The following is a 64206-nucleotide window of genomic DNA, read 5'->3' as shown; positions in this document are numbered from 1 at the left end:
ATGGGACTTTTGAGGTCAAACAAGATAGGATGCAGAAATATTTGGAAAAGGTTCAAGTGGTCTTACATCGGTTCAAAGAATGGACAATAAAACACACCCCAAGAGAGCAAAACACTAAGGCGGATGCTTTGGTGAACCTGGGTTACTCGGTAGAAATCGAGGGACAAAACTCGGATGCAGTTGTCCAGTTGATGAGTTCGGTTATAAAAATTAATCAAGTCGAAGTTAACGCAACAAGCTTGACTTGGGATTGGCGGAATAAATACATAGATTATTTAGTCCACGGAAGGCTGCCCTTGGACTCGAAGAGAAAAGGAGTTATAGAGGAATGCGATTCTAAGGAGTCTCTATTAAACCTAGTTTTATAAGGAAGGGAATTCTAATTATTTTTAGGAAAAGAATTAAAGCTACAAACTTTCCTGAGAAGATTTGTTGAAAAGGCCACTTCTAAGTTTTAATTGGCACTGTGGTCACTCATTTTCTTTTTCAAGTTTTTTTATTAGGGTTTAGAAATATGGGAATGAGGTGCTTTTTATAATTTTAGAAAGTTGGGGGATTTTAAAACATACAATTTAGTCCCACTCACTTCTATTAAGATATAGAAAAGCCCTCTCTCTATCATCAGCCTTTTCACTTTCCCAAATTTAAAAATCTCTCAAGCCTCCAACCATTCTTCCTCTCCCCCAAGCTTCGATATTCTTCAGCCGCCGTCCCCGTGTACTTTCTTTTATTTTGCAACTCCATCGGAGTATTTTGAGCTCCATATTGCCATGAATTTTTTTTATTTTTTTTCGATCTTGAGAAAAACCTTCTATTCATAAAGTGTTCATACACTACAACATTAGGCATCTATAGCTACGAATTCTCAGCTATAAATTTGAAAATCGTGGCTAATACTTAGCAATAGCCACAAAAACTAAAATTTCATGGCTATTTACAATTTCGTAAAATTTCTTAACTACAAAACTCACATGGCAAAGCTAATTCCTCATTTTTCCTATAGTTGCGAACTATCATGGCAATAATTACCCAAGTAGCTACGAATTTATTGCTACAATAAAATGACGTAGCTAAATCACATGTTTTTGCCACGCATTTGAAGTTACTGTAGCAATAGCTATCTTATAGCCACAAAAAATTACTTGAAACAAATATTATAGCTAAATAGATATTTTTGCTTCAAGTTATAAAAATCCGTGGCAATAATTACCAAAATAGCTACAAATTTATTGCTACAATAAAATATCGTAGCTAAATCCTATGTTTTTGCCACGCATTTGAAGTTACTGTAGCAATAATAATCTTATAGCCACAAAAATTACTTGCAAAAAAAATATTATAGCTAAATAGATATATTTTTGCTTCAAGTTATAAAAATACATGGCAATAACTATCCTAATAGCTACAAACTTATTGCTATAATAAAATTTCGTAACAAGTAATATGTTATTGCCACGTATTTGAAGTTACTGTAGCAACAGTGATCATTTTAGCCACAAAAATTTATTTGAAATAAAATAATGCAGTTAAACTGATATTTTTGCTACAAGTTCTAAAAAGGAATGGCAATAATTAGCTTAATAACTACAAACTTGTTGATATATAAGTTTTTGTTACGCATTTCAAGTTATTATAGCTAGATTTTTTCACGTCATGTTATAAAAAAATAGCAATAGTTGGATAACAGCTACAATTATTTTTTATGACAACATAATATATCCGCAAAAATCAGGATAGCAATTTATCAAAAACAAATTAGAGAAATTATTTAGAGTTTTCTTATATCTAAATGCTTATTTTTTATAAAATTACTAGTATTATGAAAACTTTAATAATTGTAGAGAGATTTATGTATGTGTGGTCCTTAGTTATTATAAAAAAGTACTTAGAGTAAATTAATATGTCTAAAAACTTATATTTAAATAAATACTCGTATACAGAAGAATTTTGTGGTAATTTTAGTGCATTTAGTTTTGACAAATGACCACATGCTCAGATTTACTTAAGAGGAACATGCTAACTACAAAAAGAAAAATAAATAGATTTACTGACTTATGACATTTTGTAACTAATTATCTAGATAAAATTCCAAAATTGTCACTAATAAAAACAGAAATATATATATATATATATATATATATATATATATATATATATATATATATATATATATAATTAGTTCTGAATTTTCGATGAAAAATGAAATTTGTTGCCAATTTTGGTGCTAAAACAATAACATGAAATCTCCTTTCTAACAATATAATATTTCAATTTCTTTTTTTTTTTTTTTTTAAAAAGCTATGTTTTTCTAATTATGTTGAATATAAGAATATATTTTGCTTATATCTTGTGGCACTAAGAATTAAGAAGTTAATACGGTTAATATTTAAATCCATAACAAAAAAAACCCAACTATATTGTGAGTTTTATTAAGTTACCTATGAGTTAAAATCACAATTAGAAAAATAATTGATTTATATCTAATTAATGTGTAAATAACTAATTATATAAAATTAAACACCTATAAGCTCGTGTTTTATTACATTGTCTAATTAGTTATATTTATTTAATATAGCCAAATAAAAAAAGCTACCATGGCTTGGTCCTTTTCGAATTTAATAATTTATTCATTATCATAAAACTCATTGCCATCTATTAGATCATAACTGTTACATCATAATTTACATCAAATAGAGTATTGCTTGTAAGATTCTACATAATTTAAGTAACTATTTAATTTTATGTAATTAAATTTGAATATCTTATTATATCACATTTAACAATTATGTGCTTGTATCTAATTATATGCAATTTAAATAAGCAAAACAAGTTATTGATTTTATCGTATATTATAATTTTAATAAATCGATACTACAACAACTACCACTAAAACAACAACAATTATTTTTTAACACAAGTTGAAATTTGTTGTATCAATACTACTTATATCAACTTTGAAGAAAGCATCACTAAGGCTCAAGCTTCATCCTGAACAAGTGCTTCAAGAACAGTTATTTGACTCGGACCTCTATTATTGGAACAATACCTTAATCAATCTAATAGTTCGATTCGATTTAATTTCACAGAATCTTACTCGTAATTGTAAGTTTTAAATATAATTTAGATAAATAGGTAACAATGTCTAAATATGTATGTAAGCCCAACTCAAGCTTCATCCTACTCTTGTGCTTCAACAATTTTGTGTATGCATACTTACAGTATTCAATCAAATCAAAATAATAGATTCATTTCAAATGGCAAACCATTTGACATCAAAAATTTATTTTAGTTCAACATTTGTTGGAATTGATACTTTAGATCCGGATAAATCGTATATTGTAAATTCAAAATTCTTTCTTTTGTGTTCTTTATGTCCACCAATTGAATTTCTTAATTAAAAAATAGCTTTATGATTAGCCACTAATTCAATAACTTAATGATTATTGAAATTTAATTATAATTCGTTGTATTAAGTTTTAACAATTTAAATTCGAAATTTCTTTTGTATTCTTTATGTCCATTACCTTGGACTAACTTTATGATTTGCTGCTAATTCAATTACTTAATGGTTATTAAAAGTTTAATTATAATTAGTTCTATTAAGTATTGACAATTTAATATAACCAACGTAGAAGTGAATCTATACCGTAATTTATATCAAAAAAATATTATCTTCAAACAATGTTCAATAATTAATAAGTTATAGACAAAATGGATAAATTTAATTACTTTTCTTATCAAATTACAATGTAATTTTTTAACAAACTTTTTACTAATTTTTTTCTATTGTTTTGATTATTAAGATTTAGGAGGGAAACATGATGATTACACTAATTTACCTCTAAATTACGAAATTAATTTTGAAAAAAACGTAGCTATGCCTAAAATTTGAAAAGAACAAGTAATTGACAACACAAAAACAAAAAAAACAAAAGAGTTCCCTCCAGCTTTTTTCCCTCTAAAATTTTAACCCTAAATCATAGCATTCTTTTCCTATTTTAAAGAGATAAGAGACCCAAAACCCTAAAAGACTAAGCCCTCAAAATAAAACAAAAATGGCACCGTCATCTTCTCCATCTCACTTCCTGATTTCAACTTTTGCTCTCGAGACATATACCTAAGGTAAATTTTATATCCTTTGCTTTCTTACTTGTATTCCCCTATGTTTTAAACAAATTAGTTTGATCTGGTGAGATGAGGATCTGATTAATCTAAAGGAATCGTTTTTAGACTACAAATAAAGAACACCATTTTTACTAAGAACTTTTACTTTATCATTGTATCAAAATTTAGAATGAACAATAAGATAGGGTCGCGTCTTTTAATGCTCTATCATCACCTAATTTTCTCTAAAGAGGTTCATTATATGAAGCAGAAAAAGGATCTTTCAAGTATTAGCAGACAAAGAAACCAATATGGCTTGACAAAATTTGACTAAAAAAATCAAGTAGTTTTAATTGATATTACTAGCCACGTTCTTGTACTCGTTTTTTTTTTTTTTTTTTTTTTTTATTATTATTATTTTGGTCTCATTCACATATTTTTGTTAAGTGTTTTCTTAATCAATGAATAAAATGCCATTTACAGAAACAAAAAGTATTATTTTTTTGTTCTTGAAATGTATGTCTTTTTTATTTTTTATAATTCTTATGAGCCACGGTCTTGTACCCTTTTTATTTTATTTTTACTTCTTGTCTCATTCAGAATTTTGTGAAAGTGTTTTTTTTAATCAATGAATAAAATGCCATTTACGAAACAGGAAATTTTAGTTTTTTATTGTTGAAATGTATGTTTCTTAAATAATTTTTGTATCTCAAAACTATTTTCCCTTATAAATAATATTTTGAACAAAGTTAGAAAAATTATATTTCATTATCTAAATTCAACTAATGATATGATTATGTATATTCACAGGTACAGAAAAAATATGATAAACTTCTTCTCATGTTGAAGTTTTCATGGAATCTCGCAAGAGAAAAACAAGAAACACAAGTTGATGCCTTTCAATTAGATGCCACTTTAATTTTAATGTGGCTTTCCTCTTTATCTCCATAAAAGTATATATTTGCATATATGTTTCAATGGTTTTTTATTGTAGGATCAGTTTGATCAATTAAAAGAGCAGCAAGGAAAAGGAGATTTTTTTTTTAAATGATGATGATAAAAAGGATGGATATCTCCGTGCATATGACCTCGGAAAAAATATTAGTGAATATTTTGGTGGCCAACGAAGGTACAACTCATAAAGCAATCAGAATTGATCAGAAAAGCAACGAACAAGCGTGTGGAAGAAGTTAAAAGGGAAGCTGTGTAAATTGAAGAAATAAAGAAAGAAAAGGAAATAAGATAGCGGATTTGAGTAAATGATGCGAAGAAAAAATTCAAATGATGATTGCAGCTCAAGATTGACAATTAAATGATGCAAATCTAATCGTAAGTAGCTTATTTATATCTTTTTTATATTACTAATTCAGTAAATATATGATCTCTAAAAAAATATCATATTAATAAAGTTTAATTTTTTCAACGAATAATTTATTGTATCATTTTCTTATATTTTTTTTAATTGTTATTGCAGCTTTTGGAGGAGTGACAGAAGCATCAAAATCAATGAAGACATGAATAGTTATTATTTCTCTTGTAAAAGTATATTGATAGTTTAAAAAGTGATGTTTCACTATTTTGAATGATATTGTTGAATATTACATTTTTTTCTTAATATTGTATTTATTACACAATTGAAGATATTCTGCTACGATTGTCTATAAATTTCATGCCGAAAATGAATTCTCATTTACATTATAAGGCTAACATTTCGTGGCAAAATTTTCAATCAATAGCTATGATATTTTTGAATTCATGCTAAAAATACATATATTTGCCACACGAATGAGAACATGGATACACATTTTTATTTCCATAGCAAACAAAGAAAATCATTTGCTACAATTTTATTCATCGTGACAGAAAAGTAAGGAATTTTAGCTATGAGTCTTCGAATTCGTAGCTAGACATATTCTAGCAATTACCACGTATGAAGAACATGACTGTAATTTTTTACTTTCCGTAGCAAATAAAGATTATTTTAGCTATAATGCCATTTATTTCATGGCTAAAAGTGTGAATTCTTAGCTACAATATGAGAAAATTTGTGGAAAATACTTTAATTCATAGCTATGAATTTTTTAATTCGTAACTAAATATGAGTACTATTGCCACGAGACTAAGCTATAGAAACAACCACAAAATTTGAGTTTGCATGGCAAACAAATTAACTCTTTTGCTACAACACAACATCTAGTGGCTACAATATGAAGATAGCTACAACTTTTGTTCATCGTGGCAAAAGAATAAAATCACTTGCTATAAGTATATTTTTCGTGGCAAAAAATTTCTATCATCGCAGCTACAACCCAAAAAAAAATTCGTAGCAATAAGTGTAAGTCCTTAGCCACGGACCATGTAAAGTTTGTAGCTAACTTTTAGCTACGCTACATTTTGCTACGAATGCTATGGAAAAAAATATTGTGGCTAAAGTGTTTAGCCACAAAAAATTTCATATTTAGCTACAACTTATTTTGTAGCAACACATGCCTCTTGTTGTAGTGATAAAATTCTGGTTTTTTTCAAAACCTTTGAAGTTTTGACTGTTTTTCCGTCGAAATGCGTGTTATTTAAATTTATTTTGCTTGTTTCGATCTTTCTTTTTGTGTTTTTGCTCTGTAAATAATGGTCTATTAATAGACTTTTGGTCGATTATTCTTATATCATGGGTCAACATTGTTGCAACTTTGTCAAAGTATTTTGAGCTCCATATCGCCCTGAAGTTGTTAACTTTTTCCGATTCATGGTGTTCATAAAATTCTGATTTTTATTCAAAATTTTGGAAGTTTAGCAGTTGTTTGGATCATTCTTTTTCTGTTTTTGCTTATGTGTTATCTATACTTATTTTGCTTGTTTCGATCTTCCGTCATTTCAAGATATTTCTTGTAAATCACTTTTAATTTTACCGCACTTAGGTAAGATGAATGGAAAATGATTTCAATGGGAGATAAAAGCGAAGGAAACATATATCACCACACATTGGATGATCTTTTATTTAAATGATGAACACATTGCACCAAGATTTAATTTCTTAGCAACAGAGTCTGAATCCATCATACATTTTTCTTTGAACAACACTTCCCGTCACTTGTTATTTTTATATATCTAATAAGTGACTAAATGTTGAAAATAAGATAATACTGAAATTACATGCCCATGGCTATGGCATCCCCAACAAATGGCCCACAGGTCTTTCTAAAATTCCAACAGGCCTGACAGAACCAACCATTAGAGCAATCATCCATCGTATTACAAGGTTTCCCACAAGTTGGATCATCTTGAAATAGTTTTTTTGCAATTGGTAGTACATCTTCTTGGGCCATCACATGAATTTTCGCGGAGCAGAATGAATGAGCTGCAAGTCAATTAAATTCAAAATTGAAATTTATACGAATAATATACTCCTTATATATATATATCCCTTATATTCCAATTTATGTGTGTCACACTAAAGGGGAGCATCTAAGCAAGAGGTCATAGGTTTGAGCCGTGGAAAAAGCCTCTTGCAGAAATGCAGGGTAAGGTTGTGCACAATAATGCCTTGTGGTCCGGCCCTTCCTTGGATCATCGAATATTGGGAGATTGGTGCACCGGGCTGCCCTTTTATACTAAAGGGGAGCCTTGGAGCAATAGTAAAGTTATTTTCATATGACCTATAGGTTACGGGTTTGAGCTGTGGAAGCAGCCACTAATTCTTGCATTTGGTAGGTTATCTACATCACACCTCTTGAGATATGGCCCTTCCCTGTACTCTGATAACGCCGGAATGCTTTGTGCGTCGGGCGGCCCTTTTTTATGTGTATCATACTTTACTTTATGGTTTGTTTGAAAAGAATTTAATGTCCTATTTAGAATCAACTTAACATTAACTTTAATGTTTTTATTTTATCCTTAAACGATGCAAATGTCTATGATTTATTTTAGAATACAAATTTTGATTGCTAAGCAAGCCAAGTTCTCTTTCGCTTCTGAAATGATCGTTTTGGTAACTCTCTCTCAATAAAAAGAAAGAAGAGATGATGGGATCTTCAAGTAGCCCGATTAAGATTTGAAAAGATTACGGGGTATTATAACTACAAATGCTCTTTAAATCCTTTCCAAGATTCGAGAAAAATTAAGAGAACCCTTGCCAGGATATCAGTATCAATACTTTGTGTAAGACCATAAGAATTTATGTTATGTACCAAAAAAAAGATTTTGTTCGATGCTAGTTGAAATCAGAATATATGATGGCAATGGTGCCATGAGTGGTGATGGAGGAGATGAAGTGCTATTGGCGGAAAAAATTGGAGAAGAGGGGTAAAATAGATGTGGTGTTCACCTCATCAACAAGTCAATGTCACGCGTGAGGGGTTGGGCGTCGACACCTCTTACTGAGGAGGGATATATATGGTAGAGATAGCTTCCTTTGCTCATTTTTTTGCCTTGTTTTGGAAAAATTAGTGATTTTCATGGAGTTTCAAATTCTACGTAAAACTTGAAACTCATAACAATGACTATTTTTCAAGTATAGAAACTGAAGAATAGAGCTATGCATGAATTTTACCTGTATATTTGCGCCACTTGACTACCATCAGGGTTATTTTTATAAGAAAATATAATAGATAATAAACTATTATTTAATCTATTTTACATAGGAGATGAGCAAATTTAACCCTTGAAGGAAGAGGATGAAAAGAATTACCAGCAATAACCACAAGGAGAGCGGTGAAAATGATAGCAAGTGTATGTGAAAAACCCTTTTCAGCCATGGCAATAATACTAAGTAAAACTTCGAGGTTGAGAGATTGATAATTTAATTAATGAAGATGGAATTTCCATCCTATACGAAGTTTAGTATTTATAAGCCTTTATCAAGAGACTTCGCAAAGTTTGGCCATCAAAACATCTAACAACCAGTGGCGAGCCCAGGATTCATTGGTTCTGGGTGCTCACCTTAAAATCAACAAAGAACGTATCGTTTTGGGTGGGATTCGAACTTGGCTCCTCCATGGCTTAGCCTAAAGCCTACAACCTCTTAACCAGAGCACCAAAATTTTTTATTGCTTCTTGGGTGATATATATAATTTTATACCAAAATTTCAATATTTTCTATATGCCTACATAGAGTATCCGCCACAATTAATGGGTGCTCGAACACCAAAAAATAATACATGGGTTCGCCCCTGCTCACAACCACACAAGTTTCTCATTTTTTGGTTGTTGATAATTTTAAGGAATATTACTATACATGTCATTGAAGATTAAGATATTTGAATTTGAATTAAAATATATAATTATTGAGAATTTGAGACGCCGTCTCTAAACCTGCAAATTGAATAATTATGAACTGGAAATTATTTATTCTCTCAGTAATGCATAATTTATTTCTATTTCAAAAGTACTATAATAAATATAAAATTTTAATACAATATTAATTAAATATCATACCTGCCAATAAATAGTTAGAGTTAGCGTTTGTAGCAGCTGACAATAATGGTTGACACTAAAAGTTGTAATGCGTGGTGGCTGATCGTGATGGCGGTTGGTGAAGGGGGGCTAAAGGGTGGTAGTAGTTTTGTAACGACGTCGATTTGAGTAGAAAAAACTTTACCTCTTTAATAGACATATTCAGCACAAATCAGAATTACTCGAGGCATGAAATTTAGATATAGGATGGACAAGCAATATATATATATATATATATATATATATATATATATATATATATATATATATATATATATCTACCAGCACGTTTTATTCGTTTATCGCTGGGACCCCAATAGATAGAGATAAACATTCAAGGACCATAAAACAAAGACTAGCATTCTTGTTTTTGGAATATCATGCATTGGTACAAGGAATTAATTATTGAAGTAATATGCTACCTACCCTATATGATAGAGGTGCAACCGGTTTGGCCTTACCGGTTTTAACCGGTAACCGGACCGGTTAAACCGGAACTGGAACCGGAACCGGAACCGGAACCGGTAGAACCGGTTAACCGGTTCCGGTTAACCGTTTAATGGTTTACCGGTCCGGTTCCAATATTTTGAAAACCGGAACCGGTTAAACCGGTAAAACCGGAACCGGACCGGTAAAACCGGAACCGGACCGGTTAAACCGGTTTAACCGGTAAAAAATTAAAAAAAAAAAACTAAAGTATATAAGTAAGTATATATAGTATATAGTACATATATAAGTATATAAGTATATATATTAAGTATATATAGTATATAGTACATATATATAAGTATATATAGTATATATATTAAGTTATACACATATATAAGTATATATAGTATATAAGTATATATAGTATATATATTAAGTATATATAGTATATATAGTATATATATTAAGTATATATAGTATATATAGTAGATATGTATATATAGTATATATATTAAGTTATACATATATATAAGTATATATAGTATATAGTACATATATATACATATATATAAGTATATATAGTATATAGTACATATATATACATATATATAGTATATATATTAAGTTATACATATATTTAGTATATATATTAAGTTAGACATGTATATAGTATATATAATAAGTTATACATATATATATAAGTATATATAGTATATAGTACATATATATAAGTATGTATAGTATATATATTAAGTTATACATATATATAAGTATATAGAGTATATAGTACATATATATAAGTATATATATTAAGTTATACATATATATAAGTATATGTAAGTTATACATATATATGTATACGAAAAACACTATTCTGTATTGCTGACTTGCTGTTAGGCTGTTAGTCAGTAAATATTTAAATTTTAATTATAAAGTTGTATAACATATGAAAATATAGCTACAATATACAAATAAATACTATAATATATATATATATATATATAATACAAAAAACAAAAAAAAATAGATTTTAACCACTTCAAACCGGACCGGTTTCGGTTTGAGGTTTAAAACCGGTAAACCGGAACCGGCCGGTTCCTTAACCGGTTCCATAACCGGTTCCGGTTGGAACCGGTTGCCACCTTTACTATATGATTATCGACTATAAAAGTAATGTGTGATATGAATCTAAGTATTACTTTTTTTTTTTAAATTGATTTTCCATATCGTGCTCGATACCTGCATTAGAGCACCGACTAATCTAAATTTGCACCGCGTAACCATTTAATGGAGAATTGCTCCCTAACCTAATTTGTTCTATACCCATGACTCGAACCCCAGACTTTCATTAAGGATGGAGAGACCCTATTCATCCCACCACAATTTTATATTGTTGATAATTACTGAAGCAATTAGTTTTCTTTTTTCCTTTTTTCTAGGGGAAGTATATATATTTACTAGTTCACATATAAAACGTTAATCGATCTAAAATCGCTCTTCTTATATTAGTGTAAAGTGTAATGTGAAAATTTTCTATTATAAGGCGGCTGAGTGAATCGGAATTATTCTACAACCTGAGTCAAATATAGTTTATTCACTCACTCTTAGATTATTACAAGATCTAGGCTTTTTTTGAAAGTTAGTTTGGCCATAGATATTAAAGTTGAAATTTGAAAATTTGAGTTTTTGAAGTTGTAATTTTTAGAGCTTGAAGTTGTGTTTAGACATGCATTGTAATTGAAACATACAAATAATTGTATCAGAAGTCATAAGTTCACATGAACCCATAGCCAAAAGGTTATATCCACCCATGGTTATAGTAAATCAAGTGAGGATCGCAATGATTGAACTTCCCGAGTCTTTTTTTCAAATTTGTGCAATTATAACAAAATTGTCTTCACTTTGTAAAGGGTATAGGAAGAAAATTCTTCACGATCTCGAAGAATTTTCTTCAAAAGAAATTCAAAAGACGTTCATATCAAGGAGGAACCAAAGGAAAGAGATAAAGAATGAAAAATTTTAATAATGACAACGATAAAGTCAGTATTTTGAATAAGCCCTCAAACCAATTCAAGAAAGAAGGGTAAAGTAGAGGAATTTGTGTTGGTCTTAACAAATATCAAAAGATGTAGTTCACGAATTTCAAACATGAAGAATTCTTAGGAGAAAAGTATTACAGCAACTGTAGATTTGGAGATGAATTAGATGAGTCATTAATTTTCTTAAAAATGTTACGCATTTGAGTTGAAATAAATTTGATCAAAACGGGCTAAATAATGGGTCATAGACAACATGCCATGCCCAACTCCTACCAAATCTTAGTTTTTTTTTTTTTTTTTTTTTAAATTACCAAACGAACTTAGTAGAACCTTTTTATCTTTATCAGGACTATATTTGACATATCAGGAAAAAAAAAGATAAATAAAAATATCTGACAAGATTTTTTATGGATTAGTTTGAACTACATATTTAGTCCAAATCAGCCCATCTTTTAGAAGAACTGAATTGGACAGCACAAAATCGGAAAATTACACCCAATGACCTTGAAAATGGATGGTCTTGAGCTTTTGAACCCCGTTAGCCCCGTGAGCAAACCTTCAAGGTCAAAAGTCAAAGTTCTGTCCGTGAGGCAAAATTTGTTAAACCTGAACTTTTTCCATGAGTCAAGCGTGATAAAAAATTCAAGACCATAAAATTTCAAGAGCATTCTTGTAAATCACTTGCTAATTTTACCGCACTTAGGTAAAATGAATTCAAAGGGAGATAAAAGCAACGGAAACATATATCATCACACATTGTATGATCTTTTATTCAATTGATGAACACATTACACCCGATTTAATTTCTTAACCACAGAGTCTGAATCCATCATACTTTTTTCTTTGAACTACACTTTCATCACTTGTTATTTATTTATTTATCTTATAAATGACTAAATGTTGAAAAGAAGATAATAGTGAAATTACATGCCCATGGCTATGGCATCACCAACAAATGGCCCACAGGTCTTTCTAGAATTCCAACAGGCCTGACAGAACCAACCATTAGAGCAATCATCCATTGTATTACAAGGTTTCCCACAAGTTGGATCATCTTGAAATAGTTTCGTTGCAATTTGTACTACATCTTCTTGGGCCATCACATGAATCTTCGTGGAATAGAATGAATGAGCTGCAAATTCAAAATTAAATTTTGTAAGAATAATATAATTTCTCTGTTCCAGTTTATGTGTCCTAATTTCCTTCTTAGTATGTCTCAAAGAGAACGTCATATATTGTTATTTAGAAATAATTTAACTTCAAACTTTCTATTTTATTCTTAATGAAATGATTTTAGCCACACAAATAACTTATTGCTTGTTTTAAAATATAAATTTCAAATTCACTCATGAAATCCAAGTTTTTCGATCAGATGCCGGCAGAAAACAGAACAATATGGTGGTAGTAGTGTTGTAAATAGTGGAAGTGAAGAAAGTGTTAGCGGTTGACGAAGAAATGGAGAGAGGAGGGGGTGAAATGAGCTAGGGTCGGGTGGTGAGGTGGCATGTCATATGGAGTTCACCTCATCAAAATGTCAGCGTCACGTGAAATTGAGCAACTACCTTGGATAACACTAACGGAGGAAGGTATATTTGGTAGAAATAGGTTCACTGGCCACTTTTGACACAAGTCTTTGAAAAATAGCTACTGTCATAGAATTTCAAAATTCACAAGTGAAATTTCAGGATAATATCCTGGAATTTCACCTGTTGAATTTAAAACTCCATGAAACCAGTTAGTATTTTTCAATTATAAGGACTGTAAAGTGGCTATTTGTGAATTTTATCCGTATAGTTGTGCCACTTGACTAGCATCAGAGATAATTTTATAGTAAAAAATATAATGGAGAATAAGATCGATCATTTTTACAATAGTCGAGGAGCAAATTTAACCCTATTCCCTTTTAAAAGCATAGGAGAAGGATGAAATGACTTACAAGCAATAACCACAAGGAGAGCGGTGAAAAGGATTGCAAATTTATGTGAGAGACACTTTCCGGCCATGGTAATAATACTAGTTAATTAAACTTCAAGGTTGATATATTGACAATACAATTGATGTAGATGACATTTCATTACTCCACGAAGGGGTAGTATTTATAAGCCATTTATCAAGAGATCAGACTTGTCATTGGCCATCTTTGACAATCAAAATATCTCACAGCCACACACATTTTTTCATTTTTTTTGTTGATAACTTTATAAAATATTATAACACATGGCGTTGAAGTAGATGTTTGAATTTGAATACAAATTCTAATTATTGAGGTTATCTCTAAATTGGCATACTGGATAATTATGGATACTTCCTTCATCTCAAATTATTTAAAACGTTACATAATTTGAGACAAATAATTTTTAATAATTACGACAGATAATTTGAACCGGAGGGAGTAATTATTTTCTCTCTCAGTATCTAAACGTGCAAAGTGGCTGATCGATCGTGATGGTGGTTGGTGAAGGTGGCTAAGGGTGGTAGTCGTGTAACGACGTTGATTTGAGTAGGAAGCATTTTACCTCTTTAATAAACTTATTCAACACAAATCGAAATGATTCCAGCCGGTGACTTCAGATACAGGACATTGAAAATTAAAAAAGATTAACAAAAACAATACCAGCACGTCTTATTCGTTTATCATTGGGACCCAAATAGATAGAGATAGACATAGACTAGCATTTTTATTTTACTAGTAGCATGCATCGGTACAAGGGATTCATTATTGAAGTAATAAGCCACCAACTCTATATGATTAACTACTAAAGTAATGTGTCGTGAATCTATGTATTACTGTATAAAGGAAAAATTACACGACGTGGTAAATGTTTAGATTATATTTATGATATGTGGCTACAGTTTTAAAAATTTATAAAATGTGGCCACATTTTGTTTTTGTAGCAAATACACAATACACGTGCATAATTATATGTGCTGATACAACTCTTCCGCGCGTATTAGCTAATACATTATTTAAATATACAACTGATACCAGTGATTTCAGTTAAGCCAGCGCAACTATATGCGCTCATACAATTGATACCCGCTATTATGCACTGATACAACTCTAAACTATAACTGTCGGTCTGTGGTATGCGCAACTGTAGCTACGTTGTGAGGACCCACAGCTGGGCGCTGACCATGCTGTGAACCTCTGGGTATCTGACCCCATAACTGACTGCTGTGGCATCTGCGCCCTGCTGACTAGTCATGACTACTGGAGGTATTGTACGGCAGGAAATCACAGACAATTCGAGATAGCACGCTGCAGCGCCTCGAACCCGTGACCTCAAGCCCTTTACATTCCCCTGAGGGAATCGACTCTTACCAATTGAGCTGCAGCTCAACTGGTAAGAGGCGTCTCCTTCGGGAGGACAAAAGGCTTGAGGTCACGGGTTCGAGGCGCTGCAGCGTGCTATCTCGAATTGTCTGTGATTTCCTGCCGTACAATACCTCCAGTAGTCATGACTAGTCAGCAGGGCGCAGATGCCACAGCAGTCAGTTATGGGGTCAGATACCCAGAGGTTCACAGCATGGTCAGCGCCCAGCTGTGGGTCCTCACAAAAAAAGGCGACTTTTTTGTCGAGGATCCACAGTGATCTACACTGTAGGTTGCCCCCTCTACTGACTGTTGTGGGTATCTGACCCTGCTGACTAGCTGACATGCATCTGCGCATGGACTACTGAGCTATTGTGGCAAGAAATCAAGACAATTCGCACACGCTGCAGCGCTTCGAACCCGTGACCTCAAGCCTTTTGTCCTCCCGAAGGAGACGCCTCTTACCAGTTGAGCTGCAGCTCAATTGGTAAGAGTCGATTCCCTCAGGGGAATGTAAAGGGCTTGAGGTCACAGGTTCGAGGCGCTGCAGCGTGCTATCTCGAATTGTCTGTGATTTCCTGCCGTACAATACCTCCAGTAGTCATGACTAGTCAGCAGGGCGCAGATGCCACAGCAGTCAGTTATGGGGTCAGATACCCAGAGGTTCACAGCATGGTCAGCGCCCAGCTGTGGGTCCTCACATACGTATCGTAAATACACAAACTGTAGTTACGTTTTCATAATTACGCTCTAACTACAGCTATTTATAAAAAAAATTCTACTTATTAATTACCGAAAGCAATGTACCAATAATCTAAATATTAGTAGTATCTTTGTTTCTTTTTTAGGAAAGGTAAATTACCGAAAGCAATGTACCAATAATCTAAATATTACGTTCACTTTTTTTTTTTTTTTTTTTAAAAAAGAAATTCTTTTTTATTACATAAGAGGTAGGGGTAGGGCAAATGGAAAGAAAATTACAACGTGGGGATTCGAACCCTCTCCAATAAGGGGAAAGTTCAGGTAATCAACCAACTGAATTACCTCCCTACTACTCGTTCACTTACTAAACAATAATTGGTTTAAAAACGCTATCCACAAAGCTCCTGAATGATTCAAAATTGTTCCACAACTTGAGTCAAAACATATATCACACACATAGTACGATGCTCTTTTATTTAATTGATGAACACATTACACATTTTCGTCACTTATTTTACTACTATATATAAGAGACAATTCAAAGAATTTTGTAGTACTTAGTTACATTATAACCATTTAGTTAGCTTGTCAATTAAATAGGATTTGCTCCTTCAAATATTTGACCTTATATTTGTTATTTATTACTTCATATTACAAAGTATGTTTTCAATAAATCAAGATATTTTCAAACCCTTTTTGGTAATACATGGCCCCTTAGACTAACTTTTTGGAGGTGAGGTATGTACCATGATTTTTTTCTATGTCTTATTTTTGCCCCTACATTATTTCTTTTTTACTTGGGTTGCCGCATCCAATATGGTACTATGAAGTTGAGAAGATATTCAAGTCAATTCCTACTCAAAAGCAGAAAGAAATAAAAGGAAACTCTTTTCTTTGTTGGTTTTCGAGTGTTATTGGGATTTAGATCCTTTCTAGGAAGGATTAGACCTAGTAGTATAAATACATGCTAGCTAGGATTTATTAAGTAGCACAGAACATAGAACCTAAGAGTATTCAATCTTGTAACTAACTTTCTCCCTTATTAATAAAAGTGTCGGCTGTTCTCCGTGGACTAAGATCACATCGATCCGAACCATGTTATTTACTGTGTTTTTATCGTTTTCGCCCTAACAATTGGTATCAGAAGCTTACAGGTCATGAGATCTAGGAGACGAGGAGACTATGGAATCTATGAAGTTTGAGGTAGCGAATTTTGATGGGCGAAATAATAACTTCAACATCTGAAAGATCAAGATCATGGCGTTGCATTGAGAGAATGATCAGTCTATGCTTTGGCCGACTCATACCCCGAAAATGCGAAAGAGGCCGAGAAGCAGAAGATTGAGATGGACGCGTTTAGCACAATTCAATTATCCTTATCAGACAACGTGTTATGTGAAGTCAGTACCAAGAAAACAGCTTCGAGTTTATGGAAGAAACTTGAAGATTTCTACCAGAAGAAATCAGTAACAACTAGAATGTTGTTAAGACAGCTTTTACATACCTTCAAGATGATGACAAGTACAACTTTACAGGATCATCTTGATGCTTTTAATAAATTGGCTATGGATCATACTCATGCTGATATTACAGTGGGAGATGAAGAACTAGCGTACACTCTACTGTTTTCATTATCACAGGTGTACAAAGATATAGTTAATTCAATGATGTACAGTAAGGAGGTGGTCGTATTACAAATGGTAAGACATGAATTGAATTCGAATAAATTAAGAAACCATATCAACAATGGTGAGAAAGAGGACCATGGTGAGGGTTTGACAGTTAGAGGTCGCTCGAGCCAAGGAGGGAGAGGTAAATCAGTTGCTAGGTCAAAGTCTAGGAAAAGGGTGAGTAGGAAGGATGCTGAATGTTGGTTTGTCATCAAAAGGGTCACTTTGAGAGGATTGCCCGAATAAAAAGATTGATAAAATAACAACCAGTGCATTTACGGTTCAGGTAGCTCAGGTATCTGGAGAAGTTTAAATGCTAACTGCTTCAACAAATTACATTCAGACACACAAGTGGATTTTAGATTCAGCTTGTACCTTTCACATGTCCTTCAGAAAAGATTAGTTTACTAGCTACGAGCAGACGAGTGGGACTGTACTTATGGGTATTGGTTCAACCCGTATACGGTGTCATGATGGCATCATAAGAACATTGTCTGATGTTCGACATTTTCCTGATATGAAAAAGAATTTAATCTCTCTTGGTACTCTTGATAAGCTCGGATACAAACATGCGGGTGAAGGTGGAATATGCAAGGTGACCAAGGGTTCTCTGGTCATGTTAAAGGCCAAACTGGAAAATGGTCTTTATGTACTTATGGGCAGCACCATTTTAGGTACTGCGAATGTTACAACCTCACAGTTATCAGATGATGGCAAGGCTAAGATGTGGCATATGAGATTAGGTCACAAGAGCTAGAGTGGGTTGGAATTTTGAGCAACCGAAACATTTTGAAAGGTGAGAACATTAGTACACTTGATTTTTATGAGCATTGAGTCTTTGAAAAGCAGAAATGGGTCAGCTTTAGCACGGGCAAGCACAAAACCGAAAGGGGTACTTGACTACATTCATTTAGATTTATGGGGTCCATCTCAGGTTCCATCCAAGGGTGGGAAGAGGTATCTTCTTACTTTCATTGATGATTTTTCACGCAAGGTTTGGGTATACTTCTTAAAGGCTAAAAGTGATGTCTTTGAGAATTTTAAAAACTGGAAGACATTAATTGAAAATCAGTGTGACAGAAATATTAAGTGTCTTCGAACAAATAATGGCTTGGAGTTTTGCAATGAAGAGTTTGACCATTTCTACAAGATTCATAGTGTATTGATAACATAGAACTGCTAGGCATATACCACAACAGAATGGAGTAGCTAAAAGGATGAGCTGCACTCTTCTTGAGAAAGCACGATGTATGCTCTCTAATGCCAAGGTGCCTAAGGAGTTCTGGGCAGAAGTAGTAAATACTGCTTGTTATGTTGTTAATCGTTCTCCAGTATCGGTGATTGGCTTTAAAAATCCAAATGAGGCATAGTCAGGTAAATCGTCTGATCACTCGTACTTAAGAATCTTTAGATGTCCCGCATATTATCATGTGAGTGATGGAAAACTAGAACCTAGAGCTCGAAAAGGTTTTTTATGGGATATGCTGAAGGGGTAAAAGGATATAGAATATAGAGTTTACATCCTTTTAAGTTTGTAATCAGTAGAGATGTTACTTTTGATGAGGCCTTTATTCTTGATCCCGGAAAGACTTCTATTGAGTTTGCAGGACAGAAAGTTCTTATAATAGAAATTGTGGAGGAAAATATGAAATTTACTGAGCAGGAGAATCAAGTGATTCGGGTGGAGTCAGATAATGAAAAAGCTCACACAATAGTACCTTAAGGTGAACCATATAGTATAACTATTGGAAGGGACAAACGAACTCCGAAGCCTAATCCAAAATATTATCCTCAGTCTTCGCAAGCTAATCTTGTGGCCTATGCATTAGCTACTTTCGGGGAGGAAATAAAGGATCTGGAACCCTCAAGCTATACAAAAGCTGCTATGTGTAGTGAAGTTGATCAATGACATTTATCCATGACCGAAGAGATGGAGTCTCTGCACAAGAACTAGACATGGGATTTGGTGAGTCTACCAAATGGGAAGAGAATTGTTGGTTGCAAATGGGTCTTCAGAAAAAAATATGGCATTCCGGGTGTAGAAGATGCTAGATACAAAGCGAGATTGATTGCTAAGGGCTTTTGTCAGAAGGAGAGAGTTTACTACAATGAGATTTTCTCACCAGTCGTGAAGCATAACTCAATTCGTTTGTTAATATTTTTGATTGCCCATTATGACTTGAAGCTTCATTAGCTTGATGTCAAGACTGCATTCTTTCATGGTGAACTTGAAGAGGTGATCTTCATGAATCAGCTCGAGGGTTTCCTTATTGAAGGAAAAGAAGACCAGGTTTGTCAATTGAAAAAATCTTTGTATGGTTTGAAACAATCACCACGACAGTGGTACAAGAGATTTGATGCGATCATGATTACTAAAGGTTTCTTGAGAAGTGCATTAGATAGCTGCATGTATCACATGACGGTATCTGGTAATTCAAATATTTATTTACTGTTATATGTTGATGATATGCTTATTGCTGCTAATAGTATGACAGAGATAAATGATTTGAAGAAACTGCTAAGTAAGGAGTTTGACATGAAAGATTTAGGTGAAGCTAAGAAAATCCTTGGAATGGAGATTCACAGGATGAACGGTGAGGTACATCTCTCACAGAGAAAGTATATTGAGAAGGTAGTTAAGAGGTTTGGCATGAATAAATGTAAACTTGTTACTTTACCGTTAGAACAACATTTCAGACTCTCTTCTTTGATGGCACCGCAATCAAAAGAAGTGCTGGAGAACATGTTAAAAGTTCTTTATTCTAGTGTAGTTGGTAGCATTATGTATGCTATGGTTTGCACTCGGCCTGATATTGCTCAAGCAGTGAGTGTGGTAAGTCGATTCATGTCTAATCCGGGTAAGACACAATGGGAAAAAATTAAGTGGATATTGAAATATCTTAAAGGTTCTTCGAATGTTGGTCTGACTTTTTGTAGGACGAGAAATGAAGGCTTCTCGGTCCTTGGTTATGTGGATTCTGATTTATCAAGTGATCTGGATAGAAGGATATCAACAACGGTCTATATCTTTACTCTTGCAGGTAGAGACATAAGTTGGAAGGCAATTCCCCAGTGTATAGTTGCTTTGTCCACAACAAAAGTTGAATATATGGCAGCAGTAGAAGCAATAAAAGAGGCTATATGGTTGAAAGGTTTGGTGTTAGAATTGAGTAGGGTTCAACATGAACCAACTCTAAAATGTGATAGCTAGAGTATTATTCACTTGATACAAAATCAGAGATTTCATGATCGCACCAAAAACATTGATATCAGATTCCATTTTATTCGTGATGTTGTTAAACAAGGCACAATTAAGGTCTTGAAGGTTGACACTAAGGATAGCTGTAACGACCCGTTTAGTCGTTTTGAGTTTTTAGCCTTCTTTTCCTTAAAATACCATTCTCTTAGTTTCATTCCAGTGTTTTTATGACTTGCGGGGATGGGTGGCACGGTTATTGACGACTAATTTTTGAAATATATTTATTTAATGTGTATGAATAATTTATTAATAGGAATATTCTTTTCACAGATATAAGGTATAAGTTGGTAAATAAGATATTGACGGAGTGTGTAAATTTTAAAATACACAAAGTGGTTAAGTTAATAAGTAAATTATAGAAACTATTGGGATAAGTTATTGGGCTTAGCCCACTTCTCATGCCCCATATATCTTAGTGGCATAGGGTATCAAATAATACATTTTCCTTTGGCAAGAAAAAGAAAATAACGGAGAAAACATTTGAGACAACAAATTGTTGGCAAAACTGAAGCAATTCTCACGTACAAAAATTTTGGTGGGCACCAGGTATACATCTCATCTGCATTTGGTGTAGTAATGGTTTCTCTTAACTACTTATTGATTAGTAAATCATGGTGTCAATGATAAGACACACTCATTTTATATAGAGTTAGTGGATGGCAAGTAAGACATAATGATTGAGGCTAATAATGAGGTAATGATGAACTAATCATTTTGGGGGCAATAATGAACAAATTTGATTAGGGTTAATGGCACTGAACGTTTTTTTTCCTTGTTCGATAGTCACTGTTCGATTTTCCTTCTAATTTCAAATTTTCTTTTATTGTTTATCATATTGCAATTTCATTTTTTTTTATATGTTGGGTCTACCTAATTGAATATTGGTATATTCGATTATATGTACATCGTTAAATTCATGGTATTTGAGATGTGGGATAAGATTTTGGGGAAATTGAAGGTTTTGAACCCCAGTATTAAGAAATGAGAATTTATGATTTGAGAGTCCATTTGTGCATATAATTAACTAATTTTATTGATACAGGACCCTTAGTTTATGGGTAGAATTATTTTTTAATAAAATTACAGTTTTGCCCTTGTGGGCTCAGGGTCACCTTTTTGTCTTATTTTTGGGTTCTGGGTAAAACTATGGCAATATGGGTATCCATGGATTCATGTTTTAACGTAGAATTCATATTTAATAGACTTTCATCGTTCGGAAGCGCTCCAGAAAGGAAAGGCTTCGGCTTGAAGGTTCGCGGCTCCTGTTCGGCTTCGAGGTAGGTTACGGCATACTTTATGTCTAGACTCCGGTTAGCGAAACGTATGTAGATAGTAGTGATTGATAGGGAAAGCATGATAAGTTTTCAAGCATGGTGTGGAGGTGAATTCCAATTAGGTTGGTATTGTCAGTTGTTATGTGGGCTTGTCGCCATTATTATGATACTGTTATGTGGGCTTGTCACCAAGGTTGTGATTTAATGTACTTGATATAATTCTCTCTCTCTCTCTCTCTCTCTCTCTCTCTCTCTCTCTCGCTCTCTCTCTTGTTATCTCACTTGTCATATGGGAGAGGAAGGCTATTATAGAGAAATTGAATATTGAATTGCATTTCATAGTATGAATCTATGGAACCTATGATTGCGGTGATTATTGAGGTTGATTTCATGCGAGACATGCATCCCATATTCTATGTGTTATTTGATGTGATTATCACCTAGTTGTATCTTTTTCACGTACTATCTCACTCATCTCATGAAAGGGAAGGGTAATATTGATGATTGAACCATGGACAATAATATGACTTGTACTTGTTGATTGTATATTAGTGATATAGTTGAGACTGATATCCTGCATGGCATGCTTCCATATTACTCTTATGTTGTCCTTATGGTGAGGTGAGTGATTGAGAGACTCCAAGGTCTTTGCCGGAGATTGAGAGTGGTTGAGAGACTCCGAGGTCTTTGCCGGAGATTGAGAGTGACAGAGAGACTCCGAAGTCTTTACGGGAGATTGAGTGTGATTTATAGCCTCCGAGGTTTCTGCCGGAGAGCACGAGTGGTACATGGACTTCGCGGGTCCCCCATGGGTCATGACTATGAGGCATTGCCATAGCATGTCTATACAAGAGTGGAGCGTGAGAGGTGGCTACTGCATTGCATAGCATTTACATAGCACGACATTGCATTGCATTGCACTCCCTTTGAATTGTTAATCATGCCATTGCATGGCACATTTTCTGATTGATTCTTGATTGGTGAATCATTGAGTTGTTGTTGTTTGTAAGGTATTTATTTTAGAAGCTTGATGGACTCGAGATTTAGAGATTTCCACCTAGGTTTATAACCTAAGATATTAAAATCCCTTGTGACTATCGTTACTGCAATACTTGCATACTTGCTAGAGTTGTGTCTGTGTTTGATTACTTATCTACTTACCTGTTAGTTGCTTCTTTTTTATATGCGTGAACTAACTATTGTCGGCCTATGATACCTACGAGCCTTGTGTTGTGCTCATACTACTCTTGCTACACTTCTTGTGGGGTGTAGAGTTATTTTCAGGTGATGTTCGAAGTGTCGCGACCGTTCTGAGGATTCGTCAGAGCCGTTTGGGTGAGCTATTTGAGATCTTGCAACCCAGAGTCTCTTCTTAGATTTCTGTTGTTCCTTATCCTTAAACAGAAGTCGTACCCAGTTTGAGTCTGTTATTTACTTCAAATTGTAAACTTCTCAAAGGCTCTTGTATGAGTCTAGACCAGGTTTTGAGAATTTCTTATAATAAAATATATCTTCCGCATTGTTTAATATTTAAACTGTTGGAGTGTGTTTACATACTGTTGTTCCGCATGTTGTCTCAAATTAAAGTAGTTGGGAAAAGGGTTCGCCCACTGTTGACACCCAATTTTGTCCCTCTCCTATTTCATTTACCCGGGTTTCTAAATTTACTAACGAGCTAAATACTTTATTTTCACTACTTTCACTACTCTTATTTTTTTAAAACATTACGAGCATTACTTTATCACAAATTTTAAACGGTTAGTCATTGTTTCATTTTCGGGTCCGGAATCGTTAAATTAATTACAAGACAGCACTTTGTAAAATCCTTACTTTCTATATACTAATTACTATTTATCTTCACATAATAAATATGGTACTAGTTATTAAATTAGAAGCCCGAAAATAATTAAAATAGCGGAGGAAGGATCAACAATTTTCAGCCAATTAATGGTTTAAAATACAAATACAATATTATTTTCATACCCAAATAAATAACCCACACTTTTTATACCCAACCCACATTTTAAACCCACATTTTCAGCCCATGTTTAAATTAATGGGCCAGCCCAAACGGACCAGCCCATTACCCGCGACCCGACCCATTCTTAATTTCCTAATCCCTAATCCCTCTTCCTCTTCTCCCTTTCAATCTTCTTCCGCCTCCTCTCTCTCTCTTTCTCTTTTACCTCATCTCCGCCGCTCCTCTGTCTCCTCTTCTCCTTCGCCTCCCATCGCCGCCCCCCCTCATCTCCACGCTTCTGCACCTCCACTATCCCGTGTCCCCCACGTTTCCCGTTCTCCCACCTTCATCTCTGCCATCTCCACCTTTTTTTTTGTTCCCCACGCCTCACGTTCCTCCCCATTCACCCACGCCTCTGTCGCTTCTGTCGCCCTTGTCCCCCACTCCGTCTCTCTCTTACGCTCCTCTATTTTTTTTTTTACCAAACAAAGTCCTATAAAGCGGGTAATGGGGGGATGGAAGATTTTGGAGAAAAAAGGAGGGATTTGACGAGCAAGAAAGAGGAGAAAACAGAAAAAACGAAGGATTTGAAACTCAAAATCCCCCCACAAAAAACATCAATTTTAACCAACAAAAAACAGTCAACAATTACTCTATTTGGCTTTCCTTGTTTTTGTTTTAAAACTCTAGTTATTTTTCTTATCAAGTTCGAGTTCGTCGCGTTCGAGTATAGATTCGAGACATCGATACCCGCTTCACTGCGCACAAAACAGACGAGTTTGAAACGACTTGTTTTCTTCCGCATTTGGCGTTGGGCTAAAAGCCCAACATGAAATCTTCCTCCGGTGTCAGCTCTGTCCACTGCCCAAGTAGAAAACAAAATCTGGGCCAAAGCCTAATAAACCAAGACAGCCCACAGCAGCAAATATGAAGGAATTTACTGGGCATAAGCCCAGTAATGGAAACAGTTCATCACGTTTGGGCCTTAATAAGTGGGCCAGATTCATTTTAATCTTTCCTCTCTTCCTTATTTTTATTGGTGTTGTGTATTTTTTATTTGCTTTGTAGGACTAACATCTTATTTTATTTTATTAATGTAGATAATGTCTAGTATATTAATGAAGTTTAGTTTAATAGTGGGTAGTTAATCCAAAAAAAGAGAAAACTAATAATTAGCTTCACTAGTTTATGTCGAAATTATTTATTATCCCTAATATTTATCTTTTGGAATAATTGCTCTTCAAAGTACCATGACTATATATCTTGACTAAGAGAATCAAATTGCGCTTACTATTTTAGAAGTTTTAAAACACTCCAAATTTTATACTAACTTATCCTAAGAAAAATAAAAGGAAATAGGTTTCAGTGGATAACTTTTTACTTTAGTTCCTTCCAACACTTAATACACGATTGTTCGAAATAACCTTAGCACCATATATATGTATTAAGTTGCTAGTCTTTATATGAAGCCTTTAATATTTATTCAACATTGATTTTACAATAACTCTTTGAAATTGCGAGTCGACATAGCTCACTTTTCCTCAAATACGTACAAACATTATCTTTTAGATCATTTTAACTAAACTCTTTTATGCACTTACTATTTTCTACAAGTGTTATTTTAAATAATGCTATTATACTTTTCGTCTTAAAACCTTAATCATATTTATAAGTTGTATTTCAAAACAGCATTAAAAGTACTCTTTTATACGAATTATTATTATTTTTTACAAGTTCCATTTTAAATAGCACTCTTACATATTTATTTATAACTTTAGTCATACTTATAAGACTACTTTATTTTTTCTATAATACTATATTTACACTTAGCCTAATTAAATTTTAGTCCGGTCGGTTAACCATTGTTAATGGGTCTTTAAGGGTGCCTAATACCTTCCCTTTAGACTAATTGAACCCTTACCTAGAATCTCAAGTTTCGCAGACCTTAAACAGAGTTAACTCTAAACATAACTTTAATAAACTTTAGGTCTCCTAATTCACCATAAATAATTAGGTGGCGACTCCTTAAAAACAACAAAAACAGGAATCTCCAATACGTCATACTTCTAACTTTAACTCTCCGCGGTTAAAAAAAGGGGTGTGACAGCTTGGCGACTCCGCTGGGGAATCTACCTAGGTTCTAACCATAACGGACTTAGTTTAAATAGGCTTTGTGTGCTTATTTTAATTACTTTATTTGTTTGTTAACTGTTTTTACATGCTATTAATTGTTTGTTTGATATAAACTGTTTGTTTGATATAAACTGCTTATGTGTCACTTGCTTTGATAAAACTGTCATTCCGTTCATATTTCCTCCACTTCTGGAAAACTCACACATATTCACACACTTAAAACGGCTTCGCGGTTCGCGCCCGTTCACTACTAAATTACCCCTTTAGTTAGATTGATCTTGTGGATTTAGTCGATCAGCGGTGCAGTCGACGGCCACGGACTTTCCACTCTCAAGTTGTCCGCTTGGGAGAACCTTGTGTCATAGGAAGCCAACTCTTAGTCAGCCTAAGATAGAGCTAAACCAACACCCTTTATTAAGAGCATACATTTCATGACCTAGGAGGTTTAATACCCTTGGTGCATTAAATCCATTAGATGACTTTACCCAAACGTCCAAGCGGGTTCACAACCCCAAGTGACACCAATCATACTTTATGTGCATGTTTGAAGGATAACTGTGCCTAAATATTGACTATTTGCTTTAATTAATTAAACTTTAGGAGGGAAGGATGATTAACGTTTCTATGACAGGTATGGATTTGCATTGGAGTACAATGAATGACGAAGATCAATGACATCACAAAAACGGAGCTGAGATTTAAACATAGGAAATTGTGTTCACTTCATTTAGATTAGGAAACACTTTATGTTGTATTCATTTGACATGTAATAAACGTTACATTACTTTTGTACTTTATTGTTGGGGAAATAGAATTTGTTTAAATAATCAAAGCAACGGGATGACATATTATGGCACATTTTATCCTTTAAACAACGTTAGGCCCGCCTCTGGCGCAAAGAGGTCACATGCATATTAGGACGTGCTAGTTGTTTTGATATAATCGTTTACATTTGTTTGAAACTTGTTTGACTCTACTTGATAAATTATTCGCTAAATGCCTTACTCGACTTTACGTGACCATGACTTTACGTGACCATGACTTTACCTAGATATGTTCATGAGATTAACATCGTTTATACTGTATGTCTATTTTATCTTATTCCCGGACAGAGAGTTGATTCGTGTTGACGCTCGATGGCCGACCATCCTTACATCACGAGGTCAAAGACGTCATCGTTACCTGAACGTAGTTGGGCTGTCCAAGGAAATGAAATTACTATGTCTGATCCGGCCGCATCTGTTCCAACTAGTGTAGAAAACCTCGTGATCGCTAGCGATCCGCCTGAAACTTCCGAACATGGAACTGCTATTCAACGGGATGAACATATCGCCCGCCTGACTCAAGAAATTGAGAATCTACGTGGAGAACTAAATCGGGTTAGGGACTTAACCAATTTATCCATCACACTCCAAAATTCACCTTCTGAACCTAGCAATACTGCACCAGAACCACCTCGTTTCCCATCACTCGAATCCCCAGTTCCTGAGCATTTTCCTCCCCAAAACAATGCACCTACCAACAGCAACTTACCTCCGATCATCCCCGCAAATCCACCAAATCCAACATCCGTCTATACTCCCCCACAAAGTCAACCACCCACCTACACTAACTATACTCCTCCACAAAATCAACCACCCACCTACACTACCTACACTACTCCTAATCCACCACCCGTCAACCCACCAAGTCAATCGCTAGTTCATACTTCCTATGTTCCTTTACCCACCAACACTAATCCACTACCCACGACCACTCCTCTAAACCCACCAAATCAACCACCTATAAACACCAATTATAACACACCACCTCTTGTCCAAAACACCCCCATCGTCCAGACTTATCCAACCCAGCATATGCACGGGGCACACTTTGTCACCCCAAATGCACAATATGTTCCTCCGGTATATGCCGCAGAAACACAAACCTTTACCAACCCAGTAACGGTCAGGTTCCAACCCGAGGTAGATCAATACGAAGAAATGGAAAGGGATGCAAAGGCAGGGGCAGATAACATACTGCTAAAAGAAATCCACAGTCTCAAAGAAGCAATGAGGAACCTTCAAGTCGCTAGAGGAACTAAGAGTGTAGAATATGAGGATCTCTGTGTCCAACCTGACGTCGATTTACCCGTAGGCTACAAACCGCCGAAATTTGATACATTCAATGGAACAGGCGACCCTCATACACACTTAAGGGCTTATTGTGACAAACTGGTTGGAGTGGGAAGAGACCAGAACATAAGGATGAAGCTCTTCATAAGAAGCTTATCTGGCGAAGCACTTACTTGGTATACACAACAGGATGTCCGTAAATGGCGTGGTTGGAGTGACATGGCGCAAGACTTTATGGACAGGTTCAGTTTTAACACCGATATCACACCTGATAGAGTTTACATGACTAAGTTAACCAGGAAGTCAACTGAGACGTTCCGCGAATATGCGTTACGTTGGAGGTCAGAAGCGGCCAGGGTTCAACCTCCGATGAATGATAGGGAAATGACTGCTACCTTCATTGAATGTCAGGCTGGCATATTTTACGAGAAAATGATAGGTATGATGGGACAAAAATTCACAGAAGTTGTTCGAATGGGAGAAGCACTGGAAGAAGGAATCAAATCGGGGAAAATTCAGGATCTTATTGCTTTACAAGCAATGAACAAAGCTATACAATCTGGTTCTATCAACGGGATTAAAAAGAAGAAGGAAGATGTCGCTGCAGTCATGAACGCTCAAGGACATGAGCCGAGCCAAGCCATTCCATACTTTAACCACCCACAACAAACTTTCCACCCTTACCACTACCCTGAACCCTACCAAGCTCCACTACCTCCTTACCCCGTTTACAACACCCAAGCAAACTACTACCAACCCCGAGCACCTCCGCATCAAAACCCACGCCCGTATCAACCCAACCAAGCTCCAACTTACCAAAATCGACCACATACTATACCTAGAGCCCGTCCAAACCCTGACACCAAAAACACCCGTAATTACACTCAGATCGCTGAACCCTTAGCTCAATTGTTCGAAAGAATGAAAGCAGCAGGCATAATACAACCGATTGAAGGAAAAATTCCCGAGCCTATCCCAAAATGGTTTGATGGTTCCAAAAGCTGCGCATACCACTCTGGAGTTGTTGGGCACGCCACTGAAGATTGCTATGGGCTTAAAAACAAAATCGAAGTCCTGATTAAGGAAGGAGTAATTCAGCTCGCTGAAGCTAAACCCAATGTGGTCAACAATCCTTTGCCTGCTCACGGAAATGCCAAGATTTAGAGGAGTCCAGTGCGGAAAGAGTCAGATCAACAACTTTGTCGCTCTCGTGGGAACAATCCAATACAACTACTCGCAACACCAAGGCACTGACAATATGGGGCGCCGAACCAGGAAAGACTCTGAAGAATTGGACTTGTACTCCGTCCTCGATCCGTCGGGAGCCTTGGTAGCATGAACATGTAGTGAACTTGTTTTATTTTATTGATGCTTGAACCGTACTCAAAATTTTGTTTGTTTTGCTTCACCTTGTGGAAGCTTGAATTGCAAAACTATGAATGCATTTCTGATTTTTCTTAATCATCTATTTTCTACTTTATTTATCAAAACTGTCAACTCTACGATTGTGACATGAAATGTACGAATAGACAACACACATTCCGAGAGATGTAACAAAGAAACTAGGGGGACAAGACAAGATTCCACTCACAAGAATTGAAATAGCCGATAGGTGATAACATAAGCCTAAAAGCTAGCAATTCAAGAAGAAATCAAAGTACGACATTAGGTTAGACAACCTAGTTTGCAACCTTTCCTTTAGTTACGAACTACATTTGACCTGATTCCTCGGCGGATATGTAGGCAGCCCACATAGGGACTCGGTCATACTAGGTTAGAATTTTTGCCATACGAACTACGTTCTGACCTGATTCCTTGACGGATACGTAGGCAACCTATATAAGGTTCGGTCACACCACAACATAAATTTAGCACACCCTTCTGAACCCAAAACTGGGGCATATTTTGGAAAAGATATAGACGAAAGAACGGTTGGACATCGACAAGATTAAGGCTATCAGACAGGAAGTATTATAGACCAATTACTTTAGAAGCGTCACAATCTAAAGTTGGCAGAATATTTTACAACTTACATATGTATACGTTTACATATATATCTTTCCTTACATACATACATTTACATATTTCACAACCTATATACATATAGTCACATTTCCTTATACATATACCTACATATCTACCTTTCAAATCAAATACTTTCTTGCAATTGATTCACTACTGTTCACCTACCGAGGCTTGAACGGAGATCACAAGATGCAAACAAACAAGACGAATGGAGCGCCAACCACGTCAAGCTTCGAGTCAACACGAATCAACTTCCCCCCTCCCAAACTAAGAATTTTTCTTTGAGTGCAGGAATTAAAAGACCGCGAGATCAACAGTCAAATCTATCACGACCGAAAAGCATCATCTGGCCCAATATGGCCTCGCCTCAAAATCCAAACAGTTAAAGACGAATCAAATCAGGATTACGCGTCATTGATTCAGCCTGTTGCGATAGCATCGACTTCATCAGCCAAACGGCTATGCTATCACTTTACTACATACTCTATTACCTTCTTTATCTGTTTTAACCATTTTGCCTGAACTTTACAGGAATCAACATTAAGTCTCCGAAGACAACCGGAGGGATTTATTATCAAATCTCCGAAGACAACCGGAGACATCACATGGCTATACGGCCTCATACGCACAAGCCGGACGGCTACACTATGACTTTACCCTCTATTTTATCATTTGTTCTACCAACTTTAACAACTTTACCCTGAACTTTACAGGAATTATCATTGAGTCCCCGAAGACAACCGGAGACACAACATCAAGTCCCCGAAGACAACCGGAGACATAGCATCAAGTCCCCGAAGACAACCGGGAGCATCATTCGGCTATACGGCCTCACATGCATAAGCCATACGGCTACATCTTGACTTTACTCTCTACTTTATCATTTACTTTACCAACTTTAACAACTTTACCCTGAACTTTACAGGAATTATCATTGAGCCTCCGAAGACAACCGGAGACATCATCCACGTTACAACTTTATCCTGGACTTTACGGGAATCAGCATCAAATCTCCGAAGACAACCGGAGAGATATCATCAAGTCTTCGAAGACAACCGGAGACATCGCATGGCCACACGGCCTCATACGCATAAGCCAGACGGCTACACTTTGACTTTACTCTCTACTTTATCATTTACTTTACCAACTTTAACAACTTTACCCTGAACTTTACAGGAATTATCATTGAGCCTCCGAAGACAACCGGAGACATCGTTTGGCTATACAGCCTCATCAGCATATCATTGAGTCCCGACAACCATTGGAGACATCACCCGGCTGCACGGCCTCACGCGCATAAGCCAAACGGCTATACACCTATTTTACTCCTTACTTCGTTCCTTTATTTCATCATCTACCTTACCACTTTAATGAATTTACCTTAAAATTCGCAGATATCATTTATCATCAAGTCCCGGAAGACAGCCGGAGACCTTATCACTATCATCTGCAAATGCAACTAGAAATATTATCACATCCTCAGCATACGCATCACGCATTCATTCAAGTCGCTGAAGACAATCAGAGACAACATTAGCCACACGGATTCACTTTCATTCCCACACTCATATTTACTATCATTTTACACTCTTTACAATTTTACACTTTCAACTCTATTACTAATTTTGGACATGAATTTCAGTTTTGGCAGAAAACACAACCTGCAGGGACGCAACACAACGTGGAACTTTATCTTACGCAGTGAACTGGGGCAAACATGCTGAAGAGGAATACCAAACTCACAAGCAAAGGTCACGGATCTATTCTCGAACTCGATTCCGCCTATGTCCACAAACACGTGATACATAGGTTAATTTCTTTTTCACATCCTCCGCTAAAACTCTACTGAATCTACTCTTTTTACAATCTCATATTCCTTTCTACATCCCCAGTGTCTCCATAACTCAACACTGGGGCATCTTTGAAGAATTTACATAGTGCCTAGTAGAGTCCTACTTATGAGAATGTTGTGCACCACATTTATAATTAGGAGGCTATAAGCATATGTTCCATTCTCGTCACCTGTCTACAACCCCCGCAAGATTATGAACTCACAAAAACTTTCGAACTACACATGGCCTGATTCTCGTGCAGCCCGAGATATGTAGGCAACTCGAAACTGAGATTCGGCCATAATTTCCCATAATTCCTTCGGTCCTCGTAATATTTCCCATCAATTTTCCTAAACCGTACTTTCTTACAAACCCATATTCGTCGGTCCAAACAAAATTGGCTACTACGTCAACTTCTTCGCCCGAAGATTCTTACATCATCTCCGGTCGAAGAGGGGCATCTGTTGACACCCAATTTTGTCCCTCTCCTATTTCATTTACCCGGGTTTCTAAATTTACTAACGAGCTAAATACTTTATTTTCACTACTTTCACTACTCTTATTTTTTAAAAACATTACGAGCATTACTTTATCACAAATTTTAAACGGTTAGTCATCGTTTCATTTTCGGGTCCGGAATCGTTAAATTAATTACAAGACAGCACTTTGTAAAATCCTTACTTTCTATATACTAATTACTATTTATCTTCACATAATAAATATGGTACTAGTTATTAAATTAGAAGCCCGAAAATAATTAAAATAGCGGAGGAAGGATCAACAATTTTCAGCCAATTAATGGTTTAAAATACAAATACAATATTATTTTCATACCCAAATAAATAACCCACACTTTTTATACCCAACCCACATTTTAAACCCACATTTTCAGCCCATGTTTAAATTAATGGGCCAGCCCAAACGGACCAGCCCATTACCCGCGACCCGACCCATTCTTAATTTCCTAATCCCTAATCCCTCTTCCTCTTCTCCCTTTCAATCTTCTTCCGCCTCCTATCTCTCTCTTTCTCTTTTACCTCATCTCCGCCGCTCCTCTGTCTCCTCTTCTCCTTCGCCTCCCATCGCCGCCCCCCCTCATCTCCACGCTTCTGCACCTCCACTATCCCGTGTCCCCCACGTTTCCCGTTCTCCCACCTTCATCTCTGCCATCTCCACCTTTTTTTTTGTTCCCCACGCCTCACGTTCCTCCCCATTCACCCACGCCTCTGTCGCTTCTGTCGCCCTTGTCCCCCACTCCGTCTCTCTCTTACGCTCCTCTATTTTTTTTTTTACCAAACAAAGTCCTATAAAGCGGGTAATGGGGGGATGGAAGATTTTGGAGAAAAAAGGAGGGATTTGACGAGCAAGAAAGAGGAGAAAACAGAAAAAACGAAGGATTTGAAACTCAAAATCCCCCCACAAAAAACATCAATTTTAACCAACAAAAAACAGTCAACAATTACTCTATTTGGCTTTCCTTGTTTTTGTTTTAAAACTCTAGTTATTTTTCTTATCAAGTTCGAGTTCGTCGCGTTCGAGTATAGATTCGAGACATCGATACCCGCTTCACTGCGCACAAAACAGACGAGTTTGAAACGACTTGTTTTCTTCCGCATTTGGCGTTGGGCTAAAAGCCCAACATGAAATCTTCCTCCGGTGTTAGCTCTGTCCACTGCCCAAGTAGAAAACAAAATCTGGGCCAAAGCCTAATAAACCAAGACAGCCCACAACAGCAAATATGAAGGAATTTACTGGGCATAAGCCCAGTAATGGAAACAGTTCATCACGTTTGGGCCTTAATAAGTGGGCCAGATTCATTTTACTCTTTCCTCTCTTCCTTATTTTTATTGGTGTTGTGTATTTTTTATTTGCTTTGTAGGACTAACATCTTATTTTATTTTATTAATGTAGATAATGTCTAGTATATTAATGAAGTTTAGTTTAATAGTGGGTAGTTAATCCAAAAAAAGAGAAAACTAATAATTAGCTTCACTAGTTTATGTCGAAATTATTTATTATCCCTAATATTTATCTTTTGGAATAATTGCTCTTCAAAGTACCATGACTATATATCTTGACTAAGAGAATCAAATTGCGCTTACTATTTTAGAAGTTTTAAAACACTCCAAATTTTATACTAACTTATCCTAAGAAAAATAAAAGGAAATAGGTTTCAGTGGATAACTTTTTACTTTAGTTCCTTCCAACACTTAATACACGATTGTTCGAAATAACCTTAGCACCATATATATGTATTAAGTTGCTAGTCTTTATATGAAGCCTTTAATATTTATTCAACATTGATTTTACAATAACTCTTTGAAATTGCGAGTCGACATAGCTCACTTTTCCTCAAATACGTACAAACATTATCTTTTAGATCATTTTAACTAAACTCTTTTATGCACTTACTATTTTCTACAAGTGTTATTTTAAATAATGCTATTATACTTTTCGTCTTAAAACCTTAATCATATTTATAAGTTGTATTTCAAAACAGCATTAAAAGTACTCTTTTATACGAATTATTATTATTTTTTACAAGTTCCATTTTAAATAGCACTCTTACATATTTATTTATAACTTTAGTCATACTTATAAGACTACTTTATTTTTTCTATAATACTATATTTACACTTAGCCTAATTAAATTTTAGTCCGGTCGGTTAACCATTGTTAATGGGTCTTTAAGGGTGCCTAATACCTTCCCTTTAGACTAATTGAACCCTTACCTAGAATCTCAAGTTTCGCAGACCTTAAACAGAGTTAACTCTAAACATAACTTTAATAAACTTTAGGTCTCCTAATTCACCATAAATAATTAGGTGGCGACTCCTTAAAAACAACAAAAACAGGAATCTCCAATACGTCATACTTCTAACTTTAACTCTCCGCGGTTAAAAAAAGGGGTGTGACACCCACCAGAGGAGGTTAGTGTGGGTGCCCGCATGATCCGTGATTTCGGTCGTGACAACAGTGCAACAGATATGTTGACCAAGGTGGTTCCTCTTGTCAAGTTCAGTCATTGTATGAATTTGGCTGGAGTTTGCATCGACTGATGCATCAGGATGGAGAAAGGCAAGGCAAGGTAGAGCTACTAGTATGTACAAGGTTTCGTTAGTGTCTCTTGTTTCCTACACGGAGTTAGCTCACATAATCTTAGAGACATTGGACTAAATGACTTTCATATGGAAGCTTGAAATTCATCTGAAGGTGGAGATTGTGAAGTTGAGAGGATATTCAAGTCAATTCCTACTCAAAAGCAGAAAGAAGTAAAAGAAAACGTTTTTCTTTGTTGGTTTTCGAGTGTTATTGGGATTTAGATCCTTTCTAGGAAAGGATTAGACCTAGTAGTATAAATACATGGCAGCTAGGATTTATTAAGTAGCACAGAACATAAAACCTAAGAGTATTCAATCTTGTAACTTACTTTCTCCCTTAATATTGATAAAAGTGTCGGTCGTTCTCCATGGACTAGGATCACATTGATTTGAACCACGTTAATTACTGTGTTTTTATCGTTTCCACCCTAACCGGTACATATAATTTGAGCCCTTTAAAAATACTTGAAATATTGTGCATGGTGATGATGTCATCTAATAGAAATAGCTATGCAGAAAGATAATCTAAAAGGTAATAATAATAATTTTGGAGAACTCATTTGGTACTAGCAGAGCATCGACCATATTTTCTTAGTAATTCTAAAATTGCCATTAAATTTCTCTTGATCTAAATTTTATTTAAAAAAAATATTTTGAATATATAAAGGTTTAATGATGTAACAAAATTATACAATAAAAAATAAATTTCAAAATAAAAAATAAATAGATAGAAAATAAATTTCAAAATCGATCCTTAAAGAAAATAAAAATGAGAAGGAACAAAAATATTAGATATATACTTCGTTGCACCGAGACATGATTTAATTATTTAAATTTAGCCAATGCTAATGTAATTGGGGCTATATCATAGTTATAATATTATTATAATGCAAATTTTAGAAAATATACTCCCTCTATTTCCTTATTAGTTCGTGCAAAAAAGAATGACATCTTTCTATATTTGAAAACACTTTACCTTTGTACAATGATTTACAGCCACACAAAATATATATGACTCATTTAGGACCACAAGTTTAAAAGTCTTCTCTTTTTCTTAAACTCCGTGCTCAGTCAAATGTGTTCACATAAATTGAAACGGAGGGAGTATTAGATAAAGAAAAAAGAAAAGAAATATCATTTCCTCCAATGCATTTCTTGAGAGGAAAAGAAAATTTTTAATTAAGAAAAATCATTATTTTTTCTTATGTCTTTTAAATATTTTGAATAGTCAAGTATTGAAATTTATAATATTTTTTTACATAGTTTTTAAATATGTAAATTTTCAAAGACTTAAATATTCTATACCTGAATTTAATGTCAAAATTAAACTGTTTGGCTCTCGAAATTTAAATTATGGCACATAAATTAAAATTTAGTGATTATTACTTTCATCTCAGCCCGGGGCTTCCCAACACTAGTTTATCTTACAAGTGACTAATTAAAAGTTGAAAAGAAGAACAACACTCCAGGACAATAATGCTGAAATCACATGCCCGTGGCGTATGGCTCACATATCTTCCAAAGATTAGAACATTCAGGACAGAACCAATTATTTTCACAATCATCCTTCGTTTTGCAAGGGTGTCCACAAGTTGACTCTTTTTGAAATCGTTTCATTGCAATTTGTGGTTCATCTCCTTGGGCCATCAATGAATGAGCTGCAAATTAATTCAAAATTAATATTTTGTAAAAAACAATAATATATTCTCTCGGTTCTAATTTATGTTTCATTATTTCCTTTTATTTGGCATGCCCAAAAAAGAATAATGTCATATGTCTTTATTAAGAAATTGCAAATTTACTGTCCAGATCCTTCCAAGATTCGAGAAAAAATAAATATGCCACTATCATGGAGGTAGTGGCGGTGATAGTGGAAGGGGAGGAAGTGCTAGTGGTAAAAGAAATGGATGTGAGACGTATGTCATATGGTGTTCACCTCATTAAAATGTCAATGCAACATGAAATTGAGCATGTACCTTGGATAACTCTTGCGGAGGAAGGTATATTTAGTAGAAATAACGTTCACCGGTTACTCATGGCCTATTTTTGAAAAACATAGCCACTGTTCATGGAGTTGCAAATTCCACTGGTGAAACTCCAATATCATGGAGTTTCACTTGTAGAATTTGAAACTCCGTAACATTAGCTAATTTTTCAATAATAAAGGCTAAAAATGATTATTTGTGAAATTTACATGTAAATTTAGTTTTTCGTTATCTCAGTTGTACTGAGCCTCCTGATGTAGTGCTTCAACTAGTCTCTATTGGAAACTCTTAATATCCAGTTCATCCTCCAAAACCATATCACATTTTGCATCTAATGAAATAGGATGATTTGAGACGTTTTCTCAAGGACACATCGATGTCATCACTAGCATCAAATTGTCACTAGCATCACTATCGTGCCACTTGACTAGCATAAGATAAATACAACGAAGGATAAATTTGTTTTTGTTTTCATAGTAAATGAGCAAATTTATTCTTATTAGTTCTCTTTTAAAAACGTAGGAGGAGGATGAAACGACTTACCAACAATAACCACAAGGAAAGCGGTGAAACGGATAGCAAATTTATGTGAGAAATCCTTATGGTAATAATAGTAGTTAATTAAACTTCAAGGTTGAGAGATTGACAATGCAATTAATCTAGATGGCATTTCAATCCTACACGAACAGTAGTATTTATAAGCCTTCATCAAGAGACTTGGCAAGTTTGGTTATCTTTGAAAAATAATAAATATAAAATTCAAACAAAATAGTAACTAAATATTATAGCCAATAAATATAGAACAATTATTACTTTACATGATACTATAAAAACTATTTTTTTAATCTGTATATCTTAAAAGTTTAGCATCGGTAAGCGGTTGGCAATATGGTCAGGGAGGAGAAGCTCTTTTAAGAATATTTCCCGCACTTCTTCAGTCAATAATTATGCCAATCATTGTAATGTTCTGAACTTGTCAATGGTGATCAGGTTGGTGTGAGGTGGCCAGTGATTATAGTTGTATCACAGTGATGGTTAAGGTTGAAAGTACTTTGCCTTTTTAATGGACATATTCTGCACAAATTGAAATAACTCGGATCAATAAAATTTCAGATACTAGATAATTAATTAATTAAAAAAAAATGAACAAAGAAAAACACTAAAACACGTTTTTTTTTTTTTCATTTGTGACTAGGACCCAATAGATAAAGATAACATTCCACGACCATGACATAGACTAGCATTCTAATTTATTAGTAGCCTGATTGGTACTAGGGCTTAATTATTGAAGTATTAGATGAATTTGTGTATTATCTTAATTACTGAAAGCAACGTGTCACCAACCTAAAGTACTACGTATATATATATATTTTTTTTTTTGGTGTTTCAGGGAAAGTGTATTTACTAGTTCACTTCAACAACAACAACAACAACGTGTACACCTTATCTAAGAGTAAAATTGCCTTTCATTAATTGACAGTCGAATTAATCACCTTTTGCTACTAACTATTTTTGTCGTTAATCATTTTGCCATAATCATATATCCCACGTCCCATTTGAAGTTACCAGTAATCAATTAAGATAGCCATTAATTACCAAATTAAATTGATGAGTTATCTCATCTCATCCGTTAAAACCTATTGAAAACTAAGCACCCATTTGACCCTTAAGCCCATCGTTTCCTTAAATTATACAGTAAAGAGTCCAAAAGTCACCATTAGTACTACAATTTAATCCATTTCGTTAATTATGATAAAGAAGTCTAAGAGTACTATCATAATTATACAAACCTTTCATATTCTTATTAATGCTGAAAAATAACCTATGAATTCCCACACATATTAGTATAAACATCTCTCATGTTTATGCTTTCTTTCCACATGATTCGTAATTTACAGCTTAAGTCCATTATTTTTGTTTTATTGAAAAATTTAATTTGTGTTTATTTGTGGGTTATAATCTTTTGTAATATAACCTTCACATCCTCTTTTTCTGTTAATTCGCTTCTTCCGATCCCTCTTTCACGTACTTATGAAGCGTAAAAACGATAGCTTATTCTCCCATATTTATCTGTTTCGGTTGCTATATTAATATTTTTCATACGCAGAGTTATATTTCCTTTTTAATGCTTTGCAATAATTATTATATAATCATCACCCTTTCATTTACTTTTTTACTATTTTTTTAATATTTATGTATTTGAGCCGAAGGAAAATTCATGACTTATGACAACGTTGGGTTGAATCGTGATGGGATTGAAAGTGTGGATTAGTTAATTTTCACGAGGTAATTATAAGCTTTTCTTTATATATGTTTGATCATGTATTTGTCTTTAAATTAAAGTACTATATATGTCACTAAAGTATCATTAGCTTTACAAGATCAGCTTCTAACTTTAGATTCAACAACAACAACAACATACCCAGTTGGATCCCACAACGTGAGGTCTGGGGAGAGTAAAGTGTACGCAGACCTTACCCCAACCTTGGAAGGTAGGGAGGTTGTTTCCGAAAGACCCTCGGCTCAAAAGAAAACAAGGGAAAAGAGTCAGATAACGGACAAGCAAATCAAAACCATGTGAAAATGAGAAATAGGAAGAGCAACGAAGTCATAATAAAATAGCAAAGATAGACAAGACCAACACATAGAAGCAGGATAAAAATACTCCTAATACGAGAAAGGAAACCTCGCGGCCCCCCACTAGCCCTCTACCCTGATACTCGACCTCCACCCCCTTCTATCACCGGTCATGTCCTCGGTAAGCTGGAGTAACGCCATGTCCTGCCGAATCACCTCTCCCCAGGCCTTCTTTGGCCTACCCCTACCTCTCTTCAGGCCCACCACTGCTATCCTCTCACACCTCCTCACTAGCGTATCTGCGCATCTCCACTGCACGTGGCTGAACCACTTCAACCTCCCTTCCCGCATCTTATCCACCACAGGGGCCACACCCACCTTATTTCGAATCACTTCATTCTGAATCCTATCTCTCCTGGTATGCCCGCACATCCATCTCAGCATCAGCATCTTGGCTACCTTCATTTTCTGGACATGCGCTTTCTTAACTGGTCAGCATTCCGTCCCATACAACATAGCCGGTCTAACCACCGCTTTGTAGAACTTTCCCTTTAGAATAGGTGGCACCTTCTTATCACACAACACCCCCGATGCAAGCTTCCATTTCATCCATCCCGCTCCAATACGATGTGTGACATCGTTGTCAATCTCGCCAGTCCCTTGGATAATCGACCCCAGGTACTTGAAACTTTCTTTCTTCGAGATGACCTGAGTATCCAGCTACACGTCCTTGTCTTCTACTTGACTCCCATTACTGAACTTGCACTCTAAGTACTCTGTCTTAGTCCTGCTCAACTTAAAACCCTTCGACTCCAGAGTCTATCGCCAAACCTCCAATCTCGCGTTAACACCGCTCCGCGACTCGTCAATAAGCATAATGTCATCTGCAAACAACATGCACCACGGTACCTCTCCTTGAATGTGGCTTGTCAGAGCGTCCATTACCACAGTAAACAGAAATGGGCTAAGCGCGGACCCCTGGTGCAGGCCCATCGTGACTGAAAAGTGTTCCGAATTACCTCTAACCGTCCTCACCCGGGTTTTGGCCCCATCATACATGTCCTCAATCTCTCTAATGTATGCTACAGGAACACCTCTAGCTTCTAGACATCTCCACTGCACCTCTCTTGGGACTTTGTCGTAAGTCTTCTCAAGGTCGACAAACACCATGTGCAAGTCAGTCTTCTTATCCCTATACTGCTCCACCAACCTCCTCACTAGGTGAATGGCTTCTATAGTCGAACGCCCCGGCATGAATCCTAACTAGTTCTCCGAAATAGAAACTAACTTCCCCATCCTCGCTTCCACACCACTCTCTCCCAAACTTTCATCGTATGGCTCAACAGCTTGATACCCCTATAGTTGTTGCAGTTCTAAATATCCCCCTTGTTTTTATACAACGGGATCATGGTGCTCCATCTCCACTCTTCAGGCATCTCCGTCGTCCTAAAAATAACATTCAACAACCGCGTAAGCCACTCCAAGCCTCCCCTACCTGCATTCTTCCAAAATTCTACCGGTATTTCATCTGGCCAGGTCGCCCTCCCCCTGCTCATCTTCCGCATAACCCCCTCGACCTCTTCAACCTTGACCCGCTTGCAGTATCCAAAATCGCGACGGCTCTCAGAGAGCTCCAATTCGCCTAAAACTATGTTCCGGTCCCCCTCTTCGTTCAGGAGTTTATGAAAGTAGGACTGCCAACTTCGTCTAATAAGGGCATCCTCCACCAAAACTTTCCCTCCCTCATCTTTGATACACTTCACTTGATCCAGGTCCCGAGCCTTCCTTTCCCTCACTCTGGCTAGCCTGTACAACTTCTTGTCCCTCAAATCTTCATACAAGCGTCCAAAAGCAGCCGTCTTAGCCGCTGTAACCGCTAACTTCGCCTCCTTCCTCACCTTCTTATACAACTTCCTGTTAGTCCTCTTCTCTTTCTCGTCTGTGCTCTCTACTAGCTTTAGATACGCTGCTTTCTTAGCTTCCACTTTACCTTGTACCTCTCCGTTCCACCAACAGTCCCCTTTGTGTCTGCCAGAGTAACCTTTTGAGACCCCTAGCACCTCTCTTGCAGCTTCCCTGATGTTAGCAGCCATCGTAGTCCACATACTACTCGCATCCCCGCTACTCCTCCAGGCTCCCACCGCTCTCAACCGCTCCCCCAGCTCCTGGGCATTGTCCTTATTCAAAGCGTCCCACCTAATCTTCGGCTGACCTGGTACAACCCTCTTTCTTCTCTTCCTTTTTATCTCTAGGTCCATAACCAAGACCCTATGTTGGGTCATGAGGTTCTCGATCGGGATAACCTTGCAGTCCGTGCATAAACGTCTATCGCACATACGGGAGAGTAGGTAATCAATTTGGGTCTTGGCCCTCGTACTCCGAAAGGTGACCAAGTGCTCTTCCCTCTTCTGAAAACTAGAGTTCGCTATCACCAAATTCAAAACTCTCGCGAAATCCAATAGCTCCGTACCTCCCTCATTTCTATCCCTAAACCCGAAGCCTCCATGCACATCATCGTATCCCCTAGCCGACGACCCGATATGGCCATTGAAATCACCACCAAGAAAAAGCTTCTCTGAGTGCGGAAAACCCCACATAACCTCGTCCAAATCCTTCCAGAATCGCCTTTTGATCTCCGCATCCTGGCCCGCCTGCGGTGCATAAGCACTAACCACGTTTAAAGTATGCCCTCCAACTACTATCTTAATAGTCATCAGCCTATCACTCACCCTCCTGACCCCTGTCACCAGATCACGGAGCTCTCCATCCACTAGAATGCCAACTCCGTTCTTGCCCTTCGGGCCTCCTGAGAACCACAACTTAAACCCATCTACATCCCGGGCCCTATCTCGCACCCATCTACACTCCCGGACATATGCTATGTTGATCTTCCTCTTCTCAAGAATCTTCGCCAACTCTATTGACTTCCTCGTCAGGGTGCCAATGTTCCAAGACCCAATTCTCAGCCTAGCTGCTCCCTTTCCGCCCTTAACCCTCTTCCTACCTCCCACCCCTCCTCCCCCTGAGGACATGACCTTACTCTACCACGAGTTATTTTTTTGATTTGTATGTTTTGATTTCTTTTTCAAAAAAACTCAAAGAAAGTTGAAAAATATGTGAATCATTTAAAATTTATCATTTGCACAATAAATTTTATGCTAAGTATTTCAGGATAAACATGCAACGCACGTTTCCAGGACTAGTATATATATATACAGGTCTGAATCAAAGTTACCGAGTTGGGAAGAATTTGTAATTAATGCACTAGGTTCCACCCCATTGACGAGAACATCGTACCACCAGTTGAGCCTTGCCCACATCAGCATTAGGCTTGTGAGTTCTATGAAGACGAGGCGTAGAAAAGGTATACATTATAGCAAGGTTGGAAATTAGTCAGATTTTCTGGTGGTAAACGCCCCCTTTCTCGTAGTTTCTTTTTTGAAAACGAATATAAAGGGAAAACTGGATGCTTCTGGTGGTGCTCTCTGTTATGTTTGGGAAATTAAGGGAAATGGTGTCTAACATGCATAACGATGGAAAATACGGATTTCTTTTAAAAACTGGTCCTGCTTTCACATCATATGCACTTTGTAAATGTTTTCATATACTATTAATATGGGAAGGATCTGTAACTTTTTGCCATTATGCTGGTAATTAACTTGATATCATACTATTAATGTACATATTCATAATGGAAAATACTTTCTCTACATGTATTTCATTTTGTACATGGAGTTGGAAAACATACACTTGTCAAAGTTGGTGCGAATATATAGTTGAAAATATTTTAAACACGCTGTTGCTTAAAAAGGTAGAAGGTACAAGGTAGTTGGTTCAATATAATACTTTGTCCTGAATGAGAATATGAAATAAAATCTTTAAACTCGTCTTTATTAAAGAAAAGATGATGTCCTCTAACTGCAAATTTAACTTAAACACACGATAAGGTAAAGAAAGATTTACACTATCAATCTAGAAAATGAGAGGAAAAAAAATCAATCACCTTTGGAGATGCAATCATAAGTACTAGCTAACCCTTTTCCTTGGGGGGATCGTTGGCTTCTCATGAACATGACCATTCCAGGAGTACTCCTTTGGCGAGATCAAGCTTTCCACATATGTAACGACAAAGTTTGTATCTGCTGTGAGATTAAGATACCCTCCTTGTGGATCCATGTAGTATACAACTACAATTCTATTTTTTTATCAAAGCCAATTCTCCTTTTTTTTTATGCAAAAGTCCAGTGGAAATTCACAAGAAGGAAAATACCTAAGGAAAAATAAGGATGTCCATGAGTCCCTCACTCCGTATTCCTTCATGACCAATATCTCAATGCCCTTTTTATCCTTTCGAGTCATGCAAAGGCATTCATTTAAAACTCCTAAACCAACTATAACATTCTCTTTTTTACTAGAATTTGGCTAAGGGACAGGAAACATATCAATTTTTCCAAAGATGGGATCAAAATGAATTATACCGTTACGAGTATCCAAATGGTCCAAGTTAAAGTTACTCTCGTCTTGTGGTAAGTAGTCAAGTGCATTATTTCCATCATTCTTATGATAATCGGGTGACTTTTTTACCCTAATCATACAGTGAATTCGTCCATGCAATGTAACCCCATCACAGACTGAGAGGATATCATCCTAAGGGAATTTGATTCGCCTCTAGACTTTGCCTTTAAGACTAGCAACTATAACAAACTCACCGCCAGATTCTGGAGAGGACTGCAGGCCATGATATGAAAACATCTCTAGCTTGTGGTCCGCTTGTTCGAAAGAGCTTCGGATTGGATTCAACACTACATATGATATTCCATTCCGGTCCTCACTAGCTCTTTGCTTGCTTATACAAAGAGCAACTGGCGGATCCAGAATTTTAAGGTCGTGGATGCTCGTCTTTAAGACAAACAATGATTGTAAAAAAAAAAAAAAAAAGGTAAAGCGGTGGGAAAAGGAAAATTATTATATTCAGGTTAGGACACCAAGAACAAGCTATGGAACAGTAATACAACTGATACTTTTTTTTTAATCCACTATTATGTAACCTAATTGGTAAATAAAAAACTAAGAATTCCAAAGAGCAAAGTAAGCAGTGGGAATAGAAAAAGAAAGATTGCTGGTAAAACTAAAAAGAAGAATCTGCCAAACACGCAAGTAAATCCTTGACTATCACTTTTAAACCAAAGCACTCGCATGTAGCTTTGTGCAGTGGGTGAGTAAGCGTTTTTTCATATTGATTTTTTAGAGTTTAAAATATAAATACATACAACTTGAGATGCTGTCAATCCACAATGCTTTGTTTGGGTCCGCCCCTTTTTGCAGGCAGATGAAACCCTATATTGTATGGTACCCACTAACTCTGACCTAAACCCTATATATGGTTGTGAATATGGTGGCAAGCCAGGGATTTCCAAAACTCCTAAACTCTTAATTCTAGATTTGTTTCTATAAGTCTATGTGGATAAGTTTGGATTTATGACGTACATTAACCATATAAATACCATGCTGCACAACCTTAGTACCATAGCAGGTAACACCAGGGAGAGCGTCATTTTGTAAGATCTATTTATCTGTATTATACTAGCAAGCTCATTATTTTTCAAATTTAAATTATTTTATACTACCAGTATAATGAAATTTTTACAACATACTGGTATAATTTAACCTGTTATAAAATTTTACTTGCCATTTATTTTATGTCGCCAATCAATGTTATTAAATAGAGTTACGTACAATTATCCGTTAAATCACCTGATTGTAGTTAAATGCTGATTCAGTTTTTTTTTTCTTTGAGTAGTTACGAGCGCCATATTATACTCATCTGGACGTGGAGTTATGCTATTTGTTTCTCTCGATGTTTTACCGGTCTATCACAACTTGCATGCCACAGTTCTAAAATTTAAAGTAAATTTGGCGCCTTTAAATTATGGGGGCCTAAGGCAGCGACCTCATTGGATTTAAATTTTAGAAATGTGGCATGCAGGTTTTGATTGACTCACTTGTGGAATTATACTGGGTATGTTGATGTTGTTTTCCCGTAAAATTTATCCAAGAAAGGTATAAAGTTTGCCGTTCGGTATTAGTTTAGGTACCGTTGATCCCATGTAATTAACTCAAGAAAGGTGTTTAACCATAATAGAGCAGGTATTTTAGGCCAAATTTTTTCTTTCAACTTAAAAAGGTCATTCTCACACAAATTCCTTAAAGGGAGAATCCGCGACTTAAGTAGTAAAAAAAAAAAACACATTAATAAAGGACCAAACTGCAAAAATGCACTTTGAGCCTTTCACGCACTAAATTCGTGCGAGAATGAGGCCTACAAAAACTCTTGAATAGTCTACTAAATTAGGCCTACTTATGTGTTCTCTGTAGACGTGCTTTATGAGTATCTATAAACATTAGGACGGTGACTCCTCTCTTTTCTCTCACACATTAAAGACTCACAGTTCCTGTGAAAGACATACAGACAGAGTTAATCATATGATTTGAAGTGTGATTTAATCTGCACAATTTATCATTTTTTTAATTACAAAAACATTGGATTTATGAAATGCAAAAAGATCAACAACTTCCCTTTTCTCGAATCCGGAACCAAAATGCCTCCAAAAAAATTACTTTGAATCAAAATATTCCAACAAAAAAAAAGTTACAAAACTACCTTTAGCGCAGTAATTTACTGCGTTAAAGCAGTTCACGAAGACGGAGCCGTTAACTGCTTTAGCGTAGTAAAATACTGCGTTATATAAATAGTACCAATTTTTTTTTGTATAACGCAGTAAAATACTGCATTATAGAAATAGTACCAAAAAAAAATGGCCACCTTTATTAAAAAAAACGCGTAAAACGGACGTCCGAGCGCAAAGTTATGACCATCTAAAGTTTGACGACTTTACAACTAGTTTTTCTCCCTATATTTTTTAGAATTATATTTATATTCAAAATAAAGTTATGTCTTGATTAAAAAATATAACACGCTTAAATCAAAATCTTAAAAAATAAAACATCCTAAAGTTTCCAAACAAAACTTACTTCGGGCACCTTTTCAACCCCTAAAATGATGGTCCGAACGTTTACGTATCCTTGATGTATTGGGCCTACATTATTGTACCCAGAAAAAAATATCAGATTCTATATAAAATATTGACGTTTCGGAGTCTTGACACACGACTAATCGTTGGTCAAAGTATGAAAAAAACACTAAGTTTTTTCAAACAAAACTTACTTCTGGCACCTTTCCAACTCCTAAAATGACGATCCGAACGTCTACGTATCCTTGATGTATTGGGCCTACATTATTGTACGCAGAAAAAATATCAGGTTCTATATAAAATATTGACGTTTCGGAGTCTTGACACACGATTAATCGTTGGTCAAAGTATGAAAAAAACACTAAGTTTTTTCAAATAAAACTTACTTCGGGCACCTTGTCAACCCCTAAAATGACGGTCCGAACGTTTACGTATCCTTGATGTATTGGGCCTACATTATTGTACCCAGAAAAAAATATCAGATTCTATATAAAATATTGACGTTTCGGAGTCTTGACACACGACTAATCGTTGGTCAAAGTATGAAAAAAACACTAAGTTTTTTCAAACAAAACTTACTTCGGGCACCTTTTCAACCCCTAAAATGACGATCCGAACGTCTACGTATCCTTGATGTATTGGGCCTACATTATTGTACGCAGAAAAAAATATCAGGTTCTATATAAAATATTGACGTTTCGGAGTCTTGACACACGATTAATCATTGGTCAAAGTATGGGAAAAAACACCAAGTGTTGCAAAAAATAAAGTTGGCCAATTTTATTTTTATTTTGATACTATTTCTATAACGCAGTATTTTACTGCGCTAAAGCAGTTAACGGCTCCGTCTCCGTGAACTGCTTTAACGCAGTAAATTACTGCGCTAAAGGTAGTTTTGTAACTTCTTTTTTTTTGTTGGAATATTTTGATTCAAAGTGATTTTTTTGAAGGCATTTTGGTTCCGGACTCGAGAAAAAGGAAGCTGTTGATCTTTTTACATTTCATAAATACAATGTTTTTGTAATTAAAAAAATGATAAATAGTGCAGATTAAATCACACTTCAAATCATATGATTAACTCTGTCTGTATGTCTTTCACAGGAATTGTGTGTCTTTAATGTGTGAGAGAAAAGATAGGAGTCACCATCCTAATGTTTATAGATACTCATAAAGCACGTCTACAGAGAACACATAAGTAGGCCTAATTTAGTAGACTATTCAAGAGTTTTTGTAAGCCTCATTCACGCACGAATTTCGTGTGTGAAAGGTCCAAAGTGCATTTTTACAGTTTGGTCCTTTTACGCATGAAATTCGTGCGTGAAAAGTATTAATGTGTTTTTTCTTTTTTATACTAGTTTAGTTTAACTTTTTTTTTTGTACTACTTAAGTCGCGGATTCTTAAAGGGACAAATCTTAGCAGCGCGAAACTATCTTATGTGTGGAGATTTCGCAAAACTATCCGAATTGTGCAAGTATATTCTTCTATTGGGGTAATCTCAGGCATGGTCATTGAACTCTACCTGTTGCATCAGTAAAATTTTTGTATTATTAAGTCAGTAAAATTTGCAGTTCATTAAAATCACAGAACTGTGTGTGTTAATTTCATAAAAAATACAATTAATTGGAAAGTCAAATTTACGACACTTAAAATGACACATCATCGAAATTTCAAAATTCAATCTTTTCAGAACCATATTTTAAACTATAAACAAATAGAACACTTAAAACTAGAAGTATTTTACACCAAGTATCAGTTCCTAACACAGGGTATTTCTATTTTTTATGTTGTTTTAAATTTAAAATAGGGTCATAACAAGCTGAGTCTTTTTTAGTTAACCGATGTGGTATTAATGTATCATTTTGGATGCCAAAATTTTAATTTTCCAGTGTTATACTTTTTGAAAAAATGAACATTTATTCAAGAGAACGGTACTTATCCTGAAGATGACCTGATACAGTGCCCATTTGCTTTGTGTGCAAAAAGACAACAAAGTTCAGTTCATGAGATCACAGCGCAACAGAGTTGAGAAGCCGCAATTTTTTGGGGCTTAGTTAAGAGATCGTGATGATACAAAATATAAATTTGTGATTTACCAACACAAAAAACTAGTTTTGTGCCACGGAAAAAGAAGAAGAGAGAATGACATTTTTGGTTCCATAGTTATTAGGTAACTAGTCTTAGTGTACACGCATTGCCTGTGCACCCCGTCTGAATGAATAACCTTCTTTGAAAAATTACATAACAATAATTTTAAAAATTACGTTTGAATCATAAAATAAAAGTGTAAGCTCTTGAAATTGATGAATGTTGATTGTACATATCTTAACTCAGTGGAAGAAACTCGGTTTCATAGAAGTCTTGAGTCATCTTTCAATATATTCACCTTAAACTTTGTCCAATTTTATAATTTTATCGGCTCAATTTCACAATTTGTTTTACTTTCTTTTTAGTTTTAGCAAGAATACATATCCTCGAGGATTTAAAAGTTTTCCGAATATATTTTTAGAAAGGTATTCTCAAGTTCATTCTAGACCTCAAATAACGTTAACTACACTTATATTTCAATTCTTCAAAAAATTGTCAAATATTCGAGGTCACTTTGTTTTCAAAAGTAGATGCAGGTTGAAGGGTAATACACTAATAATCTCTATATTATTCTTCAGTAATAGATTATGATCTCAAGAATTGTTATTTTGGAACTGAATAGTACTAGGGGTGTACATGGACCGGGTTGGTTCGGATTTTTTAAACATCAAACCAAACCAATTGCGTCGGGTTTTTAAATTTATACACCAAACCAAACCAATAAAATTCGGGTTTTTCAACCTCGGGTTTTCTCGGGTTATTCGGTTTTCTCGGATTTTTCGGATTTTTTTTTCGGAATAGTCTTGATACAATACATATAACTTTTACTTCAAATATTTCTGTCCTAGTAAGATACAACTATATAATTAAGGTGTTTTTTAAGAAAATAACACAAAATGTGAGAAGAGTGATAACATTGTATTACAATATTCAACAAAAACTAATAACATCGGTTAAAATAAATATTGCTAATTAACAAGCCATAAAGAAAATGACCATAATCTAAAAATACTAAGTCATGCTAAAATAAGCACGGCTAATAAGTATTAGTTACATGAAAAAGCAAAAAAACTTAAGTTATGTATTTTCACTCTCTAAACTAATTATGCAAAACTAAAGAATAGATATCCAACATTATTGTCATTCCTAGTGGTAAATTGAATTTCTTTTGTTAGCGTTAGTGTTGAGCTGGTTTGGTTTGAACTTTGTTTGAGTTACAAATATCCATAGGATATAAAACTTATTGACATTCAAAATTCTAAGTTCAAGCTTGAATAATATGATAATATACAAAAAAAACTACGAAAAAATAAAATAAATATCTATATATTCTATTACAAATAAATATTTTTATGTATAAAATATTTTAAAAATTGAATACATGTAATGTCGGGTTGGTTTGATTCGGTTTGACTTTTTTTAGTTAAAACTAAACCAAACCAATTATGATCGGGTTTTTTTTCTCAACACCAAACCAAGTCAAACCAAACTACTAGTCGGGTTTTTTTTCTCGGTTTGATTCGGTTTATCAGTTTGGTGCGGTTTGTCGGTTTACTTTGTACACCCCTACTCATTACCTTGCATGTAAATGAGTTAAGTTTGTGGACATCAGATTTGAAGTGTTCTTAAGAAAACAAAAAATAGTCCAATCTTTGTTTTTCACTTGGAACGAAATACCAATCTTTGTTTTTAGTATTGGAAAATATATAGTAGTTCTCTTTAACTTGGGTCTTCAGGTAGTTAGTGAAAATGTGTTCCTATAAATAATAGACCCAAAACTTGGATTTTTTTCTGTGTGGCAAAAGCGAGCCAAAAAAACTTTTCTCTCTCCTAAAAACCTCTCCGTACAAGAGTACGTTGTTAACTAAATTTTGACCGTTACTCTTATGCTGAAGCTGTGACTGATGCACCAAGTTCCTCTGTGGGTTACCGCCAGGAACAAGAAAAGGTGAAGGCAAGAAGAATAATTCACAATGGTTTGCCTGCCAGGATCTTCAAAGCTAATGACTATTACGGTGTGATGACAAACCGGTGCAGGCGAACGATTGTTGGGAGATTTCTGAAAATTTCCCCCCCCCCCCCCCCCCCCCCCCCAAATCGACTATCTTAGGTCAAAATTTTCAGAGAAAGGTACTGTTACGATCGGTGTATATGATAATTTCAATGTGTTTATGAGTTTCACAAACGATGAGGACCTCTACAAGCGGATGATTGAGGTTGATGGTCAACAAATTTGGCTTCAAAAATGGACTCCAAATTTCAAACCGGAAGAAGACTTACCCATCGTTCCAGTCTGGATTCTATTGCCAGGTTTGCCATTTCATATGCATAATTGGTACTATATTAAACAGATCGTAGAAGAGGCTGCTACACCATTAGAAATTGATGCTGCTACAAAGAGCATGACTAGACCTAGCATGGCAAAAGTAAGAGTTGAAATTGATTTGCTAAAACCCCTGGTCCATAAGGTGTGGATAGGAGTAGAGGATGATAGTTGTCCCCTTAAGGGATTTGACCAAAAATTGGAATATGAAAATATCCCAAAGTTCTGCAAACATTGTAGAAAACTGGGTCATATGTTGGCAAATTGTACAGTGTTGGAGAAGAAGAAAATGGAGGAAAAAAAAAGGAAGATGATGAAAAGAAAGGGAGGTTGAAGAACGGAGAAAGGAGGTTGAAGACAAGATGAATAAACACAAAGAAACTTCTCAAAGGGGTAGAGAAGGGAAGGGTAATGAGAATGCCCACAAAATCATTGAAAATTCAGAAGAAGATAGAGGTAGAGAAGCACGGAAGGAAAATATCAATTTGAATAAGAAACAAAGGGGGAGAAGTGAACCTCCAAAAACTACTTTCAGACCTACTGGATCAATCTTTGGGGTGGGCAAGCCGTTGCCTACTAATACAAACCAAGCAATGGAGATGATAGCTACTAACAAAGAGGTCCCAGAAATTCAGAAGGAGAAGGATCCTGAAATCATAGAGGAGCAGGATAACATGACAAAAGAGAAAAAAGGAGGAAATGGGAGGATAAACAATAACAGTGATCAAAGAACTGAATGCATACGTCTCAAGGACCATACTGAATTACAAGTTGTCTTATTTGAGGAAGGATGGGAAACTACAAACAGCAAGAAAACCAAAAAGCAATCTGGAAAACAGGAAAGTAGCAAAAGAAGTCAAAGTAAAGAAAGGGACAAAAAGCTGAAAAGAGTCCATAACATTGCAAATATCACTCAAAACAGCTTTGATGAGCTTATGAATGATGAAAATATAAAGCAATTTGATAAGGAATTTGACATCACAATGAGTACAAGGAATCAGGACAATGAGAAAGGTGAAGAGGAAGAGGAACCAGAAGATGAATGGGAGGATGTGACTAGTTCAGAAGAGGAGGATGGTAACACTTCAGAGGAGACATCAGATGGAGAAGTTGATCCATTGGTACCTAATAAGACCGATGCATCCCAAACAGTGTTGTCCAAAACTAAAAATTTTGATACACATATACAAGGAAGTATTTGAACAACTAAAGTGGAAAGATTCAAAACTGGAAATGTTGTTAGGAGTTCCCCTATCACAAGGAACCAAAAACTGACATCACAAAAACCTCAAACCCCCCACATCAATGATTAATGCCCTTAATTGGAATATAAGGGGGATGGAATCTCAGGCTTCTACTGAGAGACTAAAGTATATGATTGGTAATCTCAAAATATCTCTAGTAGTCATTCAAGATCTTTTGTTAAGGAATCTAAAATTGATAATTACAAGTATATTCTTGGCATGGAAGGGTGTCATGCTAATACTAGTAACAAAATATGGATTTTCTGGAAACAGAACCTGGAATGCATTATTTATGCTACTGAAGATCAGATGGTGACTTGTAAAATTTCTCATAATTCTATCCAAAAAGAGTTTCTACTATCAGTTGTTTATGCTAAATCAAAAGCTAGTGGTAGAGAAGATCTTTGCTTCTGTCATTGATTTACCATGGGTTGTATGTGGAGATTTCAACTGTATCTTAGCCTGTGAAGAAAAACTAGGTGGAAAGGATCATAGACTTACCAAAAGTATTCATTTATTGAATGTCTACAGGATTGTGATTTTAGAGATGTGGGATACACTGGTGTTGTTTTACTTGGTCTAATGAAAGGAAGGAACAAAAGGTTATATGGAAAAGATTGGATAGAATGGGGATAAATAATGATTGGGAGGACTGTTTCTCCAAAACTAGTGTTCAACATCTGCCTAGGGTTGGCTCGGATTACTGTCCTCTCCTGATATCCTTTGGAAATGAACAAAGCAATCATATAAAATATTTCAGATTTCTTAATTTTTGGGTTGATCTGGAAGATTTTCAGGAAATTGTTAAAACAAATTGGGTGTCATCTACTAAGGGTAACATTTTTTGGGAGGTGCAACAAAAGCTAAAAGGCAGCAGTAGAGCTCTAAGTGTTTGGTCTAGAACCAAGGTGGGGGACATTTTTATGAGGGTACATCAGCTTGAAGAAAAGGTTGTCCAATTTGAAGAGGCCTACAGGAATTTTGGGAATCAATTGGATAGAATGAATCTTAACAGAACTAAGGCTGAGCTGATTCTATATCATAAACATGTTGATACATTTTGAAGGCAGAAAGCTAATCTCAAATGGCATATGGAGAGTGATGAAAACACCAAATATTTTCACTCTATTGTTAAAGGGAGAAGGAAATTCTTACAAATTCACAGGCTTAAGGTTGATGAGCAGTGGGTAGAAGGAGATGAGGATATAGGCAAGGTTGCAGTGGAATTTTATCAGAATTCGTTCTCACAAGGAAATACCAATATTGAAATGGTTAGCTTGGAGCATATCCCCAGAGTCATTACTGAATATGATAATGAGATGCTCATGACTGCACCTACTTTGGAGGAAGTTAAAAGTGCTGTGTTTGATATTAATCCTAACAGTGTAGCTGGTCCAGATGGCTATAGTGGACTATTTTTCCAAAAAGCTTGGGATATAGTGGGATCTGATGTTTTTGAATTGATTAAAGTTGTTTTCAATGGCAAACAGATCCCTAAATATTTTACTAACACTTGTTTGGTTCTTCTCCCTAAAGTTGATTTCCCTCAAAAAATTTCAGAATTTAGACCAATTAGTCTTAGCAATGTCACTCAAAAAATTATCTCAAAAGTTTTAAACGCTAGACTGGCTTCTATTATTCCCAGGATTATTTCTAACAATCAAAGTGGTTTTGTGCAGGGAAGATCCATTGGGGAAAATGTGCTTTTGGCACAAGAAATAATTCATGAGATCAAACACCCTATAAAAGGAGGAAATGTTGTTTTTAAAATTGATATGAACAAAGCATATGATATGATGTCTTGGTATTTCATATATGTTGTGATGAGAAAGATGGGTTTTGACGAAGCATGGATACATATAATTTTGGAATTTGATGTCCAACATGTAGTACACAGTAATAGTACATGGAAGGAGACATGGATTCTTCAAATCTCATAGAGGGGTTAAACAGGGAGATCCCATCTCACCTTCTCTTTTTATAATAGTTGCTGAAGCACTTACTAGAATGCTTAATAATTTGTATAATAATGATAGGTTCAAAGGTTTCTATATGTTACCAAATGGACCTAAGATCAATCATCTATCCTATGCTGATGATTTGATTATCTTTTGTGCAGGGAAAACTAAAACCTTGAAGCTTATTATGGAATGCTTGGAGAAATATGAGAAGAACTCTGGCCAACAGATCAATAGAACTAAAAGTTGTTTCTTAATGAATTATAAGACTTCCTCAAAAAGAGCTGAGATTGTTGTTGGGATCTTACAGGTCAAGAAAGAGGAATTTCCAATAACATATCTTGGACGCCCTTTATTCACACGCATGAAGAAGATTCAATATTTCACAGATATATAGTGCTACAAAATTTTTGAAAAGACTTAGCTCTTGGAATTGCAATAGATTGTCACCGGGAGGCAAAGTCATTCTGATAAAGCATGTCCTATGTGCTTTGCCTGTTCATCTTTTATCAATATGTCAACCTCCTAAAGAAATTTTTAAACAAATTGAAAGAATATTTGCTAATTTCTTATGGGGCAATGACGATGGACATAACAACTATCATTGGGTCAAATGGCCTACATCATGTGCTCCAACTCTAGAAGGAGGTATAGGAATCATACATCTACATGAGATCTCTGATAGCTTTGCAGCAAAAATTTGGTGGCAATTCAGAACAAAGCAATCATTGTGGGCTGATTTCATGAAAGCAAAATACTCTAGAAGAATTCATCCAGTTGCTAGGAGATGGAGTTATGCTAATTCTCATAATTGGAGAAGGATGATGAAGATTAAAAACAAGGTGGATTATCTCATACTCTGGAAGATTCATTCTGGCAATTCAAATTTTTGGTGGGACAACTGGACTGGTCTTGGCAAATTGGCCCAGCTTGGGAGATGTTCTACTTCTATAAGAGGTCAGGTATCTGATTATATTGAGGACGGTAGGTGGAACACCATTAAATTGCTAACTGTTTACCTAATAATGTGGTGTCCCATGTTCTTAGAATTACCATTAACTCTCCTGATCTACTCGACCAACCTGTTTGGATAGAAAATGTAGATGGAAGATTTACGTGTAAGTCAGCATGGAACATCATCAGAGAGGTCCATAACATGTCTATGTTCAATAGGATGTAATGGCATAAACAGAATCCTTTTAAAAAGTATCTTTTTTTATGTGGAGAGTTTTTAAAAAAAGAATTGCAGTTGATGTGAATGTGGGGAGATTTGGATTAAATCTTCCTTCTATATATTCTTGTTGTAGTACTAACTTTAAACAAGAGAATGAAAACCATTTATTTTGGGAGAGTATGATCAGCAAGAAGATATGGCAACATTTCAATCGATTCTTTGGAGTTAGGCTGACTAGTAGCACTCTAAGGCAACATTTTGTGGCCTGCTGGTGGTTAAAGGTAACAATAATATTCACAATATGGCTATACAGGTGCTGCCTTGTTTAATTGTATGGCACATTTGGAAGGCTAGATGTAAAACCAGGTTTGAAGACCTTAAGATGTCAACTCAAAGGATTATTCAAGGGATAAACCATCAGTTGAATCTAATTCTTCACAAGAATTTCATCAATATTCCTCTTCCTCCTTTCCTTCATTGGGAACATCTGTATGACATAATTGAATTGGCTAAGCAACAAATATCTGTGATTTCTGTCAAATGGAGCTTCCCTGTACAAGGTTTTGTGAAGCTAAATACTGATGGATGTTCAAAAGGAAATCCAAGCCCTTGTGGAGAGGGAGGAGTGATCAGAGGAGTCGAAGGAAATCTGATAGCTGCTTTTCGAGGAAATCTGGTCTTCAATTCTCACAACTATGCTGAAACTATGGCTTTGAAGATTGGTGTTGAATGGTGTATTAACAATGGCATTAAAAAGCTTGAAGTTGAATGTGACTCTAAACTGTTGGTGGATTGGATCTTAGAGGTATATCAATCCCCTTAGAAGCTGGTGGACTCTATTGTAAGGATTAAGAACATGTTAAAATTGCTTGAGATAGCACTGCCTTAGGGAAGGCAATAGAGTGGCTGACTCTCTGGCTAACTGGGGCTTGAACAACAAGGACATTAACTGGATGGTTTCGTTTCAACAGCTCCCAATGCAGACAAGGGGAGAGATTAAACTAGATAAATGTCAAATGCCATCTATTAGAGTAAATACTAGGGGTAAAAATCATTTTAGTCCTCCAACTTTACTTTAAAAATCAAAGACCTCCCCCAACATTGAACAATCGACATTTTCATCCTCTTATCTCAACTTCTCCGACCATTGATAGGTAACTTTATATTATTTGACCGATCATCAAAGGGTTAAAATGGATTTCACTTATAGTTTTTTACTATTAATTAGTGAGTACCCTAATTAATAATATATAAATTTTTCACAGCTTCCTTTGTCAATTAATTCTAAAGCTTTCTGCCATTTTCAATTTTGCTCCATAGCAAGAGCAGTTCTTCATATTTCTTGAGAACCTTTCAAACCCTCGTAACCTTCATATTTCTGAAGAACAATTGTTTATCAAGGTTTGAAAGGTTCTCTGAAAAATATGAAGAACTACTTAGGTTATGGAGAAAATTGAAGACGGCAGAAAGTATTATAATTAATTAACGGAGGAAACTATGAAAAATTTATATAATATTAATTAGGGTACTAAATAATTAATTAAAAATATAAGTGAAATTCCCTTTTACCCCTTTGATGACAATCAAATAATATAAAGTTACCGGTCAAAGTACGGAAGTTGAGATAAGGGGATGAAAATGTCGAGAGCCTGAATTGAAGTTCATGAAGTCTAGTTTCCAACGCAACAAACAACTCGTCGATACGATATCTGAGTAGAGAATTATGGATGTTACAAGTTAGGCGGGCAGAGCAGGGGACTACACTGCGTAAACGCACAGTGTCGCGCGCTGCTACAGTGCTATAAGACTTTAATCCACTATATAAGGGCTAAAATCCATCTTTTTCTCCATAATAAACTTCCCAAATACTCTAGAAATCTCAGCCAACATAGGAGAGCTTGTATACACCACAAAGTGAGGATTTTACATAATTTTCAAGTGACGGAGTATTAATCGAGGTCGAGTAACGTATAGTTGCGATTATAATTTTGTTTTGTGTTGGAGTTGACTTGGATTCAAGTAAACATTGAAGATTTTGCTATTCTAGAAAAAGTAAGGTATGAATCTCATTTTATTTATATTGATTCAGGAATATTTACGAGTTATAATTATTGCGTTGGTATTGTTGGCGTATGGATTGAGGTTTGAAGAAAGTTTTGGAAGAAATTGTGCATATTTATCTTGTAGAATCTTGATGATATTGTTGTTGATTTTTGTATGGTTGTTGTTGTTGTTGGTTGTTGGTCTTGTGATTTCGGGCTAGGCATATATACAGGGGAGATGTTGCCCGAATTTCGGCAGATTCTAAATGGATTAGAATTAAAGGCTTAAGACGAACATGTGAGGATGAGTCTAATAATATTGTGAATTTTTTTATATGTAGATTATAGGATTGCGAACGATATTAAGTAAATTTCAAGACAGGAAGTAAGTTTGAAAGTCGAGAAATAAGCCTCCATGTATGTTAAGGCTAGTCTCTTTCTTTCTAAAGGCATGATCCTTTTGTTATAAACCTTTGTGTCATACCCATAATATCCTTGGTTCCACAAATGCTAGAAGTCCACGAATCTCATGATCCTTATGATGTTATTGAGCTTCTAAAGGCATGATTCTTTTCCTACCAACCCATGCATGAATTCCATAAAAATCCTCATTTCCAAGAATGTTAGAGATTCATGACTCTTAAAGTTTTTATAATGCTAAAGATGAATAATTTTTTTATGATAACCATGACGATGATTATGAGGGATTTATTTATCAAAGCTCCAAGGCATACGAATTTCATGTTATTATGAGATGATTTTATTCATAGAGATTTCCAAGTACATGAGCTTTATATTATTATGAGATGATTGAGATAATTTTACAATTTCTTAATTTCTTTCATTGTTGGTAACTCACCTTATGACCCTTGTTCCTTCAAGGTAGGATAAACGATGATGATTGATCCATAATACAATCGGGGGCTACCGACCTTACATCACTCCTATATAGTTGTGGCTTTTGATTGGGCTCTCATGCATGCTTTATATGTATGTATTTTCTCACACCGCGCTGCGCTATAGTCGTTCGGGCATGTCACGTGGATGTGCACACCATTGCAGTGGGCATGTTATGATATCGCCCCGGACGCGGGAGGCCCAAACGTGGGCTAATGATGATAACACCGAGCCTTAATGGCCGGGCATGATACTATATATATACCTAACACCGAGCCTTAATGGCCGGGCACGGTACTATATGTATGTATAATAATGTTTTTTTTAAAAGTTAAGCATGCATGATATCCGCCTCCAGAGGCATACAGACATATAGGTTATCTCTCATTGATTTCATATTACTTTTCCTATTTTGTTTTATTGCTATTAATTTCTTACATACTCATTACATTATTCGTACTGACATCCTTTTGTTTGGGACGCTGCGTTCATGCCCGTAGGTTCAAGTAGTCAGGCGAGCAGCCCAGCGCAGTAGGATCTTCTTTAAGCTGCAGTTAGTGCGCTCCTCTTGACCCGGAGCCGCAGTCTCTTGGTATCATATTTTGATTTGTACATATGAGTATGACGAGGCCTTGTCCCGTCCTTTCTACAGTTTATATTTTCATAAAGGTCTGTAGTCATTTGTACGTAGTTAGCAAGTTATGTAGCCTTGCCGGCTCTATGATATTCGTGATGTTGTAGCGACCTTGTTGGTTCGCATATGCACATATATATTGGATTACCGGATATTTTTATGTTGGGCCCTTTCTGCGTGTAGGTATTCTCTGAGTTATGGTATCTAATGTTCAAGGTAACTGTTAAGTCAAGTGGTTCCCGGCCTATGGGTCGGAACCCGTCATGCCCCTCGTTGGGGTGTGACAAATTGGTATTAGAGCAGTTCCGTCCTAGGGTTGTCTACAGATCGTGTCCAGTAGAGTCTTTTTTATGGGTGTGAAGCGCGCCACACTTATAAACAAGAGGCTGCGGGGCATTTAGGAATGATCAACCTTTCTTCTCATCTTAAATCATGCGATAGAGCCAAAGTCTGGGAAAGATCGTTTCTGACTCTCTTTTGTGCAGATTGATTCATATTAAGAGGACGATTTCAGATGATGGGGGTGCAAGGAAGGCCCCCTCGGGGCAGAATAGGAGGAGCCTTAGTTATTCTATGGAGACTGATCCTTCCGAGGACATTGAGACGACTCCCCCAGAGTCTGTGACCCCTGTAGAGGAGGATCCATCAGAGGACAGTTATGAGACGGACCCGTCTGAGGGTTCGTACGAGCCCCTAGTGGAGCAAGAGGCTCCTGAGGTTGTACCAGATTTGGCTCCTCCAGTTTCTCCTATGATGGAGCATTTTGTTAGAGCAGATACTAGCGTGAGCGTTACAGTGTGCCCTAGTCCTCTGTCTTGGCCTTCGATCAATCAGGAAGGGCCAGAGCATTCGTATCCTATGGACTATGACGGAGAAGACGAGGAGGAGCAGATTAGTAGATGGCGTAAAGATGACGAAGGAGATGTTTCACTACACAGTTCCCCAGACCGAGATCATGACGGGTCGACTATAGGTACATGGGTCCTTTTATTAGCACTTCTTATGTTATGTGTGATTATTATGGGATATTACCTGATTGTTAGTAGATGAAAATTTTGAAGAAGTGGATCACCAATGTAATTATGGATAATTGTGACTAAGACATTTTGTTATCGCTAGCAACCCCGGAAGTAGGGATGAAAAAGCAGTCACGTGTGTTGATTTATGACTGCGGCAATTTTGTGGACGATGGGAAATTTCAGAGGTTATGATAGTATTTACCTAATCACGGAAGTGAAGGACTTTTCCAATCGAGGGAAAACATGTATTACAGAGTTTTATTTGAGTTTCTTTTAGAACTTCAAATAGATGTTCAAGGATAAGTGACGAAGACCAGACTGTAATAAAAAGGATGGATGAGATTCCTTTAAGGAAAGGTATCTAAATCTTTTTAGCTAATGTGGTGAAGGTCATTTGACAACCCGAAATATATGAGTCTTATGATTATCTTATGAGATACTAAAGGTACGGATCAAGTTGGGTATGGAAGTTAAGGTAGCAAGTGCTACAGGATAGGTCGATATTGTCTTTTACCGGATATTAAAGTAAAGTATTTATGATATACTAATACTGGGGAAAGAGGAATATTTATCTATAAGAGTACCAATATTATGATATCATGAGGAGATAAGAAGCATGAGTAAGGGAAGTATATTGCTAGTAAGGGTTAAGTGGAATTCTTGAGAAAAGGATTAAGGCGTTGGTAAAGATGAAAAGTCGTTCAGCTAAATTTCTAAAGTAAGTAAGCAGAGAGGAGAGAGGATGGCAAAATGTGATAAAAGACAAATGTGAAGACCTTGGAGACAGATTTGGATAAACAGGGTTGAAGTATAATGACGATGGGTATGGATGTAATCCGAGATAGAGAAATCAAATTTTACGAAAAATGCCAAGGGAATTTCGGCTCATAAGGTACGTACGAGGAGATAAATATGAAGTCATATTGATACGTTAGCCTAGGAAATGGACAACCCACCCCCCTAAGAGACGATCTTAGAAATAAAAAGGATTTGTACTTCTAATTGAGTATTTTATGAATTCTGCGGCCAATGCGGTAAAATGGCAAGGTGGAGAAGAGCGCTTTATGAGCGAGGAAAGTTAAGCAAGGTTCTAAGGACGAAATTAAGAAGAGTGAACTAATAGATTGACCAAAAAAAGTTGTGTAACTATCAAGGACGAGGAATGATAATAAGCTAATAAATCTAGCAACAGGCAAAACATCGATAACCGGAGATAAGAGTCTTGATAAAAAGTACAGAAATTTGGTCATAAAGGAAATAGGAAGAAGGTACAAGGGATGTGCAGGAATACGGGTAAGTTGTAATATCGTAAGGGTTGGACGAAGGTAGAAGACGAAAGTGTACACTTTACGAACATTTCATGATAAGCATAAGAATTGGTAAGAAAATTCAAAGAACTATGATGCAGAACTATGACGCAAACTATTAAGGACGATGAGACATTATAAGTTAAGCTAATGAAAGGATGAATCGTGAGAACGAATAGTATATCATAGATGTGAATCAGGAATTAAAAGAAACCAGAATCTCATGGATCTTAGTAGTCGAGAATGAAGATTACTGCTGAAGGAGCATCGTGTAAAGACCCCAACAAACTTTGATGTTACCATTAATTCATTAGCCTAAAGGATTAACAATCATGAAATGAAGAAGTGGTCTGAGGTGTCTTCAATATGTGTAAATCCTTGATTTAGTACAAATGCTCAACTAGTAAAAACGAAATGAGTTAAACCACACAATGAAGGAAAATTCTGATATTGTATGGGATAAAAGAGTTAAAAGACCGCTAATGTCAGCCAGATGGCTACCATATATATATATATATATATATATATATATATATATATATATATATGAAACAAATATGGAACAAGAAGCATGATAAGATAAAGAAGAATTAACAAACAAAAAGAATAAATCTTGTCAATAAAGTACATTGTGTTTCCATATATATATATATATATATATATATATATATATATATATATATATATGTGTGTGTGTGTGTGTGTGTGTGTGAAACAAAGATGGAACAAGAAGCATGATAAGATAAAGAAGAATTAACAAACAAAAAGAATAAGTCTTGTCAATAAAGTACATTGTGTTTCCAAGCTATGGTTCGAACCACTCTCACCAGAGAAAATATGAGTTACATTTAAATATGCAGTGAAGTCCGCCACAAGGTAATAAAAGAAGAAAAAAGGCGGCATGATGACCAGGGATGAGTATAAGGGACAACCTAATTCACTAAAAAGGAAATTCTAGTAAAAGAGGAGATAAAAGTTTTAACAAGGGGAAATAATTATAGAAGGTTGTGATTAGATGAGATTTTATTCTAATTCCACGGTTATGAGTTAATTATGTTAAGATTCGACGAAAGGAAATTGGAGGAAGAGTTCCAAATACGAAGTTGAAGATATTTGAATTATAAATTGGCGTAAGTTGTGATTGTTAGTATGATATGAATGTAATCTTGCTATGAGATACAATAATAATAAAGAGGAAGTGTCGCATACAAGTGTATAAGGCATTGTGTTGCGGTTGTTGTTGTGGATGGATTATGGAAAGAAGTCTGGTTGATTGAGTCCAATTTGAGTATAAATTTCTTGGCTACTCAATATACATTGGATGAGCAATATGAGGTAAAGTAAGCATCGAGAGTAATAAGACGATAGTAAGGAAAAAACTAATGCAAATCATCTGGACATTATCACAGATGGAAATATGATGAGATTGTAAGGAATTAAGGAGTCCTGCCAAGAAACTAAAAGGACATGATATGGTATATATAAAAATTGATCAATACTAAGAGGGATAATCTAAAATAGCACCAGAGAAACAAGCAAGGAAAAGTACCGCAACCAAATAAGAAAGTTGTCCACTGGCAGAGGAATAAAGAGCTACGAAACAGGTTGGGCTAAGTCAACAAAAGGGGAAGTAATGGAAGTAGTCGGAGGTAAGACCGCAAGAAAGGGCTTCAAGGATATAAATTGAAGAGATGGATATTTAAGAAATTAAGAGATCCACTTGATTGACAAACCGAAATGACAGGTAAGTGCGTCAGACCATGGAAAGACTTATTAAGTGAGAGTCGGGCGAAGGTCAAAGGAAAAAATAAAACCCCAAATGGAATAATCAAAGGATATCGCACTTGATCAGGACAAGCTAGTGACAGTGGAACCTCATGGGACAAGCAAAATAATTGTTCTTATTGGAAAGGGATGAATGAAGGCTACAGACAAAGTAAAGAGTAAAACGATTTGCATTCGCTGCATAACAAGGAACCTTGGTTAATCTTCAGCAAACCTCCAAATTCACCCCAATTCATTAGTGGGACTGAGGATTAGAAACTTTAAGACTGATTGAAGGAAAGGAATCATTAAGGAAGAGATTTGAGATGTTCTGACATAAGTGAAAAAATTTCTATTAACTAGCCTAACTGCAAGAAGTCCAATTAAATAAAAGAGGAATCAAGCGAAAAATTTCGGTGTTAAACCAGTTGAAAGATAAAGTACCGCAAAGCTTAATTCGACTACCATGGAAAGCAAAGGATACTGCAATATGACTAGTTTTGAGTTTATCTTAAGGGGAAGGAATAAGAATAAGCTAAACTCCAAGAAGACTAAAGTATGGGATATCGGTGAAGCGTAAGAAGGATACGAAGAGATCGGAGAGAACAAGAATCCCTGAATAAAATAAAGATGCGATCAGAAATTGGATAAAAGTATATAACAAAAGTGTAGACAATGGAGGTGAAGAGATAACTAGAATGACTTAGCATGAAGAGTTGGGCGACCTTGAGCACGAGCATAAAATTTTGCCAGGAAAGAAGA

The 64206-nt window shown here is 35.6% G+C and overlaps 2 protein-coding genes and 1 long non-coding RNA gene across 4 annotated transcripts; 1 reads left to right on the top strand and 2 right to left on the bottom strand.

Moving 5' to 3' along the window:
* The first annotated feature begins 3821 nt into the window (after positions 1–3821).
* Positions 3822–5774, top strand: LOC132602107 (uncharacterized). Of its 2 annotated transcripts, none has more exons than XR_009567601.1 (3): positions 3822–4122; positions 4915–5433; positions 5579–5774. It is a non-coding gene; the product is annotated as an uncharacterized LOC132602107 (long non-coding RNA). The 2 variants fall into 2 exon arrangements; XR_009567600.1 differs by having other exon boundaries at positions 3832–4122; positions 5099–5433.
* Positions 5775–7059: 1285 nt separating this feature from the next.
* LOC132603081 (metallocarboxypeptidase inhibitor-like) lies at positions 7060–9492 on the bottom strand. Its single transcript, XM_060315963.1, has 2 exons — positions 8789–9492; positions 7060–7459 (listed from the first exon to the last, which is right to left on the bottom strand). The coding sequence occupies exons 1-2, from the start codon at positions 8853–8855 to the stop codon at positions 7251–7253; spliced, it is 276 nt and encodes a 91-aa protein (XP_060171946.1). The 5' UTR covers positions 8856–9492; the 3' UTR covers positions 7060–7250.
* Positions 9493–12764: 3272 nt separating this feature from the next.
* On the bottom strand, positions 12765–14113 carry LOC132603080 (metallocarboxypeptidase inhibitor-like). The gene is made up of 2 exons (XM_060315962.1): positions 13957–14113; positions 12765–13152 (listed from the first exon to the last, which is right to left on the bottom strand). The coding sequence occupies exons 1-2, from the start codon at positions 14021–14023 to the stop codon at positions 12944–12946; spliced, it is 276 nt and encodes a 91-aa protein (XP_060171945.1). The 5' UTR covers positions 14024–14113; the 3' UTR covers positions 12765–12943.
* Between the last annotated feature and the right edge of the window lie 50093 nt (positions 14114–64206).

Source organism: Lycium barbarum, chromosome 7 (genome assembly GCF_019175385.1).
Source record: "Lycium barbarum isolate Lr01 chromosome 7, ASM1917538v2, whole genome shotgun sequence".
Lineage (NCBI taxonomy): Eukaryota > Viridiplantae > Streptophyta > Magnoliopsida > Solanales > Solanaceae > Lycium > Lycium barbarum.
The sequence above is the reverse complement of the archived record's forward strand: the minus strand, read 5'-3'. Positions and strand labels throughout refer to the sequence as shown.

Bases quoted from the DNA above. Each gene is read 5' to 3' on its own strand.
- LOC132603081 (XM_060315963.1), bottom strand. From the start codon at position 8,855: ATGGCTGAAAAGGGTTTTTCACATACACTTGCTATCATTTTCACCGCT. The intron at 7,460-8,788 runs GTAATTCTTTTC...ATTGACTTGCAG, and splicing joins TCTCCTTGTGGTTATTGCTG to CTCATTCATTCTGCTCCGCG.
- LOC132603080 (XM_060315962.1), bottom strand. From the start codon at position 14,023: ATGGCCGGAAAGTGTCTCTCACATAAATTTGCAATCCTTTTCACCGCT. The intron at 13,153-13,956 runs GTAAGTCATTTC...TTGAATTTGCAG, and splicing joins TCTCCTTGTGGTTATTGCTT to CTCATTCATTCTATTCCACG.